Source organism: Solanum dulcamara, chromosome 12 (genome assembly GCF_947179165.1).
Source record: "Solanum dulcamara chromosome 12, daSolDulc1.2, whole genome shotgun sequence".
In the NCBI taxonomy this organism is placed as follows: domain Eukaryota; kingdom Viridiplantae; phylum Streptophyta; class Magnoliopsida; order Solanales; family Solanaceae; genus Solanum; species Solanum dulcamara.
In genome coordinates, this window is record NC_077248.1 from 51,023,766 (window position 1) to 51,095,854 (window position 72,089).

The window sequence follows — 72,089 nt, forward strand, 5'->3', positions numbered from 1 at the left end:
TGAGCTCTTTGTTGAGGCATGATTTTGTAACACAAAGGACAAGAGTTAGAAGGAAAACTTTAAAGAGTTCAACTCTATCACACAACTTAAGAGTGATGAAAGAAATAAAGTTTCTTAAACGCCTCATAGCTTCTCATTCATAAATGTGGTGTGCTTCACATTTATGAACAAGACTCTACTAGACACGACTTTGTCAGACACCATAGGACATTTGATCCTAATGATCTGATACCAAGTTTGTTATGACCTAAGCTAGACCCTAGATGTGACACCGTAATTAGAATCACGAAAGACCCTAATCAAGTCTCTTAGCATAACATAACATGACATAAGGTAAAAAAATAAACATGAGTAAACTTAAATTCGGAAAATAAGCCTCAAAATATAGAAATCTCAATAAAAAAGAATATAAACATAACATTCGAGTAGAAAAGGAAAATTATACTAGTCTAGTCTGACAAGCCTCTACTATAGACAGAGGCATAGGACAAGTCCTAACTTACCCAAAAACATGAAAGTGAAATAAGTATGAAAATAAATGACGACATAAGTGGTTGCGCCCTCAAAATATGAGGACTCATCAAAGCAAGTAACTCCAAATGGAACTTGTACTAGTTACGAAAATGGGCAGGAGCGTCGTGACCTATATTATGAAACAATATATGCAAAAGTATGTGTGAGTATTATAGAATGTACTGAGTATGAAAAATATGGAATGTATGACATAAAAATGTGATAAAGCAATGACCAAGCATAATCATGATGAAATCCCTTTAAACCATCTTTAGAAGCGTGGATCATAAAAACTTTCTAAGAGATACCGTTAAGTGACATAAACCATGAGAGATGTATCATGGATCTTAGTAGACTCCCACAACGAAAAAGGGTTTCCCATTTGCCAAGGTAATAACCATAAACATTGCTTAAGTAAATCCACTAAGTTATAAGGGATCAAGCCTCAACTAATGGATGACCCTTTTTATCCTACGGTGACACGTAGTTATGAGACTAGGGGATTTCTTCTAGAGGTACACAGATGCTAAACAGAAATCTCCATCCAAAAAGTGCACTCGGTGCTAGGTGATGCTCTAAGCGGAATATCATACATAAATATAAACATATCATAATCTTAAAAGATGGTAAGAATTTAATAATCTCAAATTCATCATAACATACTTAAATCATAAGAATAGATCCTTTCAACACATCATGATTCATAACATAATCAATTCATAAGAGATACTTATCTAAAGCATCCTAGTAATGATAAACTTTTCATAAAGTTCATATTTATACTTCATCTAGAAGCATCCTTAAATCATAGTTCATTCAAGTACCTAGCTTCCTTCAGCATAGTTCAAGTCCACCGCCATTTATAGTCATGGTTCAAGTCCATAGCTATCTTTTAGCCTTGGTTCAAGTCCATAGCTACCTTCACATCGGTTGAAGTCCTTAGTCATACTTTATACGTGGTTTAATTCCACGTCTATCCTATCCTTGGTTCAATTCCTTGGTTAATCCAAATTTCGGTTATAGTCCTTGATCCTTTAATTTTCATCCGGTTCAAGAGCTTAACTCTTTCTAATTTTGGGTTCAAGCTTCAGGCTCACAGAATGGTTTGGTTCAAGTCTACGGAAAGTTGTGTCATTGTTAGAACTTCATCAGATTCTCTCTTTTCACCTCAACTCATCTTTGTGCCTGTCGGATTTATGGGAGTCCGTTCGGGTTTTACTTTTAACTTGTACACAAGCGTACCCGTCGGGTTTATGGGAACCCGATGGATTTAGTCATCTACTCTCTTTCTCTTTGTGTGTGAGTATGCTCGTGTACAAACCTATTATTTTTCTCATTCCTGTCTCTGGTAGTGTTAGATTCTCGCATTTCATATTACTTTTGCTTTCCTTGCTCAGTTGGCCTATGATGCCTATTGTTTTGGTACTCATACTACACTCTGCATCTATTTTTGTGATGCAGGTCCGAGCACCAACTATCAACTTTGATCTCGAGCCAACTACAGTCTAGTTTGGAGGCGTGTGTGAGCACACAACGTCCTAGATTTACCCGTCTCCTTTTGTATATATATATTGACTTGCCTTTTGCTTTTTGAGACAATCTTATTTCTGTGGTCCACTTTTGGGACTTGTAATCTTTGTAGTAGCTCTGTACCTGTGTCTTACAGGTTCTGGGAGAGATTTTTTATTTGTATATAACTTTGGGTTGCTTCCGCTCTTTCATTTGTGATTCCTGTTATTATATTACTGTTTTTAACTGAATGTTCGTCTTTTACCTTTACATCCCATTACTCATAGTTCCGGGATATGATTGACTTGCTTACTGATGGGTCATAGTAGGCGCTATCATGACTCGGGGATTCGAGCCGTGACAAACTCCCCCAATAAGCACGCCACCCCTCTCTGATACATTTTAATTAAATAAATTAATATTTTAAAAAATATATAATATTGATTAAATTATATTTATTATCACTAGTGATAATACTGTTATTTTACTAATTATTGATTAGTATATTTATAGGATGTAATATATTCTCTTAAATACATAAGTGGTGTAAATTTTCCTTCTTTTCCCTTTAATTTTAGCCCAAAATGAATTCAAACCGAACAACAAACCCTCAATAACAACGTACCCGGTACCAATTGTATTCAAATCCCAAGTCCGTGATAGTCACATTTAACTTACACAAACTCCGATTCGTGCATTCCCGCCATTTCCCATTTGCCCTTAGCTTCTCCCTTCCAAGTGAAGTTTCGCTCCTGCATTTTACTCGCTTTCCTGCTTAACCTACGGTGCCACAAATGGAGGCGTCCTTTGCACATGATCGAGGTACCAAATACTCATCTACTACACTTGCACACTCACAATTAACTTTGTTCAATTGTCTATTTGCATTTTTGATGTAACTTGTTTTTGTGTTTCTGCAAAATCGGTTCAAATGATTGAACTGTCATGTGAGAAGATGGTAACGAGCAATCGCAGATAAGATCATCTATGCCTGAATTGTCAGAAGAGGAAGAGTCCACGGTAAGTACAACAAGGTTGTTTGGAGTTCATAACCTATTTCATTGTGAAAATTGCTTTGCAGAAGCAGAATGTAAGGCATTTTGCTCTTAGTCATCAATTGAGATATACTTTAATACATTTTTTCAAGACAAATTTGTTATCTCCAGGTTTTTAGTTTGTATTTGTGTGTTTGGTTGTGGATAGGGTTCTCGGATAAGATAGTTAAAATTAATCGTCAACTAGCTGATTAGTGTACTGTAATTAGATTGCATTATGTAAGTGAGCATTTGTTCAACGAGTAGATACTGAAATCTGCCTGAGGAAGCAGACATTGGATTGGTCCTAATATCTAAAGATTGTTATTGTTTCTGTTTATCGAGAACTGGATAGAGTTAAATAATCAAATGTTGTTTGAATCAACAAATGAGGCTTTATTATAAGTTCATGATATATGTTAATTTAATATCTGAGAAATTTTAGCCCTGTGGACCGTCCAATTTCCGTTGCTAAATAAACCAAAGCATTTGAAAATTCTGGTCAGGACATAGCCCGATAAGTTTTACTTCCATTGCCTGTTTGATTGAGAACTGAGAAGTTTCTACTTAATTGATTTTAGATGATAATCTTAATGGATATGATGTAATTTGTTGTTTACTTCTCACTTTGGAAAGTTGAAACTCATTGTCTTCTGTCTATTCATTTTCAAGTCTTTGCATGATGGTAATTTTTTCTTGCTGTTCATAGAATTATGCTTATTATGTTTTGGAGCAAAAATATCCGTGCTTGCTACACTCACAGGAACAAAGTGTCTGCTATTTCACTTTTTGAAGCTTTACTTGAAAAACTTCAGTTCTCTTACATTCAATCTAATTGATATACAATTACAAGTGACCCGACATATGTGACTTTTGCTAATGTGGCTTATAATGCAGGTTTATATGGCATGTGTTATGCACGGACACAGGTGATTGGTGACGTTTACAATTTTGTTAGAATGTCGGCAGTTGCTTTGGGACCTTCTTGAATGAATGGATTTAAGGGAGAGAAACAATGATAATAATGATATATACCATCTCCATATGTTGTATATATCTTTAAAAGCAAGACTCAATCTGATAATTTGAATTGCATCATTGATATTTGAGTAAAAACAAGAGGAAAAAAACAAGAGGGAAAAACAGTCAATAAAAGGAAAGGAAAATCTTTCTCTTGAGGTTGATTGTAGAAAAAAAATGCCTGTAGGATGGGAAAACAAAAAAGAAATGCTAGCAATAGAGTCGAATGCTAAATTAATAATTGACTAATAATTAAACTATTCTTCAAGGATTGGAGTTTCCTATTATGATGCCAGTGCACGCCAACTCCATGTGCTGGAAATCTGGGAAGATGGAAGTCATGATTTTTCCTTGGTTGATATGGGTATGAACTCTTGTTGTACATCTTGAGGAAGCATTAAAGTATCCACAAAATATTCAAGAGAAACTGCTCTAAAGAAAACTCGACTTCTTGTTTTATGCATTTTATATGATGTTCCCTGAAAGTTGGATTCCGTTTCAGTTAAATATCAGGCTAAACCTGGAACAATCTATACCAGTACTAAAAGTGAGGAATCATTTTTGGCAGCCTTACAGAGAAGTGGTATGTGTTCAGATTATTATTGGCATGTTGATCTTTCTACTTGCGGAAGCATTATGTACTCTCTGATGTAACACAGATGGTACAAGTGACGCTCCTTCTGTAAAGCTTGTGAAAAGTTCATTATTCAGCCATGAGCAAGCATGGCACAGGTATGAAACAGTGGAAGAATAATGCAGCGGATTTCATTTTCTTTATTTCCCAGTCATTTTGTTTGCTTGTCCAAGTTGAATATAGTTCTGGCATGGAAAGTCCTTGGTGCATCAAAATCAGTAGCTATCTGGTAAATCATATGAGATTCGGATGTCATTATAAATGTTTATACTGGCTGACATAACTACCACGTGACACAAACTATCTCAGTGCTCCTTTCCGTTGTTCATTAGACAGTAAAGTACCTTAGGAACATATCCGGTAGTGGATAATTTCTATTTTTTTCATAGGGGAGGTGCAGCCTTTGAAGTATTTTCTCTTGCATATGGAGTTCTATAGGTAGATTATTACCATGGTAAAAGGAATCAATGCATACCATATTTAACTTTTCTAATTTGCTTCATCAACTTATAGGTTAGCATTGTGATTTGATGGATTGACCTGTTTCTCAGTGTTTCATTTTGAGTAGTTTTGCTATGGAGGCTGTTTTTGGATCACAGATTGATGTACCTTCAAGTCACAGGGATGGATGGTGGTTTGAACGTAAAAGAGAGAACTGCTTTTGTGAGTCAAATGGGTTACTGCCTTAATTCAGTATGCATCTTTGTATTCTCTGAATACGTGTTTCTTCTTGTTGACACAAGAGTGGTTACACTAGGTTCTATTTTGTTGTTTCTGCCAAATATGATGTCCTATGGTTACCACCTTGGTTTGAAAACTTCCTGAGACAAAAATATCTCCTGTACAATCTGTAACAATTAAACTGAGAATAGTATTTAAGAACACACATACACATACATATGTATATATATATATATATATATTTATATATATTATAGCTTCTTCAAGTGAATGATCATGCGATATGGATTCTCCAGTCTATCTTTTAGCAAAGTGGGGATAAGATTTGATTGAGACTTTCAGTGGAAGGGGAGTGCTAAGGTGCATAGTAACTCATTATACTTTCCCTCCCCTACGACACCAAAAAAACCGGGCCGAACTTCTAAACCTGTAAAGAAAGTTGCGTAGTAACACATTCACAATGGTACTTTAGATCCATATTTTTTTTTTGACAATTGGTAAGTAGTATTCTTCAGCATTAGGGAATGCTGGCCACCATAAAAAAAAAAGGTTACAGCCACGTTCCAACAAAAATTACAAGCTTCCTATCATATCTATGATTTGATCTACATCTTCTATACATAATTGTTTACACCAAAAAAGTAAAGATACTAAACAATTCCATTTGACTTTGTGGATGGAATTGAGTCTATCTTCAAAACATCTACGATTCCTTTCTCTCCAGACAGCCCATCAAATACATGAAGGAATCAATTTCCGCCATCTCTTTTGAGTCTTGCTGCCTCCTCTTCTAATACAGCAGCTAAGGAGGTCGGAAGTATGTTCTGGCATGGTCCAGCTTTGGCCCGAGAGCTTTGGCCAGAGATGTTTAGGAAAAGCTCCCATAGTTGAGTACTGTACTTACAATGTAAGAACAGATGATTGTTTGTTTCTCCTGTCAAGTTACACAAAAAACACTTGGGAACTAGTGTCTTTCCCTTTTTTTTTGCAACACTTCTTGAGTAAGACATGCTCTCCTGATAACTAGCCATGTGAAGCATTTCATCTTAGTGGGTATCAATCCTTTCCAAATGTTGTTCCATTGGTGAAGTCCACCACCTGCCATTTCCTGTACCCTTCTCCTATATGCACTATTTACTGTGAAAAGTCCCTCGTTAGTGTGTTTCCAAATTACTCTATCAGGAACATTTGTAGGGATGTTAGCTCCACCTAGCATTTCCAAAAGGGAAGCTACTCTAGCCACTTCCCAGTCATTCAGAAGTCTTCTGAAGGACAAATCCCAACCTTGTGCAGTCCAACATTCACTAATTTTGGCTTCAGAATTGTTGCATATAGAAAATAGATCTGGGAATACCTCTCTCAGTGAGCTTTGATTGATCCAAACATCTTGCCAGAACTGCACTTTGGTGCCATTCCCCATCTTCAGAGTTAGTTCTTCTGCCAATGAGTCCCACATATCTCTGATGGATCTCTACGCTCCCCAACCATATGGCATTGAGGTTATCCCTGAAACCCAAGGGCTACGTTCACCATATTTTGCCACTATTACTTCCCTCCAAAGGGCCTTCTCCTCACTGATATACCTCCAAAGCCATTTCATTAGGAGAATTTCATTCTGCTCTCTCAAGTTTCTGATTCCCAAGCCTCCCTTTCCTTTGATTAGCATCACTGTATCCCAGTTCACTAGATGATAGCCCTTTTCTTCTTTGCCTTTTTTCCAGAGGAAATTTCTTCTGAGTTTATCTAATTTTTTCACCACCTTAGGGGGGATAGGACATAGAGACATTACATAGGTGGGAAGTGAGTCCCATACTGAGTTTATCAGTATGGTTCTACCTCCTATTGAGAGGTATTGAGCTTTCCATCTTGCTAACTTCTTTTCTGTCTTTTCAATGATCCCATCCCATATTTCCAAAGCTTTGTGCCTACTACCTAGTGGCAGTCCCAAATAAGTGGTAGGCAGCCCCTCTACTCTACAACCAAGTATACTTGCCAATATCTGAATCTCAGGAATTTCTTTGATAGGAATCAAACTACTTTTTGCCCAGTTGACCCTTAGTCCTGCTACAGCTTACTTTCAGATCCATATGTGATAAGAGCATTTGTAGAAGTACGGTGTTTACTTGAATGATTAAGAGCGAGAAAGAATGAGAAAACATAGTAATCTCTACCTTCTTTTATTGTTGTTCACTTGGTCTGTGATGTTTGGAAACACTGTCTTGGTTGTCATAGCCCAAAATCTCCCTGTCTAAAGGATACATGCCTCAGAAAGAGAAATAAAAGGAGAAGGCAGCTCTCAGAGGAAACATGACTTGGATATAAGCAGGATGGTCATATGGATTTCCAGAGCCATGCCATCATTTACCAATTACAGCTTTCATTTAAGTTAGAATTTCTTAGCCAAAATAAAATGACATTGAAGACAAGCGAAGAATTATTCCTTGGAGAATGCTTATGAGAAAGCATCTTTATCATCAGCATATGCTTTAGTGTCCTTGCTATCTGATTAAAACTGTAGGAAATCATCTCTTCTTTGACAATACAGTTGTATTGTTGCCACTGATCCATGGATTAAAATGACATGGGTTCATTGAATCATAAGAAAATTCTTTTGATTATTAGGATTGCTAGAATCACCTATCAAATCTTAAATATTTCCATTTTCTCAAGTTGTTGATTTACACTCGTGTAAGAACCTTGATACACAGATGCTCCCAGCTTACTCATCTGTTCTCATCAGGCTAATTTTACTAGATGTACTTCCAATTTGTTTTTGCTGATCTGGTAGAACTTAACAATATAATCCGGAGTTATTGGCTCCATGGTGAGGGAATTATACCATTTGAAAATATTATGATTTGAACTGCGTTGTGGATGAGGTTCTGTGAAGTATGAAGAACAATTGACATACTCAACTTTTACTCCAGAAGTCCATACAACAATCTTATCCTATGACATACTTTTATTTCCGCCAACTTTGGATGCTTTAATACTTAACAACTCCAATACTTGCATGCATGTGCAATGAAATTTTCTTTCTGATTATTAATGCAATAAAATACAACAACAATGCTTCAGTCCTAAACAAGTTGGGGTCGACTATATGAATCCCCGCTTCCATTCAAGCTCGTTTACATCATCTTCATACTAAATAAGATAAAGCTGATAAATAAGTTAAAATAATAACAATAATAATAGTCATATTAGTTGTCTACCAAGTCAAAAACCTATCCTCAACTAGTAGCAATCACTAATATTGATATTTTTCTTCCATTGTGCCTATCTGTAGCTAAATCTGCATAGATGCCAAGCATATGCATGTCTTTCGAGACAACTTCCTTCCATGTGATTTTACGTCTACCCTGTCCCCTTTGAACACCTTCACTTATCATAATTTCATACCTTTAGAATGGTGCATCTCTAGGTCCAATGCAGAACATGTCCAAATCATCTGAGGCGATCTTCTTGCATTTTATCCTCAATATGTGCTACTTGTATCTTCTAGCGAATGTGGTCATTTTTAATCTTATGTAATCTGGTATGACCGCACATCCACCTTAACATTCCATCTCTGCAACACTCATCTTGTGGATATGTTGGACTTTAGCATCCCATCATTCACTACCATATAACATTGCTTGTCTTATAGCTGTTCTATAGGATTTATCTTTTACTTTGGTAGGTGTCCTTCTATCACATAACACTCTGATATAACTTCTCCATTTCAACAATCCGACTTTAATTGAGTAACATCTTCATTTATCGGTCTATTCTCTAGAATGATTTGTCAAAAATAAAAGTTTATTTACAGTATTCTGTAGGAATATCACTTATACAGATGTTGAATGCAGTTAGAAGTTTCACTAATCATTAACTGGAAATAGTAAATTATATTGTGAACTGATATTTTGGAAAAAGAATATCAGGAACTGCAGAGTTAAATCAAAACTAACATTTGGACTTCAGCCATGTGAGATAAAACTAAAACTCTATGGGATTTATCTTGGCAAATTTCTATGCCCATGAGAAGTAGACGTCACCAATATCCTTCTTCTTAGATTATCGCTATAGAAACTCCTTCGATTTCTATATTATCCCAATGATTGCTTTCAAGTACAAAACTATTAATATACAATGTTGCTGATATCCTTATTTTCAGTTTTGCTTCAGCAGCATTTTCTCGTCTTCTTTAACTGCAAATCACCGGTAGTTTAGTTGCTCGATCTCATGGTTGGCAACTCAAGCTTGATATCTAGGTTATTCAGGTTTGTGAGTGTTTAGGATATGCTTTTTCTTGTGCAATATCTTTTACTTTAGTTAGGCATAAACCTTTATTAAAAACAAATTAGCTATGCATAAACTATGCTAGCAAACATGAATGATGGTTCAATTGCTTACTTTTTTTTTTGTTTGGTCTCTCAGGAGGTTGCGTTTCTGTTTCAACAAATATTAGTCTAAAGATTTGTCTCTTTCCAACATTGCAGCTAAGTTCTATGATGGACGTCAGCAGTGATGTTCAAGTTCGTGCAAGTGGGGGCTTGTTAGCTGTGCTGGAAAATGAGCGGATCATAGACACCCTTGAACTAAATGAATGTGGGAGCTCATCAATTGCCATTGACTGCATTTGTGAAATTTCTCTGTATCTTCTATGCTCTAAGTTTCCTGGAATGGTTTATCCCTTTTAATTCATTTCTCTCATTTATATATCTCTGTTTTGCATCGGGGATAAAATTTGTGCAATGATGTGTTCCTTGACTATCACATTAAGTGACAAATTTCTCAAAGTTGATTCAGCTGCTCATGAAGCATTACAAATATTCCAAATAGACAAGCATCCTAGCCATATGGGGATAGGCAGAGCAAAAGAAGGGTCAGTGAGGCACCACACTCTCTATATTTAGTCAACTATGGAACTTTTGACTAATCAAAAATATTATGTAGGTTCTCTGTATTTGGGATGATGAATAAGGTCTGAGGAGGATGGTGGTTTTAAATCTGTAGCCATATTCTCTTTGTTGGTTCTTAAGAAGCTGCGAAATAACATTGGACTAATATTTGCTTACTTTTCTCAGTGTGTAACCCCAATGGGTAGACGTCTGTTGAGGTTAGTTTTGTTTGAAACAGTTTGATGTGGTTTCTGCTAAGATAAAGTGATTGATGCATTTTGGTCTAATAGTTCATCTTTCACCAGGAACTGGTTTCTGAGGCCTATATTGGATCTTGATAACCTGAATCGTCGTCTTGATACTGTATCCTTACCAAACTTTTTGACTTGGAAACTTTGACCATTTTCAATACTGAAGCTGAAAAGGTTTTTTTCCCCATCAAATTCAGGATCTGAATAGATGAGGGTTATATTTTTTGTGGGAGTACTCTCAAAACTTGAAACACCCATAAGGCCATAACCATGAAACATTGTGACTTCCTGTGAAATTGATTTTATATTCATAAAACACATGAAAATGAATTTTTTCCCATGACTTTTGAAGATATCTTTCTTCCTGTCTGCTGAAGAAATTTCGGTCTCCTTACGTGAAACACTGAAGTCTGTAAAAGATATTCCCTGCATTCTCAAGGTTCATACTTCCTTTTGTCTTTTTCTCTTCCTTATACTTATTTTTCAAGTTTGTCATTGTATTTTCTTGTAGTGTCACTCAAAGAAACAGTCTTTCGGAATAAGTAAGAGGATGGAATTCATAACGGGACGAAACCTTCTATAGTTTTTTCAAATTTTGAACTATTTTCGTGGTCCAAATGTATAAAAGTAAATCAAACTAAGCCACAATCTATTTATTAAATTTGTGTGCGCATAAAATATCTATAAGATGGGCTTTTTGTACGTGCCTCAAGCCTGAATAGAAACTGATTGTCTGTTTGATGCAAGTTCTACTCTCTTTTTAATGAGTTTGAAAGCATTGTACCAGTATTAGCTTTCATTCTCTTTTCTTCTTGTTTCTTATTTTTTTCCTCCTTTCGTTGCTTCCGCAGAAATTCAACTCTCCAAGTTCTATATCCACAAGTGCAGACTGGGCAGCTTTTCTGAAGGTAGATATGTTCTCATCCATCAAGATTTCCACTTTAAAGTATTTGAAGTTTATAGTTACATGCCATTTGAGCTAAAGTAGCACAATATTTAGGAACAAACGTAGATGCATGCTGGGTCATGGCAGTGCCATGTCCAAAGTTTCAGTTTTCTTTTTTGTTTAGACAAGAAAAGTAGTATTGCGTGGTTGTTACTCTTCATCATTACCTGAATTTGAGCATTATATTCTCACTAAGCATTTTATCACTGGTTATTTTAGATGTACTTATAAAATTACAATTAGGCCCCGTTTGGACATGATATGAAATCATGATTTGAAATCAGATTGGTTTGAAGTTGAAGATTTGTTTGGACATGCAATTTGGATTTCTTAAGTTGTATTTTTTTCCGATAAGCATGAAAACACCACAAATTATGGGATTATACTGGGTTTGTTGTTGTTGTTGTTGTTATGAAAACACCACAAATTGTGAAAACTATCAAAATTTCCTCCTTTCTTATATAATTTTACCAAATGAGCAAATTATGCTCATAAATAAGGTAACGGAATATCCTAAGACATCACATTGATAAATCATATATCTCCATGTAAACTTTCAAATACACATAATTTTATAAAGATCCATTAGTCAACAATTGTAGTAACTTGTCACTCTTTAATATAATTCTTTCGCATGGTACATAGTACATACAATCTCTTCACGTTGAGCATAAGTATTTTTTGTCAAAATTTAAAAGGATGGGTCATTTTTTACAAAATATAAACTTATGGGTCATGCTTTACATTTAAAAAAGTTTGGAATTCCAAATCCTGCTTTTTGGAGAATTTGGATTCGAAATCATGATTTCAAAGTGCATGTCCAAACGTTGATTTGAAATCATGATCCCAAATCACATTTTCAAACGTCTACTTAGTCTTTGACCTCAAACTAGAACGAGATGGGAGTGCCATTCTCGTTTCCGGTGTACCCTTTGGGGAAAAACTTTTTGCTTCTAACTCTAGATTATTGCTTGCTTTATTAGTTCCCATCAGTATGCTTTACCCAGATTTGAGAATTCAATTTCATGCAGAGTGTATGTGCTCTCCTGCATATCAGCAAAATATTTGAAGTTGGCATTTCTGGATCTTTGCTAAACGAACTGAAGTCTTTGGACTTGGATATTATTGAGAGGGTATCAAATTAATGTTTAAACTTCACCATAATTATTATATTCCACTATGGTTTTTATATTTACAGCCGTCCTTATCCACATACTCAGCTTTCTTTTTATGCAGGCTGCATTTTTCATTTCAGTCGATCTAGCCTATGTCTGTGAATTGGTTAGTATCGTTATTGGTATAATACTAGTTACAATATGTAAGGCTCTTACACTATGACTTGATTGGATAGGAATAGCTTCACAAGTAGAAGTTTGAAATCTATGCAGAAAAATGTTTTGTTTTATCATCCAAAATTGTCTACTTGATAATATGGAGAAGGCAAAAAGACAAATGAGCATTACTTTTCTTCAAGAAAATTTCCATAACTTTGACCTCTATCCCTGCCCAAGAATGCATTTATTTCTGGTTTTAGGTTAGGAAATCTGGCCACTCATATTCTGGGAACTTCTTCAATCAGTGACATTTTATATTGGAGCTTGAATTATGATCAAGCCAAAATGATCTTAGATTTTCACCCATAGTCCTCGTTTCTGTCAGAGATATGTCTAATTTCTTGCAGGTAGTACTAGTACCATTAGTACTCCAGCAAGAGCCTTTTCACATGTGTGTGTGCCTGTAATGTGCAGGTAATTGGTGTTATTGATGTTGATAGAAGTAAAGAGAAGGGTTATGAGACAATAGTAAAAGAGGGTTTCTGTGATGAGGTAGGATATACAGCTGCAGCAACTTGCGGGTTTAATATCTTCCCTGCATTGGTTTTGGCATCTTCTTTTTCTTTATGGCATTGTGAGTGTAATCTTGTTTGTCTAGCTGGATGAACTGAAGCAGATATATGAGGGATTGCCAGAATTTCTGGAAGAGGTTCTCTAACTTCTGATTTTTCTCAACTAAACCACTTGCTGTTGAAGTCAAGGCTGCACGCTGCTTAATTTGATATTAGTAGTGCCTTGCAGGTTTCGGCCTTGGAACTTGCACGACTTCCTTGCATGTATGAAGATAAGGGGGTTCCTTCTATCATTTACATACATCAGATAGGTCCGTTCACCCTTTATTATTTCATAGTTATAATAGCTTTGTAGCTACATAGGTAATTCAGCTTTTAAACTGATAACTGCTGATGCCCAATTAGATCCTTGGGATGCTTCCTTTTTCAGATATCAATCTCACTTGTATATTAAGGTGGATCTAGCTTTTAAATCCTTTTCCCCTTTTTAGGAACTTGGCCATACCTTAAAAATGTTGACAGCTAAGCTTTTATTGAGGCAGTTTAATATGACATGGAAGATACTCTACAAGCTGATGCATAAAAATCATATGTATTGCCCTTGAATTGTAAATAATAGTAGGATCATTGAGGTACTTGGTAAAGTATCTGCAAGCTAGTCATTCGACTTCATAAGTCTTATAGCAATATCTCCAAAGAGTATCTTTTCTCTGATGTAGTGAGAGTCATTCTCAAACTTTTTTCCTTTCATGGAACACTATATTTAAGGTTTCATTGTACAAGAACAAGGGAGATATTCAAAACTATAATAATTATAGGGGTATCAAGTTGCTAAACTTCACTATGAAGGTCTGAGAGAGAGTGGTGGAGATGAGGATGAGGAAAGGGGTGTCCATTTCCGAGAATCAATTTGGATTCATGTTGGGATGAATCGACTATTGAAGCCATCCATCTTAGACTGGTGGAGAAGTATAGGGAAAGGAAGAGGGATCTATATATGATGTTTATTGTCCTTGAAAGAGACTATGACAAAGTCCTAAGGGATGTCCTCTGAAGGTGCTTGGAGGCTAAAGGTGTACCAATGGCTTATATTAGAGCGATAAAAGACATGTACGATGGAACCAAAACTCTAGTTAGAACAGTGAGAGGAGACTCGGAGCATTTTGCCAGTTGAGATGGGGCTGCACCAGGGATCAGTTTTTAACCCTTTCTATTTGCCTTGGTGATGGATAAGTTGACACGCTCTATTAAAGAGGAGGTTCCATGGTGTATGTTATTTGCAGACGACATTGTATTGATTGATGAGACTTGGGACAAAGTTAATGCTAGGTTGAAGGTTTGGAGACAAACTCTGGAGTCCAAAAAGTTCATGTTGAGCAAGATCAAAACATAGAGCCCGTTTGGATGGGCTTAAAAAAAGTAAATTTTATGTATGAAGTGCTTTTAGAACTTTGAAGTGCTGAAAGTTATTTTTATAAATAAGCAGTTGAGTGTTTGGATAAAAGTGCTTATGTCGAAGAAATGAGGAAAATAATGTGAATTTTAGAGTTAAAAGAATAAAAAGGGTAGTTTGGGAATTTAGTTAAAATATAAGGGATATAAAAGTAATTTTCATGATCAAAGAAAATGGCTTTAAGCACTTAGAAAAAAAAGGTTAGGAATCCTGACTTTTCATGTTTGGCTGACTTTAAGAACTTTATGACTTAAAGTTAGCATTAGGCAAACATCACAATAAGCTAAAAGGGCCATCCAAACAGGCTCATAATAGCTGGAGTGCAACTTTAGTGTTATGTTGGATGAAGCATACATGGAAGTGAGGCTTGTCACATAGACTATTCCTAAGAGAGAGTTTTAATTATCTTGGGTCCGTCATCTAGGAAAGTGGGGACATCGACGATGATGTCACACATCGCATTTGGGGTGACTTGGATGAAATGGAGGATTGCCTCTGGAGTCTTGTGTGATAAAAATGTACCACCTAAATTTAAAAGGTAAGTTTAAAGAGTGGTGGTTAGACTGTCCTTGTTGTATGTGGTGGAGTGCTGGCTAGTCAAAAACTCACATGTTGAGAAGATGTATGTTGAGGAGATGAGGGTGTTGAGATGGATGTGTGGGCATACTGGGAGCGACAAGATTATGAATGAGGTTATCCGGGAGAAAATAGGAGTGACCCATTTGGTGGACAAGATGAGGAAAGCGAGGCTGAGATAGTTTGGGCATGTGAAAAGGAGGTGCACAGACACCTCAGTGAGAAGGTGTGAGAGGATGGTTGTAGGGAGTATGCAAAGGCGTAGAGGTGGGTCAAAAAAGTATTGGGGAGAGGTGTTTAGACAGGACATGGTACAACTTTATATTACTGAAGACATGACTCTAGATAGAAAGGAGTAGATGTCGTGTATTAGGGTAGAAGGTTAATAGGAGTAGAGATTTGTCTTGCCTCTGTTATCTACCGTCATATGTTGTGTACTGTGTTTCGATTATCACACTATTTTTCTATTTGTATTGTTCCTTTCTTGCAGGCGCTGCACTGCTTTTCGTATTTACTTTTATGCTTTCTTCATTGTTTTCTTCTTCTTTTACTTGAGTTTGATGCACTTGAGCCGAGTGTCTTTCGGAAACAACTTCTCTAGTGGTAAGGTGTGCATACACCTACTCTCTCCAGACCCCACTTAGTAGGATTTCACTGGGTATGTTGTTGTTGGAACACTATATTTTATGCAATTTGAAGGGTTGCTTGATTATCACTTACAAGTTTTCATTTGAGTGATTTTTCCAAATTTTATCTCTTTTAGAAATTGTTTGATCCGAACTAGCTCGCAAGTTGCCCACAACCATTTCTCAATATTCTGCTACTACACTAGATCGAGCAACTGCATTCTGTTTCTTGCTCTTCCAAGACACCAAATTACCTCCTACTAATCCGAACTAGCTCGCAAGTTGCCCACAACCATTTCTCAATATTCTGCTACTACACTAGATCGAGCAACTGCATTCTGTTTCTTGCTCTTCCAAGACACCAAATTACCTCCTACTAAAACACACTATCCAGACGTAGAATGTCTATTAGAAGGTGATCCCGCCCAATTAGTGTCTATGTATCCAATAACTTGCTCATGGCCTAGATCCTCAAAGAAGTAATCCATCGCTTGGGGCTGATTTTATATAGTGAAGAATGGGGATAATGACATCCTAATGAAAATCACCGGGAGAGTCCATAAATCGGCTTACAAAACTCACAGGAAATAAAATGTCATGTCTAGTCATTGTGAGGTAATTGAACTTACCAACCATACATAATTTCTATGAGGCTCCTCCTATCCTGGAAAAAGTTTAGCATTTGGATCAATAATAGTGTAGTTTGGAAATGCTGAAAAAGATATTTCTAATTACTGATACCAACCTGATCATTGCATATAGTAACGATATTGTCGACAAGAATTACCAAATAATTACACAAATTTTGAGTAGGATGTCGATAAAATACAAAGTGATCAGCTTCACTACGAGTCATGCCAACAGAGGTGGATCTACCTTATAAGGTAAGGCTGCGATGCCACCTAGATGCTTCTGTTAAAATTCTGAATATGTATGTAAATATATGGGATTAAACTTATAAATAGATCAAGCGGCGCCCAAAATGCACAAACTAGCTGCGGGTGCAACTTCTCTACCAGACCTTTTAAGTTTTTCTTGTCCTTATGAACCCGAGTTCTATTCGTTGTGTGAGCATTTTTTCTATTGAGCTACCCTTCTCTTTTTTTTTTTGGTTTCCCATCTGGTGTCCAGTACTCGCACTGGAGCTTGACTAATTTAAATTCGCGCCAGGTAGAGCCTACTCAGGGAGAAGCGCTTCCTACCAAGAATTTTTCCATACCCAGGACTCGAACCCGAGACCTCTGGTTAAGAGAGGAGCAGCTCCATCCATAGCACCACATCTTTTGGTGGTTACCCTCCTTCTCACTTCTATTTTTCCTTCCTTTTCTTGTCCTCCTTTATACCTTTTCCTTTCTCTTATTTACTAAATTTCTCTCTTCCCCTTCCTCTTTTTTTTTATTTTTTATGTTAACGTTCTTTTTGTTTCTCTCATTATAATTTACTTCATGAGCAACTTCTTTGTATAAATAGTTTAAATTGATTTTAGTGGATATGTAATTTTTCTCCTTTTTATGATACAACATTAATATATGTATCAGAGTGAATTTGAGTAGTATTTTCTATTGGCTTTTGAAATATTATATGGCCTAAATAATAGAAGTTTTAAGTTAATTTTCATATATTGAATTGCTTTGCGAAGAAATATTATAAAAATAGATAATTAAGATGGAAAATTAACTCAAGAACATTGAAGATAAATGCATTTCAAGCTATTCTTTTAAAGCAAATTTTCTAGTTGAAGGCGCTCTTTCATGAAATATTCTTTTTGATCATAGTGGTGTCTGGGCCTTTGTGCGCACCTCGACTAATTTTACAGGGTATCTACTACCTTTCACCAACACATGCACTAGATAATTTTGTAAAATATTATTGTTTTATTGTAGTTTTATTTTAGATATAATTAAATCAAGTCTGAAAAAAGTGACCATTTTTTCTATCTGCGAGTAAAAGACAACCCATCATTCTTATTTGATTTTTGGGGTTAGTAGTATGTACACTGTATGCATAAATTTGTGGCACCAACAATCTTCAAATCCTGAATCCTCCTCTACATGCCAAACTTCTAAAATTGTGCTGAACTTACCAAATCAAAAATGAGGAGGTTGTTTCAGACTATAGAGTAACCGCCGCAATTGACATACAAGACCATTAGACTCCCTTTGAGCAAGAAAACCAGGTAGTTGCTCAATATAAATTTCATTCTCAAGGTTGTTGTGGAGAAAAAACATTCTTAATGTCCATATGATAAAATGCCAAGGGCATACAACAACCACGGTTAAAAAAGGCAGACATATGCTATTTTAGCTATGGGAGAAAAAATATCACTATAAATAATTTCAAATATTTGGGTATACCCTTTGGCAACAAGGTGAGTCTTAAATCGATCAATTTGTTCGTATGGACCAACTTTGATTGCATAAACCCAACGACAACCAATAATATTTTTTGTTTGAAGGAAGAGGGACAAGCTCCTCACTTACCACTCGCATGTAAAGTAGACATCCCGTCAATCATAGCTTGTCACCATCCTAGATGAGAGAGCGCTTTACCTCCTAGACTTAGAGATGGAAATAGAGGACAAAGATGATACAAAAATATAATGAGGTGATGATAGACGATGATAACTTTAAAATGTATAATGAGGGTTAGTATTATGAGTAGATTGTGTACCTTTTCAAAGTGTAATTTACGGACTAAGAGGAGACAAGTTAACAATAGGTGCAGGGTCTGGTGCATGACATGAATCATCTGGGCTTGATACTGGATGCGAACAACGATGATTAGTCAAGAGTGGTGGCAATGTGGTTGGGGATATATGAGGAGCAATAGAAAAGTTAATAATGAGTGATGAGACTACTGTGTGACTAGTTGGCGCAACAAGGCGAAGTAAACGAGAGAATAGTTCATCCACCGTAGGAATAACAAGACTAGCCAAAATCTCGTCACACACCGAATCAATGTAATTAAGAAGTCTAGGAAGTTTAAGAACCAAAAACTTTTTTTGTCGTTGCTTTTATATTTTTCAACACTAGCAGTGACTGATGTCAACTTCTAATATTTCTCCATGATTGCATGTACCTATCCCAAAAAGAAGACATCCAATTCTTGCGTCTTTAAGTTAACAACAACATACAACAACAATATACCCAGTGAAATGCCACAAAGTGGGATCTGGGAGGTTAGAGTCTATGCAGTCCTTACCACTTCAGTCTTTAAGTTAGTCATTCGATAAATCACATCATAAAAACGAGATATGTCATTAGTGTATAAAGTGTGAACCTTTTATCAAATTGAATAACATGTTTGAAATGGATGAAACAGAGGCATCAAGATGGAATCAAAGACCTCCACAAGGGACTACATAATTAAGCCTCAACCTTCTATCATTTTTTTGTGGTCTTTTCATCTCTCTCTATAGCTAGTTAAGTAATCTTGAACACCTTGACCCTTGCACCACAACTCAATTGAGGAGGTCCAAGCTAAATAGTTTGAACTTTTAAGGGTTTTGAAGTAATCTTAAGACTTGAATTTTCAATTCCAGTGTTTTTGGAACCAAAAACATCAAACCCGAAAGACAAGTTGGATTGAAGAGAGGCCTAGCAAAATAATCACCAGATATTGATGGTAATAGTGAAGAAAGGCTGAAAAAGTCATTTGTAACAACGGAAAAAACTGTTCTGGCAATTGCTATCCCATAAAATCCCCATGGGTCGAGTCAGAAGTTGCATGCGACTAGCTTAGAAGAAGAATATGTCTTGGAGAATGTCGGAAAGTACCGTATTTGCTGGCATGTGGAGTTACTCATCGGAACCCTAGCAGCTGATGACACTTGCGAGGTAGGCTGCCTGATAATCCTATTGTTGTGGTAGTGTTTGTTTTCACGCAACACTTGAGGATCATTTAGTGCTTTGGTGTATCTAGTAAAGTTGTTATCGTGTGATAGGAGGTCATACGTTCGAGTTGTGGAAGCAACCTCTTGAAGGGCAATGTGTAATAAACCCTTGTGGTCTGACCCTTTCTTGGACCCCGTACTTAGTGGGAGCTTAGTGCACTTGGCTGCCCATTTTCTTACTTAAGGATCGTTTAATTGTTGGTTAAAGTTATACATGTATTAGTTATGAGGGAATCTATGTATTATTATTAGTTATGTAAGGTTTAGTTATTAATGTCTTAGTTATTCCGCCTTCTATTCTGCATAAAATAAAATATAGCTTTTTCCACAACTTATACATGTACTAGTTGTGGGGGTTTCTAAATTGCAAACCAAACACCGTGTTAGTTTTAGACATGAACAACTTACCTCCTAATCAGCTACCAAACCTGGTATTACTTGTGCAGGATTTAATTCTTGCATAACTCACCTTCAAACCAGCTACCAAAAAACCCTAGAAGGTGACAGGGAACAACCTGGGAAAGTTGTTAGACTTGAGGCATTCTGTTTACCAGATGTTTCTCACCACCGCTTTGATACCATATACAAATTAAAGGCATGTGATAAAATATTATTGGGATGCATGTTAACTATTGTCTTACACTGACCCTATTTATATTTATACTTTACATAGTACATTATACATACCTAGTATAGTCTCACAAACTAGGGTAGGTGGAGGGTAGAGTGTACACAGACCTTACCCTACTTTAGAGGTAGAAAGGTGTTTCTGATAGTCCCTCGCCTCAAGGAAAATAGTCCAAAGCAGTCTAGAAAAGAATAAACAAAGGTGAAAGCATCGCAAAGCATATTGAACAGTAACTACAACCAAGTCATATGATAATTGAAGTACAAAAAATATCAGATAGTTATAGAAATCGAAGGACAAGAAATTACAGTGGCAATGCCATGACTACTAGTATGGGTGGATAGCAAGATAACACATACATCTCTTTGGATGTCATGTCCTTGGTAAGCTGAAATTGTGTCACGTCCTGTCTAATCACTTTCCCAATACTTCTTCGACCTCCTCTACCTCTCTTGAGACCATCCATAGCTAACCTCTCATACCTCCGCACTAGGAAATCCATACATCTCCTTTTCGCATGCTCGGACCATCTCAAACTTGCTTTCCGCATCTTGTCATCCACCTAAGCCATTCCCACTTTGTTCTGGATGTCCTGATTTCTAATCCTATCTCTCCTAGTATGCCAACACATTTATCGCACAATTCTCATTTCCTCAACTTTCATCTTTTGAACGTGAAAGTTCTTAGCTGACCAACACTCAACCCCATACAACATAGTTGGTCTAACCACTACTCTGTAGAACTTGCCTTTTAAGTTTTTGTGGCACCTTCTTATCACATAAGACTCCAGATGCAAGTCCCCATTTCATCCACCCTCCACTGATAGGATGAGTGACATCCTCGTCAATCTTCCCATTTCCTTGGATAACAAACCTAAGATACTTTAAACTTCCTCTCTTATAGAAGACTTGTGTATCAAGCCTCACTTCCACGCCAACCTCATGTGTTACGTCACTGAACTTACACTCCAAGTATTATGTCTTGGTCTTGCTCAACTTGAACCCCTTAGACTCCAGGGTTTGTCTTCGAACCTCCAGCTTACCGTTAACTCTGTCGTGAGTCTCGTCAATCAAAATTATGTCATCGGCATACACCATGACTCCTTACCTTGGATTTTCTGTGTCAATTCATCAAACACCAAGGCAAATAAAAAAGGGCTAAAGGCTGATCCCTAGTGCAGCCCCATCAAAACTACAAAGTGCTTCGAGTCTTCTCCCACTATCCTTACTCGAGTCTTGGCTCCATCTCACATGTCCTTGATCACCCTAATATACGCCACATGTACACCTCTAGCCTTCAAGCATCGCCTCCAAGCATCTCTAGAGAACTTCCCTTGGGACTTTGTTGTAAGCCTTTTCTAGGTTGATGAACACTTTGTGTAAGTCCTTCCTCTCCCTATACTGCTCCATCAGTCTCCTTACGAGATGAATGACTTCTGTAGTTGAGCTTCCCGCTATGAATCCGAACTAGTTCTCGGAAATAGCCACGCCCCTCCTCATCCTCATCTCCACCACCCTCTCCCAAACCTTCATAGTGTTGCTTAGCAACTTGATGCCCCTATAGTTGTTGGAATTCTGAATGTCACCTTTGTTCTTGTACAATGGAATCATTGTACTCCATCTTCATTCTTCGGGCATCTTTGCCGTCTTGAAAATGATATTAAACAACTTAGTGTATAAAAACAAAATAATTTTTTCTTTTCGCAATCGTACTAAGTGATTGGAATAGATGTAAAAGATGGATCTCATTTTGAACACTTAATCTATCTGAATAGGTAAATGATAATTTAAGCTAGCATACCATCTTTACAGTAAGCTAGATAGCTGGCTGTTGATTAGGGATATATTCATTCAGTACCTGATGATCTTTTATACTTGGCTGCGCTGGCTGAACCTGAAAGAAGTCTCTTGACCTGACATGGAGCTGGAGCGTCAATTTCTAACAGCAAATCATTATATTTCTGGTCTGCCAATGATACCAATATTTTTTTATTTTTTTGATAACCATGTTGTTCGAGCCAGCTTTCCCGCACCTCGACTAATATCACGGGGTACCTGTCAGCTCTCACCAGTAATAGGTTCCTGGTAACTCTGTCCACCAAGGCTAAGACAAATGGGAAGAAATCACCTTGTGTTTTCGTCTCTGCTGGGATTTGAACTTGAGATCTCATGGTTCTCAAACCACTTCATTAATCATTAGGTCACACCCTTGGGTGCAATTATGATACCTATATAAACTGCTGAAATCCAATGAGATATGGAAACCTACTAAATTCAGAGGAAGATAACAGACGTAGAAAACTGACTGAAAGTAAAAAATATTCTGCATTATTTTCCAGTTCCGAGAGATATAATGCATCTTGTCTCGCAGAGGGTGCTAATTATCTTTGCATCTGTTGACATCAGTCCTGTCAGTTTCAGAGAGTTTCTACATGCTATCTTATTTGTCACAACTATTAAACCTTTGATAAAACTGTGCATTTGTGATCAATATCTGTGATTTTCCACTTACAGGTTACTTAATGTGCATTTTCAATGAAAAACTCGGTGAAGAAATGCTAGAGAGTCTTCAGGATTATGAGTTTGCAGTATGTCATTGTATGATTTATAAAGCAGTGTATGGAATCACTAGACGTCTGCTGATCTATATCAGTAATGGGTTATCAAATGTTCAGTTTGCTGATGAGGAGGGAGAACATAGGAGGTTCTTTTATCATACTGCAAAGACAAAAGAATTGGATAACCTTCTCGGAGATATATATCATAAAATCCTGGGTATGTATTCCTTGATTTTTTGTCGTTGGCTTTCACAGTTATACTTCTCAAAGACTTGACACTTCTTATTCCCCCCTCCCTCCCCCCCCCCCTCCCCAAAAAAAAAAAAAAAAAAAAGCAAAACGAAATATGGTTCATTCCGACAAGGTTCAATAGTAACAGGGAAACAAGTTTGAGTGCTGCCTGCAATCACCGTGTGTGATAGCCAAAACCATGAAACTTTTTCATTGCCAAGCACAAACTTTTTCTTGGCACGAATAGTTAGATTCAGTTTGAATAGAGTTCCTTCCGTAGTGTATTTTGTTTTATTTTCCTCTTTCATTGTTACTCTTTTGAACTTTTTCGAAGATATGGAGAGAGCTATAACAAGAGACCTAGTGTCACATATTCTTCAATTCTCAGTGCATGTACACAAGGCTGTTAGTTTTGCAGCTGAGCTTGACTGGTGAGCATTTTGATTAAATTTTTTTTCCCTGTTCTCTTCTATTCCCGCTTTACATTTATTTTCTGCTTCCGTGTAGCATTTTAGCGTTAGCCTTGGTTGCACGTCAGAACAACTATGTAAGGCCAAATTTGACTGCAGAAGATTTGCTTGATATAAGGAGTGGAAGGTAAGAAACATTCGAATAACTGAGACTATCCTTTTTATTGCAATACAGGGTTTACCATTAGGGCATCTGCTAAGGGGTGCTGTTTTAAATAATTTGTTTTCCAGACATGTTTTGCAGGAGATGACTGTAGACTCATTTATTCCCAATGACACAAATATTACTCGTGAAGGTATAGAGGAATCTCCATTGAGAAGCCATTTTGAACTCACCAATTCTTGCCAAGCACTATATCTTGTGGCTGAACGTTATGTATTTTCCAGGAAGAATAAATATCATCACAGGACCTAATTATTCGGGAAAAAGCATCTACATCAAGCAGGTAGAACTCTTTCTCTCTCTCTCTCTCTTTCTCTCTCTCTCTCTCTCTCTCTCTCTCTCTCTCACTACACACAATATTAATTTGGTGCTCTGGAATGCTTGTGCACCTAAGACTGACTTAGATCCTGCTAATCAGTTATAATTACAAATCTTTCTTCATTGTGCTATTTCTCACCACCTATGTCCTTTAATTATAGTTTTTATTTTTAGGTAAACACAATAAACAACAACAACTATGGCCTCAATTCCAAACTCATCGAATCAGCTTTATTAATCTTGTCTAGCCATGTCGCTCCATTTTAGACTGTATTAGTCCAATATTTAAAAGTTTAGGTTCTTTGGCACTTGAAATCCTCGACATTTTCTACTGGCATACAAAACTCTAACGACATCGCCTATATGATTTTCTTCTGGTGTGCCCTACATTGCACCAAGTCCGCATTGAAGAGATTGTAGATCTCTCAAGACAGCTTCCTTTTTTGTGATTTTAGGTCCATCTGGCCTCTTTTTTTAACACTTCCATTCATTATGGTTTCACACACACGACCTGGTGCATCTGAAAGTCGACGTAGGACGTGAGCAAACCATTTCAAGCGACCTTCTCTCACTTTATCCTCTATGTTTGCTACTTGTATCTTCTATCGAATGTGTCATTTCTAATTTTGTCTGATCTTGTATGACTGTAATCTATCTTACATACACATTTTTAAAACATTTACTTTATGGATATGATGGACTTTTGAGGGTTTACTCCAATATAGCATTGTCGGTTTACAAACATTCTATAAAATTGGCATTATACTTTGGTAGGTATCCTCCTATAGCATAACACTCCACTAGTATTTCTTCATCTCAACTATCCTTTTTGATTCTACGTACCATTTTATGGGAACACCAAGCTGAGGTATGTGAATTGTTTGTATTTAGGCACCGCAATCTAGTCCAGTCTCAATTATACTTCACTTTCTTGTGTTGGCAAAACTTACGCCACATATATTCAATCTTACTTCTACTAAACTTAAACCCTCACTCTACAGGGTTTTCCATAGTTCAAGCTTTTGGTACACTCTCGCTAGTCACACTTATTCTTTTGGTTGACACTTTCGCTAGTCACACTTATCAACCGATAAATTAGATGCTTAACATCATATATGGCCAAATCATCACAAATGGCTCATTTTATCCTCTACCTATGCTACTTGCATTATCTGTCAAATTTAATTATTTCTATAATCTGTCCAATCGTAAATGAAATAATATCCATATTAATATTCACATTTCTACAACTCTACCACCAAGAGTGTTGTTGGGTGGATGGGATTTTTGTTCCCTTAGGGGTCGTTTGGTTTGAATACAAGTTATGATGGAATAAGTTATGCTGGGATTAGTTATGATGGGTAAGTTATGCTGGGATTATTTCTTATTGATTGTTTGGTTTGTTGTATTCAAAATAATATGCATTGCATAAATTTTAAGAACAAGTTGTTTGTTTACAAAAGTACCCTTCACTTTTTTTTTATACTTTCTTTGCAAACTTTAGTTATTCATTCTTAAAAATAAAATTTTCATCATATTTAGCTTAAATATGTGTGTGTGTGCATTTCCATGATGGTACCATGTGTATTTAAAAATAAAACATTCATCTTATTTAGCTTAAAAATAGAACTTTCATCTGTTAAAGTAAAAGAGGATTTATTATTTATATCACTTTATTTACGCACATATCACTCTTAAATAGTAAAATACGAAAGTTTTCATTTTAGTTGATAGATAAAATACAAGTTTTCAAGTGAATAAAAAAATATATAATTAAAAATAAGTAATCTAGTAGTAGAGAAATTAAAACATAAATAAACATAAGAATTAGTCAAAAAAATTAATAAATAAAAGTTATATTTGTATAGTCTAATTTTTTAATAAACAATATAAAGAATTATCATAAAAATAAGGAGTAGTGAAGATTGTAAATGTTATTATACATGATATTAAAAATAATGTGAATATACATGAATGTGAAAAGTGATGTATAAAAAGGGTATAAAGGGATATTTTTGTCATTTTCTCTATTTTATCTCAGGATAAGTTATCGCTGGATTATTATACCACCCAAGAGGGGCGATAACTTATTCCGGTACTAATTATTAATTCCGGAATAAGTTATCTCGGATTTGGCAACCAAACGACAAATTAAGTGGCATTATAATTTATTTCCGAGACTATTTGATGATATCCTTCACACCAAACGACCCCTTAAGGTCTTGGGTTTGAGTCCTAGGAATGAGGAACCCCAGTAGGAGTGCTTCCCCCTAAATGAATTACTTGGATCAGTGGGTTTCGAATACCGGATGGTTATAACAAGTAAAGAAGCATTTTTACATATCTTAGTTGTCTTTATAAGACATCATAATTCTGTCTGATTTTGCTTTACTTTGTTCTTATGGTGCTAAACATGCAATGCATATATTCTGTCTTATTTCTACTTATCCTAGAACGCTTATTCACTTGAATGTTTCTCTAGTGTTCTAGCTTTTGGTTGACTTCTTAGCTGGATTCATGAATTAATTCAATATCATCTACATGTAAAACACAAATGGAAACTCATATTTTGTACTGTTAGAATAGAAATAAGTATATACAATCCTAGTTAGAGTAGGAATATTTATAGGAATAGAAATAGTAAATAGTATCATATTTGGTAAATGATTGTATTGTAGTGTCTATAAATAGGGTCTCTGTGTAATAATGTAGATACACAATTCAATAATTTTTTCTTTAATATTTCTCACATGGTATCAGAGCCTCAACGATCTTAGTAGAGAATCAAAGAGCTTTCGCTGTCGGCGGGCGGCTACTACCCATATATGCTGCTCGTTTGGCCAATGATTATGTTAGCAAAACTTGGGGTCACCTGTGTCTTTCCGGTGACTATTTTCTCATAGCTAACTGGTGACTACTTTTTCATATTTAATTTGTGTAGTACCGTGCATTTTTTGGGACTACTTTCTCATATCTGATTTGTGTAGCATCGTGCATCATTCCGGTGACTACTTTTTCATATCTTATTTGTGTAGCATCGTGCCATCTTTCTGGTGACTACTTTCTCATATTCGATTTGTGTAGCACCATGCTATTTTTTGGGTACTACTTTTTCATATCCAATTTGCGTAGCACCATGCTATCTTTTCGGTGACTAGTTTCTTATTTGTATAGGGTCGTGCCAACATTCCGATCCTACCCATATCATTCTCTTTCTTAGTAGGGTCATGCCATCATTCCGACCCTACCCATATAATTTTATTCTCAAGATTGTGATTACTTTCAACCATCAAATCTAATAATCCAGTGCATGAGCATGTTTCGGCTAGTTTTACGGTGACTTTCTTGTTTAAGATCTACTCATCTCTTGATTTCGAGGCGTTCCATATATTTTATATTAGATTTCGAGCACTTTCCAGCCACCGTTGTATTGTTTCTGAGAGATATGAGTTTTCCTTCAGTGTTTTCTTTCTGTTTTAGATTTACTTTTGCCAAAAAAAAAGAAGAGGAAGGTATACTCATATATTTGGGCTAGATTACAGTGATATTTTCTCTCCTGTGGCTAAAATAGCATATGTCCGCCTTTTTCTATATATAGTAGTCATTCTCCATTGGTTTTTTAATTAGTTGGACATTAAGAATGTTTTTCTCCACGCTGATCTCTAGAAAGAAGTCTATATGGAGCAACCACCTGATTTTGTTGCTCAGGGGAAGTCTGGTAGCCTTGTATATCAATTGTGTAAGTCACTCTATGATCTGAAACAGTCTTTTTAAACTTGGTTTGGGAAGTTCAATTCTGCAATTCAGGAATTTATCACTCTGTGTTTTATTGACATTATACCCCAAATCCAGCATCTCATAAGAAGACCAAACACATTGAGATTGACTGGCATTATGCATCAAATGCAGTATTTCATGAGAAGACTAAGCATATTGAGACTGACTGTCAATTTTGTGAAGTCGAGTGATCAACTTGCAGATATCTCACCAAGCCCCTCATCGGTCCTCTATTAATTACATTTGTAACAAGCTAGGGACATATGACTTGTATGCACTAGCTTGAGGGAGAGTGTTAGAATAAAAATATGTATATACAATCCTACTTAGAGTATGAATAGAAATAGGAATATTAATAGGAATAGAAATAGTATCCTACTTGGTAAAGGATTGTATTGTAGTGTCTATAAATAGGGTCTCTGTGTAATAATGTGGATACACAATTCAATACTATTTTCTCTAATATTTCTCACATGTACTATTTGGTTAACCCTTATATAACTAGGATAAGTAAGTACAAATTCAAGACAGACTTGTAAACCCATGGCTATAAGAAACTTTTATGTAACTTCTTAGTTCTCATATTTATAACCACTTCTTATATATGGAAATTTATATAATAGGTGGAAATTGTTTTCTTTACCTACCTAAAGACTTTTCTTGATACTTAATTGTGCTCTTTCTCTAAGCCAATGAGTATCAAATAGAGATCCTTCAATTCTCTCTATTGTAAATTTTATCCAATCTTCTTAGAAAGATTATTGTGTCTGTTGTAGATACATGACATGAATATGAACTAGTTATGTCATTGTTGTAATATCCCCAAGCCTATGTTTTATCAATTTTTCTCCAAAAAGTTTATCATATACTAAGATTGTCCGTGCAACTTTGAATATCTCCTCTAGTCTTATAAATTGGAACTAAGGTACTTGTACCAGACAAGGTATAGGAGACTAGTTGGCCTTTTATTCCATGAAGTAAAAAGTATATATACATCTATGTTGATTGATTGATTTTCTAGTTTAACTATAGGAGTATAATGATATTGTATTAGATGTAATTGATTAGGAATTGATTGTGTAATATTGTCTTTCCTTATTTTGTCTTTGTTATCATTACAGTTGTGCAATATTGTATATATGGTAGTCTAGCTAATTTGTGGGATTTGATTATCTAGTTACCATAGTTAGTTAGTACTCTTCATGTATTTATATCCCTGTAATCATTGAGCAATAAACAAGTTATTCTCTCCAAGCCTTATCAATAACATGGTATCAGAGCCTAACCGGAGTTGTGAGATTTGAAGTGGTGGTTCTCGAACTTCACCACTGGTGGATTGCCGGAATTAGCTGCTGCCATATTTCTGATTCGTGTGACTTCAATATTAGCTGTCACCACCTGCCTAGGGAGAAACATCTCCCTCTGATCCTCCATTACCTGGAATTTGGTGGTTGGAGGAGACATGAGTGGGTCTCACGGCCTGGCGAAGCCACCAAAGACTGTCCTGCTTGAACCACACGTGGAGGTGCGTGCGTGGACCAATCTTGGTCTGTCTTACTGATGTGACTTTGCCTTGAGGTTCCCAGTCGATTTATGGTGGTTTTCTGATCATTAGACCACGTTTTGAAGATTAAACATCAAGGCACAGGTTCTGCGATCTTTCTTTTGGTGATACTTTAGTTCGAATTTCCCTTCTTCGCTGCTGTTTGATCTGTTTTGAGCCATAATACTATTTGATCTCTTCTGCTGCTGGTTCAAATTATTTCTTTGTTGCTTGATTGGTTCTCTTTCCTGAACCTTTGGCTATTCATATTTTAGTTTCTTGTTACTCGGTGAACTGCTAGGTATTCGAGTCATCTGAACTTTGTTTTGGGTCATTTGGTTTTCTCTATTTGAGTTGAGTCAAACAACCTGACTTGCTGGCGTGGACAAAACTGTTGGGATAACATTTTGGTGCAGAGCTTTGGCAATTTCTCTATTATTCTGATCTGATATAGTGAGTTTGGGGAAATGACTGCTTCTAGTCCATTATATGATAAAATAGTTTTGGTTTCGGCGGAAGAATTTTCTAAAACTTCTCATCAGAAATCAGTGAAGGAACCCACTTCAGTTAATGCTTTTATGGAGTTAGATAAGACATGTCTTATCACGTCTTCAAATAAATGGGTGATTGATTTAGGTGCAACAAATCACATGACAGGAAATCCTAATGTATTTTCTAGCTTTCAATCACACAAAGCACCCTCTCCGGTTACTGTAGCTGATGAATCAACTTGCAACATTGTTGGATATGGGACTGTTAAACCAACCTCATCTATTACTCTATCATCTGTATTAAGTCTACCAAAGTTGGCCTTTAATTTGATTTCTGTTAGCAAAGTTACTAGAGACCTTAATTGATATGTATCTTTCTTTCCCGATCATTGTTTGTTTCGTGATCTTACAACAAATCAGGTTATTGGTAAAGGACATGTATCTGATGATCTCTATATCTTTGATGAATGGGAGTCTCAGTTTGTGGCCTGCTCAAGTGTCGTGTTTCCATTTGAAGCACACTGTCTATTGGGACATCCCTCTCTACCTCTGTTAAATAAGCTTAGTCCTCAATTTCAGAATATTCCTTCATTGAAATGTGAGTCATGACGATTTGCAAAACATCATTGCAACTCAGTAGATCCAAAGGTTAATAAGCGGGTTGAGTCAGCTTTTGAGTTAGTTCATTTTGACATTTGGGGACCATGTCCAGTCACTTTCAAAACTAGACATAGGTATTTTGTCACTTTTGTGGTTGATTTCTCTCGGATGACTTGGAATTACTTTATGAAGAGTCACTCTGAAGTGTTTACTCACTTTTGTGCCTTCTGTGCTGAAGTTAAAACCCAATTCAATGCTTCGGTTCGTACTCTAAGAAGTGACAATGCTAAAGAATATATGTCAGAGTTGTTTCAGTCATATATAAGGCAACATGGTATTCTCCATTAGTCTTCATGTGTTGATACACCCTCTCCAAATGGAGTTGCTGAGAGGAAGAATAGACATCTACTTGAGATAGCTCGGGCACTTTTATTGCTAAAGAAAGTTCCTAAACAATTTTAGGCAGATGCAGTCTCTATATCTTGCTTTCTAATTAATTGCATGCCATCTACTGTGCTTGTTGGTAATACACCTTACAATGTTCTTTTTCCTAATAAGTCACTATTTCTAGTGGAACCGAAGGTGTTTGGAAGCACATGTTATGTTCGAGATTTTCGACCATCTGTTACCAAGTTAGACCCTAAAGCATTGGAATGTGTTTTTCTAGGCTATTCTCGCCTTTAGAAAGGGTATCAATTTTATTCCACTGAACTTGGCAAATATCTTGTGTCAACTGATGTGGTATTTTCAGAGACTACACCATTTTTCTATGCACCTCCTAATTCTATAAGTCAAGGGGAGGAAGATGAGTGGTTAGTCTATCAAAGTCACTCATGTTTTGACAGAACAATCTGATGTTGTTCCTCCATCTCTTAGTTCTTCTGTTGATCACCACCCAACTATTGTAACTTCAGTATCTGCTCCATTTGTGATAGCAAGATCGCCAATTGTTCAAGTCTACTCAAGGAGGTGAGAGACTGATGATACTTGTCATGCACCAGTTAGATCACCTGATCCTTCAGAAAATCTTGACCTCCCTATTTCTCTTCGCAAAGGTACACACACTTTCAAATCCACATACTCTATTGCTAATTTTGTTTCCTATAACCGCTTATCCTCTATGTTTAGATCTTTGATTACTTCTCTAGACTCCATCTCAACACCCAAAACAGTGAAGGAGGCTTTGAACCATTGATGCAATGCTTGATGAAATACATGCCTTAGAGGAAAATCACACGTGGGATTTGGTGGATTTACCGAAAGGAAAGAAACTAGTGGGATATAAGTGGGTCTTCACAGCTAAAGTTAATCCAGATGGTTCTGTAGCAAGACTTAAGGCCAGACTTGTGGCTAAAGGGTATGCTTAGACATATGGGGTGGATTATTCAGATACCTTCTCCCCAGTTGCCAAACTCACTTCTGTTCGCTTGTTCATTTCTCTAGCAACTTCTGAGAATTGACTTTTGCATCGGTTAGATATCAAGAATGCATTCCTTCATGGTGATCTTCAAGAGGAAGTGTATATGGAGCAACCACCTAGTTTTGTTGCTCGGGGGAGTATAAGAAAGTCTGTCATTTGAAGAAGTCTTTGTATGGCTTGAAGCAAAGTCCACAGACTTGGTTTGGCAAGTTTAGTGAGGTAGTTCAAGATTTTGGGTTGAAAATGAGCAAATGTGTTCACTCACTCTTCTATCGGCAATCAACATTTGGCTCTATTCTCCTTGTTGTATATGTTGATGACATTGTCATCACAACAAGTGATTGTGCGGGGATTTCTTCCCTTAAGTCTTTCCTACATACCAGATTTCAAATGAAGGATCTGGGGCCATTGAGATACTTTTTGGGAGTAGAAGTAAATAGAGCAAGAAGAGAATTATCTCTCTCAAAGAAAGTATATTCTTGACCTGCTTGTAGACACTGGAAAGTTGGGAGCCAAACCTTGCAGTACTCCAATGGTTCCTAATGTGCATCTTATGATAGATGATGGTGATTCTTTTAATGATCCAGAGAAATATAGAAGGTTAGTTGGGAAGTTAAACTACCTTATTGTGACTCGTCCGAATATTGCTTTTGTGGTAAGTGTTGTTAGCCACTTCATGTCCGCGCCTACGATCAAACATTGGAAAGCTTTGGAACAGATTCGTGTTACTTGAAAGTAGCCCCTGGACTTGGCATATTGTATAGCCACTTGTGTTGAGTGTTTTGCAGATGCTGACTATGCTGGATCCAAAATTAATAGGAGATCGACTACAAGCTATTGTGTCTTTGTTGGAGGGAACCTAGTTTCATGGAGGAGTAAGAAGCAAAGTGTTGTATCTTTATCCAGTGCAGAATTTGAGTATAGAGCTATGTCACAGTATACGAGTGAGATTATGTGGATACATCATCTTTTAACAGAAATTGGCATAAAACATCATACACCAGCAAAACTCTGGTGTGATAATCAAGCTGCTCTTCATATTGCCTCAAATCCGGTGTATCATGAAAGAACTAAACATATTGAGGTCAACTGTCATTTTATTCGTGAGAAGATTAAAAAAAAATTGATTTCCACCAGTTACGTGACGACAAGAGAGCAACTAGTTGATTTGTTCACAAATGCGTTAAATGGAACTCGAGTTGATTACTTTTATAACAAGCTGGGCATGATCAATATCTATGCTCTAGCTTGAGGGGGAGTATTACAAAATCATTACAGCTGTGTAATATTGTATATATGGTAGTCTAGCTGATTTGTAGCGATTTGATTAGCTATTACCATAGTTAGTTAGTACTCTTCATTTATTTATATCAATGTAATCATTGAGCAATAAACAAGTTATTCTCTCCATACCTTATCAATAATAGTCTTAGGTATCGTTTTATAAGTACTCATTCTCATGGGATGTATACTTATCAAGAAGCATTTTCTTCTTGAAATCTTCAATATAGAATCCAAACTATGGAAAGAATTATAAGGAAAATCCTAAAAGTCTGATATCACAATTATGCTTTCCAAGTATATTTACAAGTATACATTCATTCTTTAGCAGTATTCTTTCTCCACTTGCTTGGCATCTTTCTACTTCTTAATATATTATTGGATAACTTGATTAGCTATACTACTCTAACCTCTCTGATGTACTTCCAAACCTCTATATAAGTATCAGTCAAATTATATGTTTTTCTACACTTCAAACTTTTTCATCCCGTCCCTTACTTCGGCTGATTCACAATTGTATGAGGATTTTTTAAGTTATCCTCATGATTTGTATTAAAAAGTTTCATTGACCGTTAAAATGGTTTTCATCTTCATTTCCAAAGGGTTTGAAACTTTAATAAAGCTTATTACACTTGTTACTTATCTGGCCACTTTGATTGTAAAGGAAATTGCAGCAAATAAATTGGCCAGCTCTAGTAAGATTGCAAATCAAAATTTTGGAGTAATGATAAAAAAAAATGTTTATTCTCATTGTTAAAATTTCATAAAATGTAATATATATAGAAATTTTCATTTTTAATTAATTTGATTATTTCAATTTACTTTGCTACGGATAAACCCCTATGTTTTGAAGTCAAGCAACTCTCCCGATGTAATGAAAATCCTAAACATATGCTCCCTCCGTTTAAAAAAGAATGATATACTTTCCTTTTTAGCCTGTTTCAAAAAGAATGACCCATTTCATTTTTTGGCAACATTTTAATTTCAGCTTTCCACGTGACATGTTTACTGCCACAACATTAAAGGGTATTTTGGTACATTTGACATAACTTTAATTTAGGACCACAAGATTGAAAAATCTTCTTTATTTTTTTAAATTTCGTGTCAAGTTAAATTAGGTCATTCTTTTTGAAACGGAGGGAGTATCTATTTATGAATTTGTTTAACCTAGTGAATTCCATTATGTTTGTGTTTGACTTTGGGATTTAGAGGTGTACTGGAAAAACTAAGTTATATTAATATACAAAGGTAATTAGTGGATTTATTCGTGAACTTATGAATCAAGACATAATTAACTAAATAAAAATATGCTTTCTCTAACAACTTAAGCTTTTAGATGAGATAGTCACAATCTTCCACATTGTATTAGAGAAGGCAAAAGTCCTAGGTTTGAATCTACCGCAACCCATTATTACAAAAGAATTTCCACATGGTTGGCCCATAAAAAAGAATCAGGCCAACACGTGAAGGGGTGTATTAAAAAGATAATTAAGTAAATAATATGTTCTCTCTCTAACAGCTTAAACTTTTAGATGAGATGATCACACATTTCAACACTATTTACCATAACAAATCCCGATCTATATGTTCTTGATGAAAAACACCTTTTTCTAACGGATGATTTTGTCGTTTTGATAATTTTGCATGAGAAGTGATACAACAACAACTACATACCTAGTGAAATCCCATAAAGTGGGGTCTGGGATGGTAGGGTGTACGCAGACCTTATCACTACCTCGTGGAGGTAGAAAGGCTGTGTCCGAAAGACCCTCGGCTCAAGTGCATCAAACTCAAGTAAAAGAAGAAGTAAACAATGAAGAAAGCATAACAGTAAATACGAAAAACAGTGTAGCGCCTGCTAGAAAGGAACAATACCGACATGAAAATAGTGTGATAATCGAAACACAATAAACAACATATGACGATAGATAACAAAGGAAAATCAACACTCTACCCCTATTAACCTTCTACCCTAATACGTGACATCTACTCCTTCCTATCTAGAGTCATGTCCTCGGTAATATAAAGTTGTGCTATATCCTGTCTAAGCACTTCCCCCTAATACTTTTTTGACCTACCTCTACCCCTCTACATACCCCTTACAACCAACCTCTCGCACCTTCTCACTGGGGTCTGTGTACCTCCTTTTCACATGCTCAAGCCATCTCAGTCTCACTTCCCTCATCTTGTCCGCCACAGGGGCCATTCCCACATTCTCCCGGATAATCTCATTTTTAATCTTGTCGCTCCTAGTATGCCCACACATCCATCTCAACATTCTAATCTCCGCATCGTACATCTTCTGAACATGTGCATTTTTGAATGGCCAGCACTCCACCCCATACAATAAGGATAGTCTAACCACCACTCTGTAGAGCTTATCTTTTAAGTTTAGGGTGGTGCCTTTTTATCATACAAGACTCCAGAAGCAAGCCTCCATTTTATCCAAGCCGCCCCAATGCGATGTGTGACATCATCATCGATGTCTCCACTTTCCTGCATTACGGACCCAAGATATTTAAAACTCTCTTAGGAATAGTCTGTGTGACAAGCCTCACTTCCATGTATGCTTCATCTAGCGTAACACTGAATTTGCACACCAGATATTTTGTTCCGATCCTACTCAACCTGAACCCTTTGGATTCCAGAGTTTGTCTCCAAACCTTCAACCTAACATTAATTTTGTCCCGTGTCTCATCAATCAATACATTGTCCTCTACAAATAACATACACCATGGAACCTCTTTCTTAATAGACCGCGTCAACTCATCCATCACCAAGGCAAATAGGAAAGGGCTAAGAATTGATCCCTGGTGCAACCCTATCTCAACAGGAAATGCCCTGAGTCTCCTCTCACTCTCACTGTTCTAACTCTAGTCTTGGCTCCATTGTACATGTCCTTTATCGCCCTAATATAAGCCATCAGGACACCTTTAGCCTCCAAGCATCTCCAGAGGACATCCCTCGGGACTTTGTCATAGGCTTTTTCAAGGTCATTGAACATCATATGTAGGTCCCTCTTCCTTTCCCTATATTTCTCCACCAGTCTCCACATAAGATGGAGGCTTCAATAGTCGATTCATCCTAGCATGAATCTAAATAGATTCTAAGAAATGGACACCCTTTTCCTCACCCTTATCTACACCACTCTCTCCCAGACCTTCATAGTGAAGCTTAGCAACTCAATACCCCTGTAATTATTACAATTTTGGAAAAGGATTTTAAGGTACGACCAGGTTCCTACAAAAGGGAAAAGGATTTAGAAGCTAGATCCACCTTAATATACAAGTGAGATTGATATCTGAAAAAGGAAGCATCCCAAGGATCTAGTTGGGCATCAGCAGTTATCAGTTTAAAAGCTGAATTACCTATGAAGCTAACAAAGCTATTATAACTATGAAACATTAAAGGGTGAACAGACCTATCTGATGTATGTAAATGATAGAAGGAACCCCCTTGTCTTCATACATGCAAGGAATTCGTGCAATTTCCAAGGCCGAAACCTGCAAAGCACTACTAATATCAAATTCAACAGTGTGCAGCCTTAACTTCAACAGCAAGTGGTTTAGTTGAGAAAAATCAGAAGTTAGAGAACCTCTTCCAGAAATTCTGGCAATCCCTCATATATCTGCCTCAATTCATCAGCTAGACAAACAAGATTACACTCACAATGCCATAAAGAAAAAGGTGCCAAAACCAATGCAGGGAAGATATTAAACCCGCAAGTTACTGCAGCTGTATATCCTACCTCATCACAGAAACCCTCTTTTACTATTGTCTCATAACCCTTCTCTTTATTTCTATCAACATCAATAACACCAATTACCCGCACATTACAGGCACACACACATATGAAAAGGCTCTTGCTTGAGTACTAATGGTACTAGTACTACCCAAGAGAAATTAGACATATCTCTATGACAGAAACGAGGACTATGGGTGGAAATCTAAGATCATTTTGGCTTGATCATAATTCAAGCTCCAATTTAAAATGTCGCTGATTGAAGAAGTTCCCAGAATATGAGTGGCCAGATTTCCTAACCTAAAACCAGAAAATAAATGCATTCTTGGGCAGGGATAGAGGTCAAAGTTATGAAAATTTTCTTGAAGAAAAGCAATGCTCATTTGTCTTTTTGCCTTCCATAGTATCAAGTTGACAATTTTGGACGATAAAACAAAAGATTTTTCTACATAGATTTCAAACTTCTACTTGTGAAGCTATTCCTATCCAATCAAGTCACAGTGTAAGAGCCTTACATATTGTAACGAGTATTATACCAATAGCGATACTAACTAATTCACAGACACAGGCTAGATCGACTGAGAAGTGATGGACTAGAGATTAACATACAATAAGGACAAAATTTGTAGAATGACTAAGGTCTGACAATAAGCCCAAACAACATGGTGATCTTTTCTTGTTCACCAAATGAAGTGTCATGATCTTTAAACCTTCTAAACCATTCATACAATTCATAACCACCTGAAGTGGAAGAGTTACTACAACTCCCACCTGCAGTCTTGATGTTTTGGTTATAATCAATTTCACACTCCACAGTTTGTGTCCTAGGTTTCGAGTAGTATAGAATTTAAAGCTCTACTAACTACAATTCTCTGATGCATGATGTTATGCTTTGTAGTTTTGAATATTAAATCTCCCTAAACATATTCCATTATACTGGATGGAATCAGCCAAAGGATATGGTTCCCTCATTGGTGTTGAATTTATCCTGTTATTTTTTATAAGTAACACTAATATACTGGTGTTTAAACTTACTCTCAAACTCGTAATGATGTAAACACCAATGAAATAGGTCATCTATCGGTGTTTACCAACTTTCCTCATCTAAAAAATACTTGCATTGTAATGAATGCAATTTCCATATTTGCATCCACTTGAGTCTTGAGCATTGTGATTTGTTACCATATTCAGTAACACTCCCCCTCAAGCTGAAGCATAGATATTGATCATGCCAGCTTGCCACAAAGATAACTAACTCGTGTTCCATTCAATGCCTTGGTGAACAAATCAGCTAATTGTTCTCCCGTCTTCATGTAGCCAGTGGAAATCAAATTTTGCTGAATCTTCTCATGAATAAAATGACAATCAACCTCAATGTGTTTAATTCTTTCATGATACACCAAATTTGAGGATTTATGAAGAGCACTCTGATTATCACACCAGAGTTTTGTTGGTGTATAATGATTCACTCCGATTTCAGATAACAGATGATGTATCCACATAATCTCACACATAAACTGTGACATAGCTCTATATTCAGATTCTGCGCTAGATCGAGATACAACACTTTGTTTCTTACTCCTCCACGATACTAGGTTCCCTCCAACAAAAACACAATAGCCTGTTGTGGATCTTCTATTAATTTTGTATCCTACCTCATCAGCAAAACATTCAACACGAGTATGACCATGATGCCATACAATATGCCACGTCCAGGAGCTCCTTTCAAGTAACAAAGAATTTGTTCTAAAGCTTCCCAGTGTTTGACCATAGGCATTGACATAAACTGGCTAACAATATTTATTGCAAAAGCAATATCTGGACGAGTCACAGTGAGGTAGTTTAAATTCCCAACTAACCTCCTGTATCTCTCTAGATCATCAAAAGGATCGCCATCATCTTTCATAAGATGCACATTGGGGACCATTGGAGTACTGCAAGGTTTGGCAGTCAACTTTCCGGTGTCTGCAATTAGGTCAAGAATATACTTTCTCCGAGACAGAAAAATTACCTTCTTGCTTCTATTTACTTCTACTCCTAAGAAGTACTTCAACTGACCCAAGTCCTTTGTATGAAACCTAGTATGCAGGAAAGACTTGAGAGAAGAGATCCCCGTGTAATTACTTTTTGTGATGACAATGTCATCAACATATACAACAAGTAGGATAGTGCCAGCTACGGATTGCTGGTGGAATATAGAATGATCACATTTGCTCATTTTTAGTCCAAACTGTTGAACTACCTCACTGAACTTGCCAAACCAAGCTCGGGGACTGCTTCAAGCCATACAAGGACTTCTTCAAGTGACAAACTTTTCTATACTCACCTTGATCAACAAAACCTGGTGGTTGCTCCATATACACTTCCTCTTGAAGATCACCATGAAGAAATGCATTCTTGATATCCAACTGATGTAAAGGCCAATTCTCAGAAGCAGCTATGGAAATGAATAGCCGAACAAAAGTGAGTTTAGCAACTTGAGAGAAGGTGTCTGAATAATCCACCCCATAAGTCTGGGCATAGCCTTTAGCCACAAGTTTGGCCACAGAACCATTAGGATTGACTTTAACTGTGAAGAACCACTTACATCCTACTGATTTCTTTTCCTTAGGTAAATCCACCAAATCTCACGTGTGATTTTGCTCTAAGGCATCTCTTTCCTCAAGCGTTGCCTCAGACCATCCAGGATGATGCAAAGCCTCCTCCTTTACTATTTTGGGTACAAAGATAGAGTCTAGAGAGACAATCAAAGATCTAGATGCAGAGGATAAGTGGTCATAGGAAACAAAATTAGCAATGGGATATGTGGTTTTGCAAGTACGAGTACCTTTGTGAAGAACAATGGGGAGGTCAAGGTTTTCTGAAGGATCAGGTGGCGGAAGATATGATGACGAAGGAACTGGCGCATGACATGTTTCATTGGTCTCTCTCCTCCTCGAGTAAACTTGAACAATTGGTGGTCTTGCTAGCACAGACGGAGTAGGTTCTGAAGCTACAATGGTCGATTGGTGCTCAATAGAAGAAATTGTTCTTTCAAAGCGTGGGTAACTTGATAGACTAACCACTCATCTTCCTCCTCCTGACTAGTAGAAACGGGAGGTGCATAGAAAAATGGGGTAGTCTCTGAAAATACCATATCGATTGACACCAAATATTTGCCAAGTTCAGTAGAATAACACCGATATCCATTCTTAAGTTGAGAATAGCCAAGGAAAACACATTTCAATGCCTTGAGATCCAACTTGGTAACAGATGGTCGAACATAGCATGTACTTCCAAATACCATAGGTTCCACCGGGAATAGGGACTTTATCGGGAAAAGAACACTATAAGGCATGTTACCAACAAGCACACTGGATGAGATCTGACTAATCAAAAAACAAGTTGTAGATACCACGTCTTCCCAAAATTGTTTAGAAACCTTCATTTGGAACAAAAGTGCCCGAGCTGTCTCAAGTAAATGCCTACTCTTCCTCTCAGCAACTCCATTTTGAGAGGGTATATCAACACATGAATATTGATGGAGAATACCGTGTTGTCTCATGAATGACTGAAACAATTCTGACATATATTCTTTGGCATTATTACTCCTTAGAATACGTACTGAAGCACTGAATTGAGTTGTCTTTAGCAAGGAATGCACAAAAGTGAGTAAACACTTCAGAACGACTCTTCATAAAATAAATCCAAGTCATTCGAGAGAAATAATCCACAAAAGTAACAAAATACTTATGCCCAGTTTTGGAAACAACACGACATGGTCCCCAAACATCAGAATGAAGTCATGAACTAATTCAAAAGCTGACTCAATCCTCTTATTAACCCTTGGACTTACCGAGATGCGATGGTGTTTTGCAAAATGGCATGACTCACAATCTAAGGAAGAAACATTCTGAAATTGAGGATAAAGCTTCTTTAACATAGGTAAAGAAGGACTTCCCAGACGACAATGTGCTTTGACACAGGAGTAGGCACCAAATCGAGGCTCCCATTCATCAAGAATATAGAGATCATCGGATATATGTCCCTTACCAATTACCTGATTTGTTGTAAGATCACGAAACAAACAATGATCGGGAAAGAATGAGACATAACAATTAAGGTCTCTAGTAATTCAACTGACAGAGATCAAATTAAAGGCAAACTTTGGTAGACTTAATATAGATGACAAGGTAATAGTTGAGGTTGGTTTAACGGTCCCTGATCCCACAATGTTACAAGTTGAACCATCAGCTACCGTTACGGGAGAAAGTGCTTTATGTGATCGAAAGCTAGAAAACATATTAGAATTACCTGTCATGTGATTTGTGGCACCTGAATCAATCACCCATTTGTTCGATGAGGAGAAAAGACATGTTTTTCTTGACTCCGCAAATTTAGAAACTGAAATGGGTTCCTTAAGTGATCTTTGAAACAGACAGAATTTCTCATACTCATCGGTCGAAACAAGAATTGTCTTCTTAGACATTTTTCCCACAAATATATCCAGTGTAATTCTTGACAGAAAACAAAAGGAGTTCAAAAAGTCTGACCCAACAGTTCCGCTCAAATAAATCTACCAGATTGAAGAAATACACAATATTTTGTAGAATCAGCAAAATAAAATTATGAGGCAGCAAATTGAATAATATTCAACCATGTCAAAGAGCCGATATGAGCAACAAAAGCAGCAAATGTAATCAGAATGTCTAAATTTGATTGAACAGCGGCTGTTTAACCGGTTCTCAAATTCAGATTTCTGAAACCCAAATTTCTGGGTCTCAGCAGCAACAAAAGATGAATACCAGAAGAAAAAACGAAGTACAGACCTTCAAATAGAGATTCAACGCCAGAAGAATACCAAAATGTGTTGTGATTGACGAGAAGATGCCGGAGCAGTAAGCCAAAAACAAATATGTTGGATCACACGCCGGTGAGTGGAAGACAGAAACGAGGTGCAAGTGGCGCGTGAGGTTCACTTGCTGCCACCCAGACTGGAGATTTCCTTTCCGCCAGAAATCTCCTTCTGTCTCTTCTTATGATGCTGGTGAGATAAATTTGTCACTCCTAATGAGTGACCCAAACCTTTCTTAGGCAGCCAGGAAAGAATCGAACTTCTAAACAAAAAAAATTTGAGCCCTAGGCTCTGATACCATGTAATCTAATGGAAAAAGTTATTGTTCTATTCATGAATATACAAGGTATTTATACAATTACAAGGAATCCTATAAAAGGAAATCTATCAAAATAAATAAAAGAAAATATTCTACAAATCACTTTTATTATTCTGTAATATTCTACAATCACTCTGATTTGTTACAATATTCTGCTATGATTTGTTACCATATTCTGTAACACATTTTAATAATTTTCTTAGGTTGCCTTGATAGTTTTCCTTTCCCACATTGGAAGTTATGTACCGGCAGATGCTGCCACAGTGGGTTTAACTGACAGGTTTCTGCACTTCTTCTACTGCTTTTAGTTCAATTTATTTTGATGCAGCACCATCTGTCTGTTAAATTTTTTTATTCAACTGCATTCTTCAACACGAGGACATAATTTCCAAGGAGTGTCAACTTTGCATTGGTTATTGTTGAGAATATAATTATGTAATAAAAGTGTGCTCTCACTAATCGTTTAAACTTTTAGATGAGATGGTCACACACTTCAACATGGTATCATAGCAGGACTCATCTCACCCAATGTTGGACCCCCAAAATTAAAAATTGCCCATGTACTAGATGCTAAGGACTGGGCGTGAGGTGGGGTGTTAAAGAATGACAAAAGTCTCACATTGGTGGTTAATGAGATGAGTGGACTCCTTATAAGGCTTGGACAATCCTCCTCCCTTTGAGCTAGCTTTTGGGGAGTGACTTAGGACCAAGACCTAATTTTGCAGTTATATTTTAGGTCATCTGCTTATTGCCTAATATGTGACAGAGTGATAATACCACTTGACAAACAGGATATTTTGTGCCATGGGGAGTAAATTTATGACTGCAGAGCATTCGACATTTATGATTGATCTCCATCAAGTGGGAATTATGTTAAGGTATGCTTTCAGAAATTTTGCATATTGAAGGACTGCAATATATTTCATCTGAATATAGAGCCATGGTTGATCAGTAATTCTGAAATTCAGATATGTATCTATGTTTATTATCAACAGTATGTTTTCTGATAGCATGGTATTATACAAGTATACAAAGGGACACACATTTATGTGATATATACATGTTCAGATCACATAAATATTCTGTATATAATTGCATGTGAATATCATTTTCAGGCATGCAAGTCCTCGGTCTTTATGCTTAATGGATGAGTTTGGTAAAGGTACCCTTACAGAAGGTTGGTCTTCCAAATATCTGGCGTTTCTGTCTCTGATTCTAAATCTTTCATTTATATTGTACTTTGATATGGAAATGTAGAAATCTTCTCAAACATGATACTAACCTAAATACCAATTGAATTGATATGCTGATTTATGCTGATCTCCAGCTGTTTCATACTGATTTTCATAGACTTTTAAATACCAATTACATAGTGATCTAATTTGTCCTTTCTCATGTGCACTAGCATAACAACTTGAGGTTTTTTGTCTCTTGTAAAAAGATTGAACAACCAAATAAAGTAGTACAATTCATTTTAGCACAACAGTATTTCCATTTTTGTTGGTTGTCTCATTCATTTTTGTTATTCCTTTCAGATGGTATCGGCCTCTTTGGTGGAACCATAAATCACTTTGTATCATGCTATGAGCCTCCAAAGGTCTGGTACTACTGCCCTTTGTTTAGATAGGAGGGACGAATGTAAGTGATTTTCCTAATGCTCGTAAGAATTGTGATGGTAATGGTTAAACATTGTTAGCATTTTTCGGTACAACAAAATAATATGAGAATTGAAAAGAATGACAGTATATCGTCATCTGCATGGATATTGTATTGACAGAACTGAAGGGACCACAGCCTTGTTGTTTATTACTTTCTGAAAATTGCATAGTTTGATTGTGTCATCATTTAATAGTTAACACACTTATACATCCCTTTTCTGGTTAGTTTGGCCCCTCTGTCGTCAGGCCCTTTTGGTCTTCAAATAGTACAATTTCACACTGATTTTAAAGAGCAGCAATGTCTCTGTCGTCAGGCCCAGTAAATTCCCAGTAGCACCTCCACCAGTCCATCCCCTCAACACCAACCGATATGTCCACCACCAACGATACACAACCAAAGTGCTAACATCACAACTTTCAAGAAAGAAACAAACATGACGAGATTTTTTATTGTAGTGGTGACCAACAGCCACCAACCTTGGAGCTTCAAGCTCGATTTTTAGTAGCCACTTTACATATTTTGCTTCAGGCCTAGTGATAAGCTTAGACATCAAAGGTTCTCTGAAACATGGTTACCTAATTTCTTGGTAAAAGTTGTGCCTCACTACATGTCTGGAACTTGTGTACTATTATACTAATGGAAGTCTCTAGTCATAATGGTTTTTTTTGCAGGTCCTGGTTTGTACTCATTTGACGGAGATATTTGATAATAGCTGTTTACTGGAGGTATATGTTAATGATTTTGCCTGATGTTTCTTATGTGAAGTCATTTTAAAGCTTTCCAAGTTGTTGGAACCAAGAAGATCCGTATTTTGATAAATTTCAGTCAGACAGAATCAAGTGTTACACTATGAGTGTGCTAAGCCCGGATAAAGATTGTGCCGATGTTGAAGACATTGTATTTCTCTATAGGTATGCTCATGCTTCACTTTTTACCTGATTCCAAGTAAAAATCAACTACTGCAGGACAATGCACGTTATTCCTTGTTTACCTTTTATTTGATCCTATGGACTTGAAACAAATTGTTTTTGACTGTGCTTTCTTAAAATTTGTTTGATTTCTTTTTCAATTCCAAATTAATAATCGGTGACACTTTTATATAATCTACTCATACATAGCTCTAATTTTAAAAGTTAGCCACAGATAGTAGGTTGATAAGATCAAGTTAACCCTTGTAAACTGAAAATTAATTCATTAATTTGGGTCCATTGAAGCGCATCAATTACTATCTCTCACTTCTATTTATTTTTGAAAAAAATTAAAGTATGCTTAGTTTGCAATATTAGAGATTTCTGTTGACCTATTTCATCAGGTCTTGTACCTGTGTTCTCCTAGGGTACTGTATAATATGATCATATATGAAGTCTAGCACTGTACTATTTTATTGTGCAAAAAGGAGAGGCCACATGCCAATCCTTTCCCTTTTACTGACTCCACCTAGAAGTATCACAGAATGACAAAGTATCTAGTTAGTCTATTGTAGTGACTGATCTTTCCAAGTAACAAAGTCCTCACTATCCGTGTTGGTTTACCCGACAAAATAATAATCAGGATTGGAAAGTGGTCTATTAATCCGAAGCCATCAAACTATTTGTTGTGTGAAAAGTAACTAGTCAATAGTGTTTTTTGTGACTTGATTGCCATAGATGACCATGGCAATGGACAAATGATTTAGCAGGGTGTCAATCACACGACCTTGATGCAGAGTTACTGTCAACCACAGTCCATCTCTTGTATTGAAAGTACTTTGCACATCATGAATATGACACAAAACCTTTCAGAATTCTCTCTGCTGTGAACCCCTAGGGAGCGTTTAACCCCTCAAAGTGGGACCTCTCAGCGTATATCCGAATTAATTGCTCCAAACAGGGTACCAGACTGGAAAACCAAAAAAGAAAAAGCAGTCATAGTAGTAATACAATGGTATCCGAGTAGGCAGAGGTCTCGGGTTTGAGTCTCTTGGTCACCCATTATCAAAAAAGAATTTTCACATGCTTGGCCCATGAAAATGAACCAGGCCTGCACGTGAGCCGCGTGTTGAGTTGATATAATTAAGTAAACAAAAGTGTGCTCTCTCTAACAGCTTAAGCTTTTAGATGAGATGGTTACACATTTAAACATTTTCAGATCAAGGACCTAATGAGCTGTGATGTCTCCTAGGCATTGAGCTAGGTCAATCTAGATCTTCCTTTTTCAATTCATGACATAAGTATATTCTCAACATCCTTGGGGAGACAGGGATGATAGCTTGTACATGTAATGATGCTCTCCTGGATCCAAACGTGAAACTCTTACTAGGTTTGGGATGTTCTTAATGATTGCAAAAGATCAAGGAGGTTGGTCGACAAGTTAAACTATCTTACTGGTACTTCTGAACTGTTTGCCTTCCAGTTGAGTACTGTAACTTAGTTTTTAGATTCTTCGTGTGGAATCTACTAGGGAAAGGCTTAATTTACAAGGATTCTGTACGAGTAGATTGTTCAGTATACAACATAAATTAGGCAAAGGTACTTTGTGATGGATGATGTATTTTTGGATAGTGTTTTAGTTGGAGATAATATTGGTGCCTTCGAAGAGAAAGTAAAAATGTGTTTGTAAAATTTGTGCAGCAGTTGATTACCATTTGTGGAGGTGCGTAATAATGACCTCAGAAAAATAAAATAACTACTCAAATAATCAAAGTTTTGAGAGATTGGTTGGATTAAACTTGTGTAATAATCAAGATATATCTCATATTGTATCGAGTCCAATACTTCATTCGAAGATAAGAACACAAAAATAGACTAACACTTTGTGAAAAATAGAAAATGATGCTCCCAGGAGCATTATTTCAAGTTCCGTAATGATTAGTTTGCAAATGTTTTCACCAAGTTTATTACCAGTCCTCCAACTAGCTACATACGTAGCAAGTTTGGTATATGCAACTTGTATTTACCTAATTGAGGAGAAGTGACCCTTCTGATGGATAGACTTTGATATCATTAGCCAAAATTTCAGTGTTAGTATTTTACATTCTATCGAAAACCACCTCTCTACCTCCGTAAGGTAGAGGTAAGATTGCGTACACACCACCCTCCCTATACCTGTGGGATTACACTGGTATGTTGGTGTCATTATAGAATTTTACATTCAACCTAATTGACACTTCTGATTTTAGATCCTGGCATTGCCTAATTTACAATCAACTGTTCTGTTATTCATTTTAGTACATTAAGGGCTACACATATTGTTTGATGATCTTTCAACTTTTACCATGTCCACGTGTTAGACTTAACTTTTCGTGGTGGTTATTTCTTCTCTGGGAAAGATATTATCACCTACTCTTTTATGCCATGTCAGGTTGGTCCCTGGACGTGCACTCCTTAGCTATGGTAAGTGCAACTTTTGTACCTCGAAGGGACATGCAAATTATAAACTTCTAATGGACTCTTTTATTCTACAGGGTTGCATTGTGCCCAGCTAGCTGGTAAGTTAAAATATTCCTTGAAAAGTTCCACATGTTGATAGGGCAGTAAATATGATCATTTGGCCCAAGACTAAGAGCACCATCTATTTGTAATGTTTTTCAATGGCGTCGCCTACTTTTATAGTAGTTTAATTTTATCATATTTTTGCATTTGGTTAAGAAAGAAGATAGGTATTTGGTTCAAACTATATGTGGAAGGTGATTTAGAAGATTGATTCTTCTCTTGCCTGTATGATTTTGATTAGGGGTGGCAAAATCAAACCCAACCTACCCAACCGGTTTAAGTTTGGGTTGGTTTTTGACCCGCCCATTCATTAACTCAACCCATTTCAACCCATAAAAAATTGGATTGATATGTAACCCGAATTGGCTCATGAGAAATCTTGTTAAAATATTTTTAAAACTTTTTTTTTTCAATTTGATATGTTATATATAGCCATAATAAAGAAAAATAATTTTATTAGGTACTAAAATAGTTTAAAAGAACAAATAAAACAATTAATCTTAGTAAAAATTGGGTTGGATTGGGTCTTGACCCCTTATATAATTCATTACCTAACCCATTTTGACCCTAACTAATTTGGGTTGGGTTGAGTCTTGACCCAATTGTTGTCTTAACCCATTATAACCCATCCAAACATGACCCAATCCGCCCAATTGTCACCCCTAATTTTGATAATCTTTCTCACACTAGCAGAATCATGAACATATGCATTTGAGAAATAAAATGGAGAATTACTTAGAATACGGCATATAATAATCAGATTTCTGGAAACAAATCCTATCATGGAACAAAAATGCCTTTGCACTTAAGTGTTTTGTCACCGTACATGGATTTTATCTCCTTGTAGCATCTTGGAGAGTATTTGTGCTTTATGATCAAAAGTTTCATTTCGTAATTCAAGTTTACTTGTTCCTGCAGGATTACCTCATGAAGTTATAACACGAGCAGCATTAATATTGGATACTCTCACGAATGACAACCAAGTTGAGAGACTTGGCAGTGAGAACATAATAGCTCAGGATCAGCAGTATAAGGTAGAATTTCATTTTTCAACAATAGTTGAATCAATTTTCAAGCCATCATTTGCAAATTGGATGCAGGATGCAGTGGAGAAGTTGCTAGCCTTCGATTCTCAAAAAGGTGATCTGCTCCACTTCTTTGAAGAGATCCTTTCTAGCCAATCCTAAAAGGGAGGGGTATCATACTCCTTTGAATTGTCCTTCACATTCAGTTGTGACTCAGATATATTTTATCAATAATGCAACTGTATACGTGAGACTTTTCGCGGGACTCATAACGTGTAAGGCAGAGTCGGTATCTTTTCTCTCAAGTCGCTTTGAGCTATGGAAGACAAAGAAATTAGCTAATTTGGTAAAGGAGACTAATGTCGTCAGCATGGCTCTCGTTTAGTGTTTTGTATAATGGTTATCTCAAATGCCACTTGTGGACCCTTGAAAGATTATTCAAATTGAGAATTGGGTAGCGTTTAGCGGAAACCTCTTTACCTGCCATGCCAAGGTAGGAGTTAGGGTTTGCACACACTCTACCTGCCCTAGACCTCACTTGTGGAACTACATTTGCTATATAGTTGTTGGAATTGGGTAGCTACCGGAAGTGAGTTAATGTGACAATAAAAAGTGTTTTAATGTTTAACTGTGTTGAGGGATGACAATGGTTATAAATTTCTGAAGAAACATCTTTATTTTCTAAACTATCATAGAGACGCCTTTTGTATTAGATCAAAACTAGAATTTTTTATTTATATTAAATTTTGACACGTTATATTTAATTTGAGAGCCACTTAAAATGTTCCCTGCGTCCTGGATTAAATTTAAAATCAGGAAAAGATTCGCTTGTTGAAATCTATTTCTTGTGATAAGCCGAACAATGTGCATAAAAGTAAACTTTACTTAAATCCCATAGTGAAAAAGCTCAATTACAATATATCCCTCATTTTTTAAAAATTATCCGATTTTTCTTTTTTTTCATATTTTTAATACATTACTTATTTTGTTGATACATTAGGTTTTGGTAGTAGAATAATTAATGTTGTTGAGTTATTTATGGATAGTAACGTAATTAAGTTAGGATTGGTTGTTTCAATCAATTACCGTGCTAATTAAGGGAAATAATTCTTAAAAAAGCGTAACGGAAGCAGGACCTTCCCTTTCCTTTGACCAACGGGCCGCGAAGAAGTCGAGACCTAACAAAAGAAGTAAACCTGAAGTGTTGCGAAAGACGGGCCACCGGAAGGGCATACCTCAAGGGGCCGAGCGCCTTCAAAGGTTGCTCCAGTCGCCATAGTTATGAAGAGGAAGAAAAACTCTTCTTAAAAAAAACAGAGCATATCTGCAAAAAAAATTCAATCCAAAATTTGATTTTCATCAAGCAAATCGAGATGAATATCGCGATACTATTGAGACATTCTGGAGTTTGGCATTCCGAAGTGAGTTATGAACAATATAAAAGTGATGGAATCGTAGTCGGCGACATTATATCTTACTTGAATCTAAAAGCAACAATTGCTGTTGAATTGACCATAGATGAATCAGTGAAAAGTATTGAAATCTGATACATCGTTCAAGGTAACTTGTCATCAATGATTATTCGTAATGATATGGGTGTTAATCTTTACATAGAGTTGAAGAAGAACGAGTCTGGATTCGTAAAGTATCCTCTATGCATAACAACATCTGATAGAAAGAGATGTGAATTAAAAGCATTCGACGCTACATCTGGAGCAATTGTTTATGTCGAATCAAATACGAATGAGTCACAAATTTTCAATTTAAAGGAATCTGGTAATGATGCACCTTGTTAGATACCGAAATTGGATGAGACGAACTACATAACTCATACATTTGGTGCGAAAGTGAATGAGAAGCAATTGTATAAGGAAAAAGCAACACTAGTTGATCTAATGGCCAAATACAAAATTGATAATGGATTCAATTTCAAAGTTAAAAGATCTGACAGTAAAAGGTATGTGCATTTGCTGATTTTGGAAATTTGATTTTGTTGTTTTATATTCATGATACATACTAAGTATTATGTATCAATTACAACAGTTAAAAAACTTGCAATCAGAATGTATCAGATACATATGAATGTCTGTGTATCTGATACATGTTAATATTTTTTTATTTTTTTTGTCATGATACATCATAACATTATGTATCTAACTTAGTTCAGTATTTTTTCCAGATATACTGTTGATTTTGTCAAGTTAATTTTGTTATTTTATATTCATGATACATACTAAGTATTATGTATCAAGTACAACAGTTAAAAAACTTTCAGTCAGAAATTACCTTTATTTGGTCATATTACCTATGAAACTCTGTGTATCTGATACATGTTAATTTTTTTTTCTAAAATTATGCAGTTATGTGTTAATATGCTTTTCAGACGACTATTGTTAGAGAATGAAAACATCATGTTGGAAAAAATCAGATATATTCAAAGTGAGATATTTCAAGAATGAACATTCATGTGCATTAAGAGATAGGATTTTCAACAAAGTTAATGCTACAAAGGCTTTTGTAAGTGCATTCAAGGCACCTAAATTGGTTAATCATAAGAGAATTCACACCCCTAATGATATACGAGAGGATATTAAAGCAGCGTATGAAATTGATATTACCAATCAACAATCATGGCGTTCAAAAGAGCATGCTTTGGAGATGTTAAGGGGAAAATTTATTGATGGATATAGACAGTTGTCTGTTACATACATATGCTAAAAATCGTATATCCAAATTCGTACTTAAGTATGCACAAGTCACTAACTGATGAGATAATGTATCTATTCATAGCGTTAAGACCATTGATGAGGGGGTTTCAGTTTTGTCGACCTGTAGTTGTTGTTGATGGTGCTCATGTTGATGGACCTTATAAAGGGACATTTGTATCAACTAGCACACTTGATGGGGAAGGTCTTACGTTTTGTTACTGTTATGTATTGAATATCAGTGTATCATCTCATTTAACACGTTTGTTATGAATCTGATGAATTATAATAACGATATTATTGCTTTTAATAATTTTTTATGTTGCATATTGCCATTGGCGTATGGTGTTGTTGATACAGAAAATGATTCATCATAGACGCGATTTTTCCAGAACTTCAAAAATGCATTTGGTGAGAAGGACAATATGTGTGTTGTATCAGATAGGAAAGAAAGCATAATCAAGAGTGTAAACATGGTATTTCCCAATGTCCCTCACTTTGCATGCATATGGTATATATAGAAAAATGTGTGTACTAACTACAGGAGGAGCAAAGATGTACTAAGTGACCTCTTCTACTCGATGTCCAAGGCATATCGAAAAGATGAATTCAAAAAATTAATGACAAAAGTTAAAAAAATTGATCACCGGGTGACACAGTATTTAAAAAATACGGGGTACGAAAAGTGGTCAAGGGTTCATGCAACTGTCAACAGGGGGAGAATGATGACTTCTAACATCACAGAATGTATCAATGGATGTCTTGTTGAAGCACGAGCGCTGCCTATAATTGACTTTTTGGAGCAAACGAGAATGTTATTTGGTGCTTGGAATTGCAAAAATAGGGAAATAACAACTTATACAATACTTTGGGTAGGAAATTCAAAGATATCCTAGTATCAAACACGATGAAGTGTTCGAGAATGAAGGTACACACTAGTTATTTTTAAGTAGAAATCCACTTAATACATAGTTGCTTGATACATAGCTATTTGATACATCAGTTCTGTATTCATATCTGTGATAATTATTTTCTGCAGGTTGTTGCTTCATTAGAATATCTTTATTCTGTTTATGAATCAGGTATAAGATACATTGTGTGTATTGAAAGAAAAAGATGCAATTGTGGCAGGTTTCAACTAGACGAGATACCATATCCACACGCAATTGTAGTGTTGAAGAGCAAGAACATTACAGACATGCACCCATACTGTTATGATTACTACAAGCCAGATGTGTTGACAAATACTTATGAATTGCCAATGATTCCAATACCAGAGAAGAAAGATTGGTCAGTTTCAAATTTTTTTTGGAAGAATTCGTCTTGCCACCAAGATACAAAAGGATGCCAGAAAGACCAAAGAAAGGAAGAAAAAAGTTCTCTAGTGAGAAGCTAAGAACGAGCACAAATTCTTGTGGTCGTTGTGGCCATGAAGGCCACAACAGAAAGACTTGTAATTTCATTCCCAAAAAGAAATGATGTTTTGTTATCCCAGGATACATTCTATTTGGATCATGTAATTACATCTACACAAATTTTTTACAAATTAGGGGTTGTATTTGATTCATATTTCAATTAACCAGAATAGTAATTGAATATCAATAATTGATACATAAACAAGATGTATCAGAAATATTAAAGCTTGATACATGAGAATCTGTTATATAAACAAGATGTATTAGAAATATTAAATCTTGATACATGAGAATCTGTTACAAAAACAGGATGTATCAGAATCATTAAATCTTGATACATGAAAATTTGATACATAAACAAGATGTATCAGAAGCACTAAAGATTGATACATGAGATTCTGATACATAAACAGGATGTATCATAATCAGTACATCTTATACATGAGATTCTGATACACAAACAATATGTATCAGAAGCACTAAAGCTTGATACATGAGATTTTGATACATAAACAATATATAGAAGAAGCATTAAATAATGATACATGAGAATCTGATACATATACAAGATGTATCAAAAGCAAACAAGTTTGATACATGAGAATATGATACAAAAGCAGGATGTATCAGAAGTAGTAATGTTATACCCCGTACTTCTGAACTTCGGAAAGCCTTCTTAAACTTCATAAAATTTGCCACGTGACCCCGATTAGCTACAACGCTATCAAGTAACTCTAAAGAAAGGAGAATGAGATACCCCATAATAAGCAAGATTGGAAATAGGGCTATAAGAATTCGGAAGGAGTTAGAGGCCAAGTAATGGGTCGTAGGACTCGACTTATTTTCATAAGCTACCAATTTGGATGTCTTACATAATTAAGCCACTTGAGTACACGCCGAGCTTAAGTAGCAAGGAATACATAGGCTCTTGGAGTGAGACGAGATTACGAACCCATGAAAGAGAAATAAGGAGACAACGCGCCTACTCGAAGAAAATAGGTGATGCACCTACTTGGACAAGTAGGTGATGCACCTACTTAGGGTTAAGTAGGTGATGCAGCAGCTTGGGTGGACCCCACGCTGTCACGTGGCAGCCAAGGATTGGAGGCATGATTGAGGTGGCGCCCTAGAAGGCTGCCACATGTCACCTCCTAAGGAGGTGTATATATATGTTATATGCTAGCGTATATCTCATTTTCAGCACTTCTAACTTAAGAGAATTGAGAGAAAAACGTGAGAGAAAGAAAGAGGCAGCCATGGGTTGCTCTAATTTAAGGTAAGCTCCGATTTTGTTCAGTGAATTAATTATTTAAGGTACCCAACGGTGATATAGATGTGTTTAATAAAGAAAATTTTCTATTTGTGGCAGCGAAGAAGAGACACAAACAGCCCACTACTTTTTAGCATACTAAGAGAATTTCCGAGACAAGTTTTAGTAAGTTTTAGCAAGGTATGGCTTGGTTATCTTCTCCCACATTTTGGTAAGGGTTTGAAAATGTTATGAGAGTGTTAATGGTGTAAAGTTATGGTTTGGAGCAGCACTAAATGGATAGCAAGCAGCCACGAAATTTCAGCCACAACTAGAGAACTTCCGAGGCGACTTTTGGTAAGTTTTGGCCAATTTTTGGTAAGGTAAGGGTTTTGCTTTCAATTTGGGATTTATGATGTTTTTATGAAGTTTATTATATGTTGTTTAAGTGTCTGGAAATGTGAAAATATCATAGAGATTCTTGACGTTAGAAATAACCTAATTTGAAGTCGCTATAGTTAAATTGTAGTCGAAATAAGGTGTTGTGCGTGTGAGATGCTATTGTAAGTGTGTGGTGTTGTGTTGCAGGTCCTAAAAGTATTCTAAAAGGGGTGTGTAATCTTCTGGTTATAGCCACCCGATCCTCCGTTTCGTATAGTTAAAGGTTTTGCAAAATGGAAACTAGAAACCCTATTTTGGTATCGTGGTTTCGAGTGAGTCATTTGCAGTTTGTGCTGTATTATGTTGGTGTGAACTGCTTATACATGTAATGAAGGTTGTTGTTGTTGTTTGACTGTAGTTATTAAGAGTGTAATTGGAAATTCGGATAGGGCATATTATAGGGGAGGTGCTGCCCGATTTCCGCTAACTCCTTAACTAGTTAAGAAACTAGTCGAGAAGGCGAGCGAGGGGTTGAGTTCTATGAATACTCATATGTAACCTAAGATGCTGGAAATCTAAGGGTTGTTGATACTTGCATTACTTTCATGTTACCTAGGTTCAAGGAACGACGAGGCAAATAGGATAAAGAGTAACCCGTAAGAGGTATGTAAAGCCTGTCTCTCTTTTCTTTTGGGCATGTCTTAGATTTAAGTGACAAATGATATGTGTATGAAGCCTGGGGTAATTCTATTCATGAGCTATGAACATGATTCATGATTCATAATTCGTGTTCACTTCTGAATGTTAAGACTCTTAAAGTAGTTAAGCTCCCATTCCTCAAGTCTTCTATATGCTGAAAAGTAGTGTATGTAAAGCTAACATTTTCTTCTTTTGGCATGTCTTCAAGTTAAATAGTGAATGATATGAACTTGAGGGTAAAGCTACTCGTAAATTCCAAGTGTAATTCACAGTTCTTATGTACTCCTTGTTGAAAACACTCTTAAAGTAATCAAACTAGGGCTTCTCAAGCCTTTCATACGTTAGAAAGGGATGAGTATGTGAAGCTACCCTTTCTTTTTTTTTGGCATGACTTAGATGTAAGTATTATGTATAGGAAATTGGGAGTTATTCCACTCTTAAAACTCTGAGTGTGAGTTAAGGCTCTTGTTCACTTCCTACTGATTAGAACTTCTGTAACAAGTTGAGTCATTACTTTTCAAGTCTTCCATTTGATAGAAAGTGGTACATGTAAAGCTTGTCTTTTCCTACTTCTAGGAAGACTGGACTATAGGTACTATAGATTTTGGATGTAGCTCATGACTTGTACCCACTTTTGAATGATAAGGGCCTTGAAGTAGTTGAACTATGACCCTTGAGCCTCCTATAGGTTGAATAGTGTTGGGATGTGTAAGCTCATATACCTAGGGGCTCTTGAACATGTTTTATGGTGATATTTAAGAGATGTTTGACATGTTACCGAGTTTTACGTGCATGTATATATATTATGATATATATGGATCGGGTCGAACGTACCTCAGCATATTTTGCTATGTAAGGATCAGGCGGTACGTTCCACGATATGTTATGTTGTTTACGGATCGGGCCATCGTACCTCAGCATTGTTATACGATATACGGATCAGGCCGTTGTACCTCAACATTGTTATATGATATATGGATCGGGTTGTCGTTCCTCGACATTATTATAAGATATGTGGATTAGGCCATCGTTCCTCGGCGTGTACTTTGTATATACATGGATCCGGCTGTGCATTCCACAGCGCTAATGGTATATATGTTCTTATGATGATAAAATGATGCATTTATTACACTGAGTCCCCGAATGGTCCGAATACAGTATGCGATGATAGCATGTATGCCTTTATTGTATAAAATGCAGGTACGGTAGATGGCTAAATGTTATACTTGCCCCCTGCATTTCTATTTCAGTTGTTGTCTCAGTTATGATGTTTTATGTTTTATATACTCAATACATATATCTTACTGACCCCCCTTTCCTCGGGGGGCTGTATTTCATGCCCGTAGGTACAGATGTTCATTTTAGGGATCCGTCAGCTTAGGATTTTCACTCAGCCATGTCGGAAGTGCTCCACTGTTTTGGAGCCTAGCTTTTGATGCTGACCTTCTAATGTATATATTTATTTATTCAGGGGTACGGCGGGGGTCTTGTCCCGCCATATATTACTGTTAATACTCTTAGAGGTCTATAGACGTGTGTGTAGGTTATACATGTAAGTTATGTTCAATTATGTCTACGTGATGTATTATAAATATCAAGATGCTATGGCAGCCTTGTCAGCTTGCACGCCCTTTCATGACAAGATACAAATGAAAGAGGCTACAAGTATATGAAAACGTTATGACCCACTGAGGTTCTTATGTATAGTTCTTATATTGATTGTTACATCTAATAATTAAGTATACAGGGGTCCAGGTCGGACCTCAGTTGCGGCCTACGGGGTTGGGTCGTGACAAGTAAGGCTTGATAAATGAGAATCTGATACATAAACAAGATGTATCAGAAGCAATCAAGTTTGATATATGAGAATATGATACATAGACTTTCATCTTATATTCGAGTTTGATACATGAGAAAAACTTAAAAGTCTGCTAAATTGTTGAATAACCAAAAAAAATATTTACTTTTGGTGCAAAAATATAATTGTACATTCGACTACTACAAAATTCAAAAAAAAAAAAATTCGACGTCCATCGGTTCTCCTTGACTAGGAGAGATGAAATCTCTTTTAGGTTTTTTTGGATTGTCGTTTTCGCTAACATAATCATCCTTGGCCTTCTGACAACCATAATTCCACAATAGTGCGACATATCTTGAACGAAAGAATTCGGCATTTAGTGCATTAGTTGGAATAGAAATTCTATCACTAAGATATTCAATAAAAATAGCCAGGAAAATACCACAATCCCTGCAAAAAAGGAATACACAACTTTTAAAAAAATAAAATTGACATATTAATGATTTAAATATGCATATTTGTTAATACTCACAAGCTATCGCATCTTTGTTGCGCAATTCCTTCAACGTATTCAACTGCAAAAGGGTGGTGTATTTCAAGCATGTTACCGATTGATTTGTCCTTGTATAAATCAAGAGATGACCAATCAGTACATTCGTTCTTCTAAAAAAAACCACTATCGTGAAGGTATGTAGGTAGCATTACTGCTATCTTTTGAATCTCTGGGGAAGGGTTGCTACTTCTTCTTCTAGATGATGAATCATAGACGCGTATCAACCTCTGTTTCAACACAACTACTGTCAGAACCCAATAAAAATTCCTATCACAGTTTATCGGGATGTATACCTCATCTACCAAATGCCAGGGCAATCCAGCGGGAATTGAAAAACCTCTTATTATGTTCTTCACAGATCTCTCATGATGAGCTATAACAGAGGCCCGTGCCATATCTTCTTGGGTAGAAATATCAGGTGGAATGTGATAGTATTGTGTGTGTGCAGATTTGATAAAAACTTTGAAAATATAGTTTGTTGTTGTGTATTGATACTGATTTTCCAACTGCATCTTCATTTTTTTCCGAAAGTAGTAAAATATTACATCGATATGCTGCACATTTTAAAAAAGTATTAGCTATACAAACTGATACATAGTTATTAAACAGATTAAAAACTTCTGTACTAGATGTATCTGATACATAGTATTTATGTATCAGACATTGTGTCTGATATGTAACAGACGTTATATCAAGAAATGATTACCTCATCATTTCAGCATCTGTTCGGCTGTGACATGAGGTAGAACCAATTCTTATCTTGAGAAAATCCCACTACAAAGTTCATTTTTTCAAATCCAAATGAAGAGAACTTGGATCTGTAATGTTCCTTCTTTGGTTTCCTGAATAGAAAGTTATATTAAAATGACAGAACATATATAATAAACAGCTTGTGTTGATATAATTTGTAAATGTCATACTTACTTATTGGCATGCGATTTTAATAGTCCTTTATTTATTCATTGGGTGTATTCCCAGATAAGCTCAGTTGGGGGATGATAACATATGTCAAAACCTTCGAAAGGGTATGTTTGATGACTAACAGCAGTCAATGGCATGGAAAGTAATACAAGTCCGTATACTAGAGCATCTATCACATCCAGAGTTTCGGGCGATATCGATGTTGAAGTATTTGATTCTTAATTTTGAAGAATTATAAAATATAATGACTTTATTATAATAAAATTTATTAATTCTAAATTTAATGAATTAGATACAATTGATTCATATTATCGATGCACTGAGTTTGATTTTTTCTTTATCAATCTGCCGAACATGCTCTTTAACTATATCAGTATTATCAACGGCCTCTCTTGCATCTTTCGTGGCATTATTCTAAATGTAATGTGTAACGTCAGTACTAAAATTATTAATGTTGAATTTATCACAATAATTTAACTGATACATTACCTTTAATGTATCAGAATTAAGATTCACCTGAAAAGGATCTACTCTATCTGATTCATTTTAGTGTACTGATACATTCTTTAATTGTGGTGGAATAATGGATGTTTCTGGTTTCTACAAATGTAATAATAACAATTATTTAAGAAAATGATTAATGAAATGATATATTACCTTTAATAGCTTTGTTCCTAATACATTACCTTTAATGTATCAGCTGAAACATGTTGTTCAAATGATTCTGGAACATCTGATATAATGTTTTGTTCTGATACATCATCCACCTATTGTATCGTGTTGGATGGTTCAGCTTCCTGCAAACATAACAATATTTACTTATGATATATGATAATTACAAAGAAAATTAAATATCTTATAAATGAAAATGAAATGTATCTAGTAGTTTAAAAGTATATCAAAATATAAATATCAATAATTACATGATGTATCTACCTTAATATCTTCCTGGACATGAGATTGGTCATTTTTTTGGAGGGGGGTCAGATTTATTTGGATCATTGTGCTCCTCCAATACAGTAGGTGCTTGTTGTTGTTCCACCACATGGAATGGTTGAACAAAATTATTTTTTTTAATTTGAGATGATGTGCCAGTCATGTGGTGCACTATATTGTCAATGGCTTTCAAAAGATCAATATGATTTGAATCAATTTTATTCTTTAATCGCTTGAACTTTCGGTCAACCTTAAAACAATAATATGAAAAATCAGAATGTATCAACTTATTAAAAAGTATATTGTGTGTATTAAATCTTATAGTAATAACTTACGTATTTCTTTAGAGACTTCTTTATGGACTTCTTTAATGCTTTGAATTTCATATGAACAATTTGCACTGAATGACTGGAAGATTCACTACCTATCACTGACTTTTCCGCTGGTTCTGTATCAGTAGAAACAGACTTTTCTAATTGATCTGGTGGTATGACATCCTTATGCATGTTAGCTGTTTCTACTTGAATTAGTTCTTTACCAGGGGTAGTCTTCCTTCTTTTTGGAGGAGGTGGAGAAGATGTATCAGCAACATGACTGGATCTTCTTAATAATTATGTGGGTGGTTTTTTTGAAAAGTCCTCAAATCCGGAGACTTCTTGAGATTCTGTAAATTTGACCTTGGCAGCTGATGTAGCAGCTTCAAAATGATGTTCACTGCCAGGAATGACAATAAATTCCATTTCATATTGAGATGGCACAATATTGGAGCATGGATACTCCAAAAAGATTGATTGCTAATCAGAAAACAAATCAAGAAATACTATTGTATCAAGGTCAGGAATATATAATGTATCTTAAATGTTATGTATAATGAGTAAGTGCATAAACGAATAATCTTTAAGTACATTTAATAAGCAGCAGATGACATATTCATTTGCTATAATTATGAAAATAATTTCATGAAATATACCTCACTGAAGATGGTAGACATGAAGGTCTCAAATTTTGGCTTAACGGCAACAACACGCCAATTAAGAATTTTGGGAATTTGATTACCCACTCTAACAACAATTTCAGAAGGCACCTGAGATGCACATTCGTAGATCCATGCATTCAGAGTGTATGGCATGTCGCCTAAATGATATATTTGTTTGACATTTTAAAATTCCTGCCTCATTTCTTTTATCAATTTGAAAAATGCTATTTTTTCCCATGGGTATTGCTCATACCTACCATCCTCTACCATCTTAAAATCATCAACAGAAATAGGTGAATCACCTAGTTGAGAAAAAATAAAAGTGTGGATGAAGTAGAGAATGGCCATCTGAATTGCGTCTTCATTTGTTTCCTATCCTCCAACCAGAAAATACTGAATGAAACGTCCTTTGTTCATCCCATTTTTTGCACAAGGGAAATATCTACACAATAATCTACTTGTTGGTGCATCTGGATATCGAAAATCAATGATATTAATGGTACATCGCAAATCAATAATAATAGCAAATTCCTTGATTGTGAATTGGAGTATGTTACCCTGTATGTGACGAATGTGCAATCCCTTTTTATTTTTTTGCTCTACCTCAAGATGTATGAGGCGTTTGATGATTTTTTCTTGAAAATTACACTGTGGCATATATAGGTAGTGACCAAATATGGTTTGCCTAAATAACTATATAGCTTCTTCACCTATTGATGATTTGAAATCATCAATAAAATTAGCCGTATATGCAGTGCCGAATCTCAAGGAATGTGAAGGGATCTTCTTGATGACGTACTTCATTCCCTGTATTGATATAGAAAATGATTAAATACTACTTGAACTTGATACATAAACAGGATGTATCAGAAGTATTAAAGCTTGATACAACTTGAATCTGATACATAAATAAGATGTATCAGAAGCAATAAAGCTTGATACATGAGAATCTGATATAAAAATATGATGTATCAGAAGCATTAAATTTTGATATATGAGAATCTGATACATAAACTATAACATCCCCTAAAAAACGTTGTATACGATGTTTCAATTCTTGCCTAAATATGATACAACCTCTGTATTGTGGGTATAACTTTTCATAGCAATATCCAAATTGGGTGATTCAAATTTCTGAGTAACCACAAGAGCTTTACCTACAACTCTTGTGCAGACCATATGTTAAGTTTCGGAGGTTAAGTAGGTCAAATAAATTAATTATTGTAAGACAGAATGCTGTGACGGAAAGGAGTGTTTATAGAAGAAAATTCATATCTTACTGTAGGATTATCCAAATTGGTTGATTTTTGAACGACATAAAACTAGACTTCTATATCTACAATTATTATGAAGACACTAAATCCTAATAAGGAATTTATCCTATTCAAACGCAGCTCCGAAAAGGAGTATTCTGTCAAAGATAACTCATTTCACCTACCATGAAAAGATCTAGATACATTTGACATCATTCATGACATAAATTGTCCTCCATTTAACATCATCCATGACATCAATATATTCCATTAAATTTTTAGATTTTTCTTTATAATTATTTTATTTATTGTTAGGTCTCTTTTTCCCACCTATAAATACCCACCTTATTTCCTCATTTTATTCATCAAGCTTTCTCAAAGCAAATCTTCTCTCTATACACTTCTTTACATATTCTCAAATATAGTTTTAGTTCTTAGTAGTGAAGAAATACTATTCTGGTGATTCATATACTCCGAGTAGTACACAAAACATTCCGCCAAGGAGAAAAGTTAGGACTCAAGAATGTTCATTAAGTCTTTCGGTTCCAATTAAAGCTTCGGATTCTAGGTATGTAAGGCTTCAATGAGAGTATTCCTTCCACTATCATGTCTAAATTATTTTGATTATATGATAAATTATATTTATTTTTTTAAGCTCTACTCTAAGTTATGTGGGTGTTTATCCATGGGTTCTTTCACCCATGTAGTCCAAAAACTCTTTCAATTAAGTCTCTTGATTTCAAGTAATATTTTCTTATGATAATTCTTATTTTTACTTAATAGTATGAATCATGGTTAAACTAATGATTATTGGTCTATTTTGATGCAACATAATTTTATATGTACGAATTGATGGTTTACAAGTAATTTCTCTATTTATCTATTTAAAGTTTCTTGAAATTCATGGTGGGTTGTTTAAAAGCATGATTTTTAATTAATGGATTTCAAAGTATTTATGTATATTTATTTACATACATATTTGCAAGTTGAAGTGATTTAAACCCACCTAGTTTTACTATGTTTTTAATAAAGTTTGACTTGAAAGCTTTGACTCCAAATAAATGTTTATGAAAGCAATATCTATGATCAAAAAGGGAGTCTTATGAAATGAAAGAATGATGAAATGATATGAATGATGGATTCTTTATGCAATAAGAACAATTCTTGCATATTTGAATTATCAAATGTTTTAATGAGCTATTCTACCGAATATGATGTTTGAAATCTCAAGTTATATGCTATGAATATTTTGAAGTATTAAACTATTCCGTGGGATTGACTTAGCACCGAATGAGGCATTGAGGTGGGGTTCGGTAAGAGAATCCTAGTAGCAACCCCTTGTCTCATTAACTATGTGCCAACATAGGAGCCCTTGTAGGCTTAGACTAATGGATCCATGAAAGCCCTTAAAGTTAAAGTTAAAGAAATGAATGAAGTTGACGGAGTTCTACCTGGCAAGTAGTCTCCCCGGCCAACATAGGGGGTTATGTTGGATTCCATGTAATAGCTCGCATGGTCTTAAATGTCAGTTATGGTTAATTTCCCACAAAATGAATGTTTTAAAAGATATATATATGATTTATTATGCATACATTAAATTATGTTCCATATTACATAAATATTTTAATGTTTTCCTTAATGTTCATGCATCCTTACATACTTAGTACATTCAAAGTACTAACGCATACTCTTTTGCCTACATGATATCACCATGTAGGGATCAGTGCTTCTTCTCGTTATCCTCCACGTGGCTAGTTGATATTCCATTGAAGACTACTTTTGGTGAGTTCCCATGTTCTGGGAACAATACTCTTTTATCTTTCTAGCTTATGATATGTTAAGATATTTTACTATGGCATTTCTTCTTTTATAATTAAGGGTGAGCTAGGGACTTGTCTTAGCTCCATTAAATCTAATAGTTAGAGGTATTTTTGGACATATGTAAGTTGAAGATTTACTATTATGATTTTCGCTTATTTATTTATCATCATTACCTATGAAAGGCTAAAAGAATGCTAAGAGGCTTGATTGAGGTACTTTCGGGTTCCTCATTCGCCATGTCACGTCTAGGCCCTAGACTTGGGTCGTGACATAAACAAGATGTATCAGAATCAGTAAATCTTCAGAAAAAATGACATTTAAAAATAATAATATAAACACGATGTATTAGAAGCATTAAAGTTTGATACATGAGAATCTGATACATAAACAAGATGTATCAGAAGCAGTAAAACTTGATAAATGAGAATTCGATACATAAACTTGATGTATCAAAAGCATTAAAGCTTGATATATGAGAATCTGATACATAAATAAGATGTATTAGAAGTAGTGAATCTTCAAAAAAATGACATTTAAAAAAAACACATCTTATATGAACTCATACCTTTAGGAGATTAGGGCGTGTTGTAACCCCTTCAATCTTTTTGTCTGCTTCTTTGGGTGCATGTGGAACAGGAGATTTCAATTTCAATTTCTCACATAGCTTATCCATCACTAATGGATCGTTACGATGTTTGGATCTAACCTCGTCGTAATATTTCCAAGATGAATCAGAACCCAATGAAACAAGAATTTCTTGATTTTTATTCAACTGTGTGAGACCAACACTAAAAGATGAAGCATAATCCATATGTATCAGTGAAGAATATGAGTAAAAAAACAAAAAGTTACAAAAGAAAACAAAGTAAATCGAAAGAGGTGAGAATGAAGTGAGATTCCAGATAAGGAAAAACTTGAATATACCTTACTTAGAAGCTTGAAATTGAGTAATAGATATACTGAAATTGGAAAAAAAAATTGCCGACGATGAAGCTATAGATTAGGCGTGAATTTAGGGTAGTTAAGTGAAGTAAAATCTGATGTATCTGTGAGATGGGGAGATAGTTAAAAAAAGAGGAATTTTTGATATTTTTTCATATGGTAGGAAATATTAGTAAATATGGTATTATAACATGTGTAAATAGGTAATTTTCCCATAAAAATAACACTGCTTTAGCTTATATACTTGTCGTATATTCATTTTAAAGACTTTTAAAACATCTGCGATCTGCATGAGGTGTGTGAAAGAGACATCAATAAGCATATGAACAACAGAAAATAAGCTATATATCACTTAGTCCTAATTAATTAATTAATTAATTTATGTATGTTCTCATTTTAATTTTATTACTATTAAAGTGAAATTACTTAATTTGGTCCAAACAATAGTAAGGACTTTCCCCTAAACTTTCTTTCAATAGAACAAAGGCTAAAATAATATTTGCCGCGAAGTCTCTTCTTTTTTTTAAATGAAAAATGATGTTTAGAGAATATTTTCTAGAATAAAACTATTATAGTAGTAGTGTTTATGAAATTTTTAGTTTTAAACGATTAATATAAGTGATAGTTAAAACCAGTAATATGATGCTAAACATAGTTCTAAGGAAAATGACATCTTTATGAATCAAGTATTCAAAGAACACGTGTTTTTGAAAAATAGTTATATTTCATGTTACACATAAGCAACAGTAGCTCAGTTAGGAGAACGTCAGGCTGAAGATCCGAAGGTCACGTGTTCGATCCACGTTCACTGTATTTTTAAACTTTTGATTTTTTCGAACTCTTTTTAGAGAAAAAATGCCTTGAATCATGTGAAATTGAACAAAAATACACTTTACTCTTTTTATTTTGTCTATTTAATACAGTAAAATAATATGTAAACGAAGATAAAAATATCTTGAATCATGTGAAATTGAATAAAAATACACTTAGTTAATAGTATGATTTAAAAATGTCTCAATTGTCAAGAGTTTAGTTCAAAAATAATCCTCTAATAGTTTGATTCTAAAATGTGTCTATTTATGAATCAAGAATGTTCTTTTCTTGAATATCTCATTCTTGTTTCTTTTATTTTATAATCACATTAATTAATAAATAAGTAGATAACTTTTTTTTTGTAATCTCATTTATCAATTAATATAGAATAACTATATGGAATTATATACGGATAATTATTGTTATACCCTCAAAAAGGAAAGTATTTATCATTGGATACCCCATTATTTTTATACTCCTTATTTTTAACTATCTCGCGCATTTGATACAATGAGAATATATAATATACTTCGATGGTATAAAGCAATTTCGCTGAAGCGCTTTTGTATAACTGCTTGATAAATTACTTGATACCAACAACAACAACAACAATCGAGTGAAATTCCACAACGTGAGGTCTGAGGAGGGTAAAGTGTATGCAGACCTGACTCCTACCAAGGTAGGACAGCTGTTTTCGAGAGACCCTCGGCTCAATAAAAGCATAGAAGAAGTCAGATACGACAGAAAGTACAAAGCAATATGAGAAAAAAATAACGTAAGTAACACAGATAGAATAGAATACTGAAAGTACAAAGAGTAATAACTAATAACAAAAATCATAGCACAAAAAATTTATAGTGCGCTAATGCGCCTACTAATAAGGCAGAGTATATTATATTTTGATGGTATCAAAGAGGAACAAGGGATGGGCAATATACGTTTGATATCATGAGAGTATATATATATACTCTCATTGTATCAAAAATGAAGAGACAATGCTTCAACGAAACTTATTGATACTCTGATGGTATCAAGAAAAAACTGCGAGCAGTGATACTAACATCAACATTACGTCATGCGCGAAATTAAAAGGGAAAAAGTGGGGTAAACCATATCCAACTCACTTCAAATTTTACACCAAATTCCAAGCCACACCAAATTTGGTGTGTGAATAGTGTTACATCAAATTTGGTGTTACACTATTCATCACACCAATTATACTTTTTAAATATTTTATTATATAATACTTTTAATCAAACATTATATAAATTATATGTTTTAATTAAAATATTTTATTATTTTTACGTAATATTTTTATAATATTAATTTTAGATTAAAATTTTATTTTTAGTTTTTAAACGATTAATATAAGTGATAGTTAAAACCAGTAATATGATGCTAAACATAGTTCTAAGGAAAATGACATCTTTATGAATCAAGTATTCAAAGAACACATGTTTTTGAAAAATAGTTATATTTCGTGTTACGCATAAGCAACTGTAGCTCAGTTAGGAGAGCGTCAGGCTGAAGATCTGAAGGTCACGTGTTCGATCCACGTTCACTGTATTTTTAAACTTTTGATTTTTTCGAACTCTTTTTAAAGAAAAATGCCTTGAATCATGTGAAATTGAACAAAAATACACTTTACTCTTTTTATTTTGTCTATTTAATACAGTAAAATAATATGTAAACGAAGATAAAAATATCTTGAATCATGTGAAATTGAATAAAAATACACTTAGTTAATAGTATGATTTAAAAATGTCTCAATTGTCAAGAGTTTAGTTCAAAAATAATCCTCTAATAGTTTGATTCTAAAATGTGTCTATTTATGAATCAAGAATGTTCTTTTCTTGAAAATCTCATTCTTGTTTCTTTTATTTTATAATCACATTAATTAATAAATAAGTAGATAACTTTTTTTTTTTAATCTCATTTATCAATTAATATAGAATAACTATATGGAATTATCTACGGATAATTATTGTTATACCCTCAAAAAGGAAAGTATTTATCATTGGATACCCCATTATTTTTATACTCCTTATTTTTAACTATCTCGCGCATTTGATACAATGAGAGTATATAATATACTTCGATGGTATAAAGAAATTTCGCTGAAACACTTTCGTATAACTACTTGATAAATTGTTTGATACCATCAGAGTATATTATACTTTGATGGTATCAAAGAGGAACAAGGGATGGACAATATACGTTTGATAAAATGAGAGTATATATATATACTCTCATTGTATCAAAAATGAAGAGACAATGCTTCAACGAAACATATTGATACTCTGATGGTATCAAGAAAAAACTGCGAGCAGTGATACTAACATCAGCATTACGTCATGCGCGAAATTAAAATGGAAAAAGTGGGGTAAGAACATATCCAACTCACTCCAAATTTTACACCAAATTCCAAGCCACACCGAATTTTACACCAAATTTGATTTGTGAATAGTGTTACACCAAATTTGGTGTTACACTATTCATCACACCAATTATACTTTTTAAATATTTTATTATATAATACTTTTAATCAAATATTATATAAATTGTATGTTTTAATTAAAATATTTTATTATTTTTACATAATATTTTTATAATATTAATTTTAGATAAAAATTTATTTTTTTATAAATTATTTTCCTTTACTTGAATTTTTGTAAAATTAAATTTATGATAATTCTACTATAAATTTGAATTGGATATAAGTATAATTAACTTTCACAAAAATTAAATATGCAAAAATATAAATTGGTGGACAAATAATACAATGTACTTTAGAATTATCGAAAATAATAAACACTCAACAAACTAGTAATTGACATACAAAATTGAAATATAAAATACATAATAAATTTAAAGAGTACAACAAAACATAATAATTTACAAAAATTACTACAACAACTTAATAATCTGATAAATAATTTTATATTAAACGACTATAATTTTAAACAATATGAAAATTATATATAGTGAATGTTTTAGAAAGAATTTTATTTTATGAAATAAGAAATAGCAAATGAAATAATAAATAACAATATAATAATAAAGAGAAAGAAAAAAAATTCTTTTTGGGTGTAAAATTGGTGCATTAGGTTGGAGTCCAAATTTGGTGTAAAATTTGGTGTTTGAGTTGGAGATGTCCAGTTTGGGATGAGTCTATTAAGGATAAATAGTTTGGATTGAGTCTAATTTAAGTAAATAGTTTCACAATTGGTCTATTTTGTGTAATTTTTTCAATTATATATATATATATATATATACTCTTCCATCATTAAATTTTTATTTTGATAATGGTAATTGTTTTTTAATAAAATAAAAAAAACTTGTAATTCTTAATATTTTTTGATTTAAAGTAGGATAAATAATTTTAATAAAAAATATTATTATTAAAAAAATATATATTTGAAATGCAAGTATTTTTAACCCATTAAATAATAATAGGAGTATTTTTAGATGAAATGATTAATTGAGTACATTTTTATTGAATGTTTTTAACACTCTTCCATATATGTATCTTGACAGTCACACTTGCATTGTTTTTAGGTGTCCAGCCACCATTTTGAACTTTCCCAATTTGATACACACTAATAGTGGAATCTTTTTGTATGAGCAACACTTATAGTGGTCAAGTTGCCACTACAATTCATCTCTCACTTTGGCTATAAATTGCCAATGTTGGTAATGAAATGATATACGAAAGTTAGAAGAAAAGATAGAACACAGATACATACACACGATTTTTCTCTCTGTCTCTCTTCATTAATTTTTCTGTTACTATTTTTCTCTTTTTGTTGTCAAACTAGTATATTTCAGAACACGTTATCAGCACGAGGCTCCGATTAATTTTTCAAGGCAACAAAAGTGGTAAGAGTTTTATTTAAATTTATTTTCATAAAATGTCAAATATTTCAAAAATTGAATTTACTGCTCTTGATATCTCTGGAAAAAGCTACTCATCATGGGTAGTTGATGCCGAAATTAATTTAGAATCAATGGGTCTGGTAGACACCATTAAAGATGACAATATGGCATCCAATCAAGACCGTGCTAAAGCCATGATATTTATCCGTCACCATCTTGACGAGGGGCTAAAATTACAATATCTTACATTAAAAGACCCCCTTAAATTGTGGAAAAATTTAAAAGAAAGATATGACCACCTGAAGTTGGTCATGCTTCCACAAGCACGTCATGACTGATTAAATCTGAGACTAATTGACTTCAAAAATTTAACTGAATATAATTCTGCCTTATTTAGAATTATAGCTCAGTTAAATTTATGCAGGAAATAGATCACTGAGCAGGATAAACTAAAAAAAACATACTTCACATTTCCACCCGCGAATATGCTCCTGCAGCAGCAATATCGCGAAAAAAGAATTTTAAAAATATTTTGAATTACTTTCTCACCTTCTGATTGTTGAATGCCACAATGAACTATTAATGAAAAATCATGATAGTCAGCCCGTTGGTTCTTTGCCCCTTCCTGAAGTGAAGCAGGCAAATTATAACCAACGAGAAAGAGGCCATGGCCGTGGTCGTGGTTGTGGTCAAAGAAGAAATTTTAATCATGATGCTCGGCTGGCACCGAGAAATAACTAGCAATATAAAAGGTAGGGTAAAAAGCCAGAAGCTTTACCGAAAAGTAATTCAGAAACAATATGTCATAGATGTGGAGGTGTGGGGCACTGGTCGCGGATTTGCCGATCATCAAAGCGCCTTGTTCAGCTATATCAGACATCTTTGAAAAGGGCAGAAAATAATTCAGAGACAAATTTTATCTCTGAAGATAAAATTAAGCCCATGCATTTGGATGTAGCTGATTTCTTTAATTTTCCAGACGAAAATATGAATATTGATAAGACTAATAACATGTAAATATATTTCTTTTTATCTGTATTAAATATGATGTTTGTATTTTCCTAGTCAATGTAAATAAATAAATTTTTTGTAATATACCATGTGTTAATACGTATTTTATTTCTTATTGAAGAAAATATGGAAATGTCTCAAATCTTGTTTGGATCAATAATAAATCACGAGGATATTTGTGTAATTGATAGTGGAACAACCCATGCTATATTTAAAGACGAGAAATATTTTTCCAATTTGCTTAGAAGAAAAGCTAATGTTAATACAATATCTGGTAATTCAAAAATCATAGAAGGCTCCAGAAGAGCTACTATAATTCTGCCTAAGGGGACAAAAATTGTTATAGAAGATGCACTATTTTCTTCTAAATCCCCAAGAAACTTGTTAAGTTTTAAAGATATCCGCAGAAATGGATATCATGTTGAGACACTAAATGAAATGAATATTGAATATCTTGGTATAACCAAGAGTGTCTCAGGCCAGAAATATATTTTGGAAGAATTACCAACTCTGTCATCTGGCCTATATTATGCAAAAATTAGTGCAATTGAAGCACATATGATCGTAAACCAGAAGTTTACTGATCCAAATATATTTGTGCTATGGCATGATTGAATAGGTCATCCTGGATCAATAATGATGAGACGAATTCTTGAAAATTCAATTGGACATCCGTTAAAGAACCAGAAGATTCTTACAAATGATGAATTTTCATGTGCTGCTTGTTATCAAGGTAAATTAATTGCCAGACCATCGACCCTGAAGGTTGGCATCGAATTTCCTGTCTTTTTAGAGCGTATACATGGAGATATATGTGAACCTATTCATCCACCTAGTAGATTGTTTAGATATTTTATGGTCCTAATAGATGCATCATCTAGATGGTCTCATGTGTGCCTGTTATCATCTCGCAACCTAGCGTTTGCGAAGTTGTTAGCACAAATAATAAGATTGAGAGCGCAATTCCCATATTATCCAATTAAGGTCATTCGCCTTGATAATGCTGGAGAATTTACATCCCAAGCATTTAATGATTATTGCTTATCAATTGGGATAAACATTGAACATCATGTTGCTCATGTTCATACTCAAAATGGCCTTGCAGAGTCATTTATAAAGCGCCTACAATTGATAGAAAGACCTCTATTAATGAAAATAAAATTGACAATTACTGTTTGGGGTCATGCTATCTTACATGCAGCAGCACTTGTACGTCTCAGACCGACACATTATAATAAATACTCTCCGTCACAATTAGTATTAAATCATGAACCAAATATAGTCCATTTAAGAATTTTTGGTTGTGCGGTATACGTGCCTGTAGCACCATCACAACGTACAAAAATAGGCCCTCAACGAAGGTTAGGCATATATGTTGGGTTTGACTCACCCTCCATAATTCGATACCTTGAACCGTTGACTGGAGACTTATTCACTGCTCGATTTGCAGATTGTCGGTTTGATGAAACAATTTTCCCGCCATTAGGGAGAGAGAAAAAAGAACCCGAAAAAGAAAAGGAAATTGCGTGGAAAGTTTCATCACTATCACATTTTGATCAACGTACCCGCACATGTGAGCAGGAGGTCCAGAAGATCATCCACTTGCAAAAAATAGCAAATCAAATGCCAGATGCCTTTACTGATTTGAAAAGAATAACTAAGTCACATATCCCTGTAGTGAATGTGCCTACCCGAATTGATGTCCCAAAAGGATTATCTACTAGTATCATAGCTTCTAAATCCCAAACACGCCTGAAACGTGGTAGACCATTGGGATCAAAAGATAAAAATCCTAGAAAGAGAAGTATGAGAAATAATAAAAATGATACTACACAAGAACCTCCTAAAGAAGGTCAAGATTTGAGTACTCCTGATATTCCTGAAGAAATCAGTAAACCCGAGACTCAAGTGAATGAAGAATTTTCAATAAGTTCTACCGGTGATGAGATAAATCTAGATCGATCTAAAATCACAGTTGATAATGTTTTTGCATATAATGTTGCACTTAACCTCATGCAAGATAGTGAAAGTCTTGAGCCTAAATCCGTCGAAGAATGTCGACGTAGATGTGATTGATCAGAATGACAAAAGGCAATTCAATCTGAATTAGACTCACTTGCTAAACGTGAGGTTTTTGGACCAGTAGTCCAAACCCCTGAAGGTGTAAAACCAGTTGGTTACAAATGGGTTTTTGTGCGAAAACTAAATGAGAAAAATGAAATTGTAAGATACAAGGCACGCCTTGTTGCACAAGGATTCTCTCAAAGACCGGGAGTCAACTATGAAGAAACATATTCACCTGTTATGGATGGAATAACATTTCGATATCTCATCAGTCTAGCTGT

At 35.2% G+C, this 72,089-nt stretch overlaps 1 protein-coding gene across 12 annotated transcripts; it reads left to right on the top strand.

The window, feature by feature from the left end:
- Positions 1 to 2,608: 2,608 nt before the first annotated feature.
- Positions 2,609 to 49,084, top strand: LOC129876095 (DNA mismatch repair protein MSH5). Of its 12 annotated transcripts, none has more exons than XM_055951414.1 (35): positions 2,609 to 2,844; positions 2,978 to 3,042; positions 3,954 to 3,985; positions 4,346 to 4,440; positions 4,579 to 4,659; positions 4,736 to 4,808; positions 5,292 to 5,373; positions 9,876 to 10,030; positions 10,160 to 10,261; positions 10,333 to 10,360; positions 10,464 to 10,495; positions 10,583 to 10,640; positions 10,881 to 10,967; positions 11,380 to 11,436; positions 12,506 to 12,607; positions 12,711 to 12,755; positions 13,223 to 13,300; positions 13,407 to 13,457; positions 13,550 to 13,631; positions 23,009 to 23,082; positions 23,170 to 23,269; positions 23,618 to 23,714; positions 23,791 to 23,880; positions 23,985 to 24,049; positions 24,141 to 24,199; positions 42,445 to 42,521; positions 43,033 to 43,119; positions 43,357 to 43,418; positions 43,777 to 43,838; positions 44,572 to 44,625; positions 44,726 to 44,811; positions 47,240 to 47,271; positions 47,343 to 47,366; positions 48,289 to 48,404; positions 48,471 to 49,084. In XM_055951414.1, the coding sequence occupies exons 1-35, from the start codon at positions 2,817 to 2,819 to the stop codon at positions 48,555 to 48,557; spliced, it is 2,505 nt and encodes an 834-aa protein (XP_055807389.1). In that variant the 5' UTR covers positions 2,609 to 2,816; the 3' UTR covers positions 48,558 to 49,084. The 12 variants fall into 12 exon arrangements, 10 of the variants coding, with proteins under 10 accessions (XP_055807389.1, XP_055807390.1, XP_055807385.1 ...); XM_055951415.1 differs by having other exon boundaries at positions 5,310 to 5,373; XM_055951410.1 differs by having other exon boundaries at positions 23,009 to 23,269.
- The last annotated feature ends 23,005 nt before the right edge of the window (positions 49,085 to 72,089 follow it).

Coding starts and splice junctions, on each gene's coding strand:
- LOC129876095 (XM_055951408.1), top strand. CDS start 2,817: ATGGAGGCGTCCTTTGCACATGATCGAG. Junction 3,986..4,345: donor TGTGTTATGCACGGACACAG/GTGATTGGTGAC, acceptor CTATTCTTCAAG/GATTGGAGTTTCCTATTATG. Junction 43,419..43,776: donor TAAAGGTACCCTTACAGAAG/GTTGGTCTTCCA, acceptor TATTCCTTTCAG/ATGGTATCGGCCTCTTTGGT.